We start from the raw sequence: 72,089 nt of genomic DNA, 5'->3' as shown, positions 1-72,089 counted from the left end.
TGATGCAGTCTCTCCTCATATGTCAATCCCGCCATCCCGGGAATCAGTCTGGTGAACCTTCGCTGCACTCCCTGAATAGTAAGAATGTCCTTCCTCAGATTAGGAGACCAAAACTGTACACGATATTTCAGGTGAGGCCTCACCAAGGCCCTGTACAACTGCAGTAAGACCTCCCTGCTCCTATACTCAAATCCTCTCGCTCTGAAGGCCAACATACCATTTGCCGCCTTCACCACCTGCTGTACCTGCATGCCAACTTTCAATGCCTGATGAACCATGACACCCAGGTCTCGTTGCACCTCCCCTTTTCCTAATCTGTCACCATTCAGATAATATTCTGCCTTCATGTTTTTGCCCCAAAAATGGATAACCTCACATTTATCCACATTATACTGCATCTGCCATGCATTTGCCCACTCACCTCACCTGTCCAAGTCACCCTGCAGCCTCTTAGCTTCCCCCTCACAGCTCACACCGCCACCCAGCTTAGTGTCATCTGCAAACTTGGAGATATTATATTCAATTCCTTCATCTAAATCATCAATATGTATTGGAAAGAGCTGGGGTACCAGCTCTGAGACCTGCGGCACCCCACTAGTCACTGCCTGCCATTCTGAAAAGGACCCAGTTATCCCGGCTCTCTGCTTCCTGTCTGCCAACCAGTTCTCTGTCCACGTCAGTACGTTACCCCCAGTACCATGTGCTTTGATTTTGCACACCAATCTCTTGTGTGGGACCTTGTCAAAAGCCTTTTGAAAGTGCAAATACATCACACCCACTGGTTCTCCCTTGTCCACTCTACGAGGTACATCCTCAACAAATTCCAGAAGATTTGTCAAGCGTGATTTCCCTTTCATAAATCCATGCTGACCTGGTCCGATCCTGTCACTGCTTTCCAAATGCACTGCTATTTCATCCTTAATGATTAATTCCAACATTTTCCCCACTACTGATGTCAGCCTAACCAGTCTATAATTACCCGTTTTCTCTCTCTCTCCTTTTTAAAAAGTGGCGTTACATTAGCTACCCTCCAGTCCATAGGAACTGATCCAGAGTCGATAGACTGCTGGACAATGATCACCAATGCATCTACTATTTCTAGGGCCACTTCCTTAAGTACTCTGGGATGCAGACTCTCAGACCCCAGGGATTTATCAGCCTTCAATCCCATCAATTTCCCCAACACAATTTCCTGACTAATAAGGATATCCTTCAGTTCCTCCTTCTCACTAGACCCTCGGTCCCCTGGTATTTCCGGAATGTTATTTCAGTCTTCCTTCGTGAAGACAGAACCAAAGTACTTTTTCAACTGGTCTGCCATTTCTTTGTTACCCATTATAAATTCACCTGAATCTGACTGAAAGGGACCTACGTTTGTTTTCACTTTATCTCTTCACATGTCTATAGAAGCTTTTGCAGTCAGTTTTTATGTTCCCATCAAGCTTCCAATCATACTCTATTTTCCCCCTCCTAATTGAACGCTTTGTCCTCCTCTGCTGTATTACAGTCCTCAGGTTTGCTGCTTTTTCTGGCCAATTTATATGCCTCTTCCTTGGATTTAACACTATCCTTAATTTCCCTTGTTAGCCACGGTTGAGCCACCTTCCCCGTTTTATTTTTACTCCAGACAGGGATGTACAATTGTTGAAGTTCATCCATGTGATCTTTAAAAGTTTGCCATTGCCTATCCACCGTCAACCCTTTAAGTATCATTTGCCCGTCTATTCTAGCCAATTCACGTCTCATACCATCGAAGTTACCTTTCCCCAAGTTCAGGACCCTAGTCTCTGAATTAACTGTGTCACTCTCCATCTTAATAAAGAATTCTACCATGTTATGGTCGCTCTTCCCAAAGGGGCCTCACACAACAAGATTGCTAATTAGTCCTTTCTCATTACACATCACCCAGTCTAGGATGGCCTGCTCTCTGGTTGGTTCCTCGACATATTGATCGAGAAAACCATCCCTAATACACTCCAGGAAATCCTCCTGCACCGCATTGCTACCAGTTAGGTTAGCCCAATCAATATGTAGATTAAAGTTGCCCATGATAACTGCTGTACCTTTATTGCACACATCACTAATTTCTTGTTTGATTTTGTCCCCATCCTCACTACTACTATTGGGTGGTCTGTACACAACTCCCACTAGCGTTTTCTGCCCTTTGGTATTCTGCAGCTCCACCCATACCGATTCCACATCATCCAAGCTAATGTCTTTCCTTACTATTGCATTCATTTTTAACCAGCAACGCCACCCCGCCTCTTTTTCCTTTCTGTCTATCCTTCCTAAATGTTGAAAATCCCTGGATTTTGAGTTCCCAGACTTGGTCACCCTGGAGCCATGTCTCTGTGATGCCAACCACATCGTATCCGTTAACTGCTGCCTGCGCAGTTAATTCATCCACCTTATTCCGAATACTCCTCACATTGAGGCACAGAGCCTTCAGGCTTGTTTTTTTCAACACACTTTACCCCTTTTGGATTTTGATGTAATGTAGTCAGAGTAGGAATCGCAGGATAGCTCAGATGAATATGTGGCTTGAGGAGTGATGCAGGAGGGAGGGATTCAAATTCCTGGGACAATGGAACCGGTTCTGGGGGAGGTGGGACCAGTACAAACCGGATTGTCTGCACATGGGCAGGACTGGAACCAATGTCAGTCGAGGAGGCGGGAGCTCGGAGCAGTGAGAGTCCGGGGTCGGCGAGAGGCCTATAAAGGCCAGCGGGAGTCAGGCAGTTCGAGGAGGTGGGAGCTCGGAGCAGTGAGAGTCCGGGATCGGCGAGAGGCCTATAAAGGCCAGCGGGAGTCGGGCAGTTCGAGCAGTCAGTCGAGGAGGCGGGAGCTCGGAGCAGTGAGAGTCCGGGATCGGCGAGAGGCCTATAAAGGCCAGCGGGAGTCAGGCAGTTCGAGGAGGTGGGAGCTCGGAGCAGTGAGAGTCCGGGGTCGGTGAGAGGACTATAAAAGGCCAGCGGGAGTCAGGCAGTTCGAGGAGGTGGGAGCTCGGAGCAGTGAGAGTCCGGGGTCCGCGAGAGGACTATAAAAGGCCGTGACTTGTGCAGCTACAGGGAGAAGGCAAAAAAGAAGTCGAAAGAAACAGAAAGGTGACGTCACAGCCAAGGGGGTAAGTGATTGGCTGGTGATTGGTGAGTAGTTTTTCTTTTTTCTCTTCTATTACAGTGAGTAAACTTTAGCATTGTTGTTGCCAATTTAAGTGTATCTAATGGTTAAGTCATGGCAGGAGAGCTCGGACACGTGATATGCTCCTCCTGTACCATGTGGGAACTCTGGGACACTTCCGGTGTCCCTGACGACTACATGTGCGGGAAGTGTATCAGCCTCCAGCTGCGGGGTTGGAGCTGAGGGTGGATTCATTCTGGAGCATCCACGATGCTGAGAATGACGTGAATATATTTAGTGAGTTGGTCTTACCGCAGGTAAAGGGTACACAGCCAGATAGGGAATGGAAGAAAACAAGAAGAGCAGTGCAAGGAAGGGAGTGCAGGGGTCCCCTGCGGTCATCCCCCTGCAAAACAGATACACCGCTTTGAGTACTGTTGAGGGGGATGACTCATCAGTGGAGGGCAGCAGCAGCCAAGTTCATGGCACCATGGGTGGCTCTGCTGCACAGGAGGGCAGGAAAAACAGTGGGAGAGCGATAGTGATAGGGGATTCAATTGTAAGGGGAATAGATAGGCGTTTCTGCGGCCGCAACCGAGACTCCAGGATGGTATGTTGCCTCCCTGGTGCAAGGGTCAAGGATGTTTCGGAGCGGGTGCAGGACATTCTGAAAAGGGAGGGAGAACAGCCAGTTGTCGTGGTGCACATTGGTACCAACGATATAGATAAAAAAAGGGATGAGGTCCTACGAGACGAATTTAAGGAGCTAGGAGCTAAATTAAAAAGTAGGACCTCAAAAGTAGTAATCTCGGGATTGCTACCAGTGCCACGTGCTAGTCAGAGTAGGAATCACAGGATAGCTCAGATGAATACGTGGCTTGAGGAGTGGTGCAGCAGGGAGGGATTCAAATTCCTGGGGCATTGGAACCGGTTCTTGGGGAGGTGGGACCAGTACAAACCGGACGGTCTGCACCTGGGCAGGACCGGAACCGATGTCCTAGGGGGAGTGTTTGCTAGTGCTGTTGGGGAGGGGTTAAACTAATATGGCAGGGGGATGGGAACCAATGCAGGGAGACAGAGGGAAACAAAAAGGAGACAAAAGCAAAAGACAGAAAGGAGATGAGTAAAAGTGGAGGGCAGAGAAACCCAAGGCAAAAAACAAAAAGGGCCACTGAATGTAAAGGGGCTGCAGGAGAGGTCAAAACTAAAAATCATGGTTTAAAAACTAGTATTAAAACACTCGACCTGAACACACGCAGCATTTGAAATAAAGTAAATGAGTTGATGGCTCAAATCATTACAAATGGGTATGATTTGGTAGCCATTACAGAAACATGGTTGCAGGGTGGCCAAGACTGGGAATTAAACATACAGGGGTATCTGACGATTCAGAAAGATAGAAAAGAAGGGAAAGGAGGTGGGGTCGCTCTGTTAATAAAGGATGATATCAGGGCAGTTGTGAGAGACGATATTGGCTCTAATGAACAAAATGTTGAATCATTGTGGGTGGAGATTAGAGATAGTAAGGGGAAAAAGTCACTGGTGGGCGTAGTTTATAGGCCCCCAAATAATAACTTCACGGTGGGGCGGGCAATAATCAAGGGAATAATGGAGGCATGTGAAAAAGGGACGGCAGTAATCAACGGGGATTTTAACCTACATATCGATTGGTCAAATCAAATCGCACAGGGTAGCCTGGAGGAGGAATTCATAGAAAGCATACGGGATTGTTTCTGAGAACAGTATGTTACAGAACCTACAAGGGAGAAGCTATCTTAGATCTGGTCCTGTGTAATGAAACAGGAATAATAAATGATCTCCGAGTAAAAGATCCTCTCGGAATGAGTGATCACAGTATGGTTGAATTTGTAATACAGATTGAGGGTGAGGAAGTAGTTTCTCAAACGAGCGTACTATGCTAAAACAAAGGGGACTACAGTGGGATGAGGGCAGAGTTGGCTAAAGTAGACTGGAAACACAGACTAAACGGTGGCACAATTGAGGAACAGTGGAGGACTTTTAAGGAGCTCTTTCATAGTGCTCAACAAAAATATATTCCAGTGAAAAAGAATGGCGGTAAGAGAAGGGATAACCAGCCGTGGATAACCAAGGAAATAAAGGAGAGATTCAAATTAAAAACCAATGCGAATAAGGTGGCCAAGGTTAGTGGGAAAATAGAAGATTGGGAAAATTTTAAACGACAGCAAAGAATGACTAAGAAAGCAATAAAGAAAGGAAAGATAGATTACGAAGGTAAATTTGCGCAAAACATAAAAACATATAGTAAAAGCTTTTACAGATATATAAAACGGAAAAGAGTGACTAAAGTAAATGTTGGTCCCTTAGAAGATGAGAAGGGGGATTTAATAATGGGAAATGCGGAAATGGCTGAGACCTTAAACAATTATTTTGCTTCGGTCTTCACAGTGGAAGACACAGAAACCATGTCAAAAATTGCTGGTCACAGGACTGTGGGAAGGGAGGACCTTGAGACAATCACTATCACTAGGGGGGTAGTGCTGGACAGGCTAATGGGACTCAAGGTAGACAAGTCCCCTGGTCCTGATGAAATGCATCCCAGGGTATTAAAAGAGATGGCGGAAGTTATAGCAGATGCATTCGTTATAATCTACCAAAATTCTCTGGACTCTGGGGAGGTACCAGCGGATTGGAAAGCAGCTAATGTAACGCCTCTGTTTAAAAAAGGGGGCAGACTAAAGGCAGGTAACTATAGGCCGGTTAGTTTAACATCTGTAGTGGGGAAAATGCTTGAAACTATCATTAAGGAAGAAATAGCAGGACATCTAGATAGGAATAGTGCAATCAAGCAGATGCAACATGGATTCATGAAGGGGAAATCATGTTTAACTAATTTACTGGAATTCTTTGAGGATATAACGAGCATGGTGGATAGAGGTGTACCGATGGATGTGGTGTATTTAGATTTTCAAAAGGCATTCGATAAGGTGCCACACAAAAGGTTGCTGCAGAAGATAAAGGTACGTGGGGTCAGTGGAAATGTATTAGCATGGATCGAGAATTGGCTGGCTAACAGAAAGCAGAGATTCGGGATAAATGGGTCCTTTTTCGGGTTGGAAATTGGTGGTTAGTGGTGTGCCACAGGGATCGGTGCTGGGACCACAACTGTTTACAATATACATAGATGACCTGGAAGAGGGGACAGAGTGTAGTGTAACAAAATTTACAGATGACACAAAGATTAGTGGGAAAGCGGGTTGTATAGAGGACACAGAGAGGCTGCAAAGAGATTTAGATAGGTTAAGAGAATGGGCTAAGGTTTGGCAGATGGAATACAATGTCGGAAAATGTGAGGTCATCCACCTTGGAAAAAAAACATTAAAAGGGAATATTATTTGAATGGGGAGAAATTACAACATGCTGCGGTGCAGAGGGACCTGGGGGTCCTTGTGCATGAAACTCTTTTTGAGTTTATCTGTGAACATAAAAAGACATTAACCCGTGCCACCCGCCTGGGTGACACAGGAGACATTTTCAAGGCCCCTTTTTTTACTTTTTTTGTGTTTTTTTGGGGGGTTTTTTTGGGGCGCTAAAATTACATTTTTCCAAGTGCCCCCTATAAAAGGGGAGGGGGACACTAAAAGCACCGGCAATTAAAACAAATTAAACTTTAAAACGTAAAATCAAATTAAAATTTGGTTGCCGGGCGTGATGATGCACTCCAGTCCCTCCGGTGCCCACCTCTCGCGGAAGGCCGCGAGCGTACCGGTGGACACCGCGTGCTCCATCTCCAAGGACACCCTGGACCGGATGTAAGAGCGGAAGAGAGGCAGGCAGTCAGGTTGAACGACCCCCTCGACCGCCCGCTGCCTGGACCGGCTGATGGCACCCTTGGCCGTGCCCAGGAGCAGTCCTACGAGGAGGCCTTCGGACCTACCCGCTCCCCTCCGCACAGGGTGCCCAAAGATCAGGAGAGTGGGACTGAAGTGCAGCCAGAATTTCAGGAGCAGCCCCTTCAAATAATAAAACAGGGGCTGCAACCTTGTGCATTCCATAAAAACATGGAACACGGACTCTTCCAGACCGCAGAAATTGCAGGCGGCCTGGGAGTCCGTGAACCGGCTTAAAAATTTGTTGCACGGCACTGCTCCGTGCACCACCCTCCAGGCCAAGTCCCCGATGAATAGTGGGAGGACCCCTGCGTAGAGTGCCCTCCATCGGAGACCCCCGCCTCTTCCGGACGGCAAGATGGTACGCCATGGTGTGTCCGGACGGCCGGCGAGGATGGCAAAGTTGAGTGTGCAGGAGCAGCCCGTACAGGAAACCCCTCCGCGCGGAACTGAAAGACACGGAGGGGATTTCCCCGAGGCGGCTCAAGTTGTGAGGCGCCGGCCCCCGAGGGAGGTTCCGGGGTTTGGCGCCGATGAGGAATTCCGTCCGGACGGGGGTCAGTTCGGACGGGATCTCCCCACGTGCTTGAGCCTCCTCGATGCACCTAACGGAGTCAGGGCCCAGAGCTGTTTTTAGCGACTCGATGGCATCGGCCGCGTGGCGGACGTTGGCAGAATTTAGGCGCCGCGCCAGCGTGTCTGGCGCCATCCAGCCCGCTCCTCCGCCATCGAGCAGGTCCCTGACCCTGGTCACCTCACCAGCCACAGCCCTCTCTTCCGACCGCCACATGAAGCCTCGGTCGTGGAGGTACGGATTCCCGAGCAGCGGCTCCTGCAGGACGGCCGCCACTCCAGCCGGCGGAGAGCTGCGCTTGGTGGAGACTTTATTCCAGACCCTGATGAGTTCCTTGTAAAAGACAGGCAGCTCCCGGAGGGCGGTCCTGGCACCCCCCAAGTTCACAAACAGGAGCTGCGTGTCATAATTGAGGTCGCGCTGCTGGCGGAAGAAATACCTCGCCAGAGCACACCACCTAGGAGGGGGCTCGACGTAAAGGTATCTCTGCAGGGTCTGAAGACGGAAAGTCGCGAGCTGGGCGCTGACGCACACCAACGACTGACCGCCCTCCTCAAGCGGGAGACTCAAGACCGCGGCAGAGACCCAGTGCTTCCTGTTGTTCCAGAAGAAGTCCACCAGCTTCTTCTGTATCTTGGCGACAAACGCAGGGGGAGGGGTCAAAGTGACCAGCCGGTACCACAGCATTGCGGCCACCAGCTGGTTTATGACTAGCGCTCGACCCCTGTAGGACAGCACTCGGAGCAGTCCTGTCCAGCACCCTAGGCGAGCGGCGACCTTGGCCTCCAGCTCCTGCCAGTTCGCCGGCCAGGCTCCCTCGTCGGGGCTAAGGTAGACTCCCAGATAGAGGAGATGGGTCGTGCTCCAGGCAAAAGGCCTGAGCTCCTCCGGCAGGGAGTCCACCCGCCACTGACCCACCAGGAGTCCGGAACATTTCTCCCAGTTGATCCTGGCGGAGGACGCGGCCGAGTAAATCTCCTGGCACTCACGCATCCTCCGCAGGTCAGCGGGATCCTCTACCGCGAGGAGCACGTCATCGGCGTAAGCCGAGAGGATGACCTCCACGCCCGGCCCTTGCAGAGCCAGTCCCGTCAACCTCGTCCTTGTGCATGAATCCCGAAAAGTTCGTTTGCAGGTGCAGCAGGTAATCAGGAAGGTGAATGGGATGTTGGCCTTCATTGCGAGAGGGATGGAGTACAAAAGCAGGGAGGTCCTGCTGCAACTGTACAGGGTATTGGTGAGGCCGCACCTGGAGTACTGCGTGCAGTTTTGGTCACCTTACTTAAGGAAGGATATACTGGCTTTGGAGGGGGTACAGAGACAATTCACGAGGCTGATTCCGGAGATGAGGGGGTTACCTTATGATGATAGATTGAGTAGACTGCGTTTTTACTCGTTGGAGTTCAGAAGGATGAGGGGTGATCTTATACAAACATTTAAAATAATGAAAGGGATAGACAAGATAGAGGCAGAGAGGTTGTTTCTACTGGTCGGGGAGACTAGAACTAGGGGGCACAGCCTCAAAATACGGGGGAGCCAATTTAAAGCTGAGTTGAGAAGGAATTTCTTCTCCCAGAGGGTTGTGAATCTGTGGAATTCTCTGCCCAAGGAAGCAGTTGAGGCTAGCTCATTGAATGTATTCAAGTCACAGATAAATAGATTTTTAACCAATAAGGGAATTAAGGGTTACGGGGAGTGGGCGGGTAAGTGGAGCAGAGTCCACGGCCAGATCAGCCATGATCTTGTTGAATGGCGGAGCAGGCTCGAGGGGCTAGATGGCCTACTCCTGTTCCTAATTCTTATGTTATGTTCTTATGTTCTTTTTGCTTTTTGCCTTGGGTTTCTCTGTCCTCCACTTTTACTTTTCTTCTTTCTATCATTTGCTTCTGCCCCCATTCTACTACCCTCTGTCTCCCGGTATAGGTTCCCATCCCCCTGCCATATTAGTTTAACTCCTCCCCAACAGCACGAGCAAACACTCCCCCGAGGACATTGGTTCCAGTCCTGCCCATGTGCAGACCATCCGGTTTGTACTGGTCCCACCTCCCCCAGAACCGGTTCCAATGTCCCAGGAATTTGAATCCCTCCCTCCTGCACCACTCCTCAAGTCACGTATTCATCTGAGCTATCCTGCGATTCCTACTCTGACTAGCACGTGGCACTGGTAGCAATCCTGAGATTAATATTTTGAGGTCCTACTTTTTAATTTAGCACTTAGCTCGCTAAATTCGTCTTGTCGGACCTCATCCCGCTTTTTACCTATATCGTTGGTACCTGTATGCACCACGACAACTGGCTGTTTACCCTCCCCCTTCAAAATTTCCTGCACCCGCTCCGAGACATCCTTGACCCTTCCACCAGGGAGGCAACATACCATCCTGGAGTCTCAGTTGCGCACTACCTTCCTTCCACTGCTCTTCCTGTTGGTCACCCATCCCATATCTGGCTGTGTAACCTTTACCTGCGGTAAGACCAACTCAATAAACATGCTATTCCCGACATCCTCAGCATCGCGCATGCTCCAGAGTGAATCCACCCACAGCTCCAGTGCCGCAATGTGGTCTGTCAGGAGCTGCATCCCGATACACTTCCCACTTATGTAGTCGTCAGGGACACTGGAAGCGTCCCTGACTTCCCACCTCGTACAGGAGGAGCATAACACATGTCCGAGCTCTCCTGCCATGACTTAACCCCTAGATTAACTTAATTTGGCAACAATAATGCTAAAGGTTACTTACTAATAAAGAAAAGAAAAAGAAAAAACTTCTCACCAATCAGCAGCCAATCACTTACCCCCTTGGCTGTGACGTCATCTTTCGATTTCTTTTTACTTGGACAGGTTAGATGCAGGAAGAATGTTCCCGATGTTGGGGAAGACCTGAGCCAGGATTCACAATCTAAGGATAAGGGATAAGGCATATCGGACCGAGATGAGGAGTAACATCTTCACCCAGGGAATTGTGAACCTGTGGAATTCTCTATCACAGAAAGTTGTTGAGTCCAGTTCATTGGATATACTCAAAAGGGAGTTAGATGTGGCCCTTACGGCTAAAGGGGTCATGGGGTATGGAGAGAAGGCAGGAATGGGGTACTGAAGTTGCATGATCAGCCATGATCATATTGAATGGTGGTGCAGGCTCGAAGGGCCGAATGGCCTTCTCCTGCACCAATTTTCTATGTTTCTATGTTTCTACTCCTTGCTCTGCCTGGGCGGCTGGACCGAGCGGACTCATTCCTATAAGTATTTTAATTGGAATAAAAATCCTCCAAAGCAAGATGCAGGTCCGCTCCCCCAGCGTCAGAGTCCAGTAATACCTACACTGTAACTTTCAACATGCAGGCCACATGCACGCTTTCAAACAGGTTGTAGTCACTGAATCTGATTTCTCATCATTAAACAAGAACTGCGCAGGCACAAGACATTCTGAAGGAAAAGCATGTTTTTTTACACTGGACTCCCGCTTTAACCTCACATGGTGGGCTCCGCTATCATCGAGGATGGACATGTTCGTGATGCCTTCACCTCCCGTTAATTATTCAATAGTCACCGCCATTCACGACTGGATGTGGCAGGACTGCAGAGCTTTGATCTTTGGATCTTCCATGTGGTCTCACTTAGCTTTGTCTGACGAACACACTTGCTGCTTCCACACTTTAGCATGCATGTAGTCCTGTGTTGTTGCTTCACCAGTTTGGCACCTCCTTCACAGGTACGCCAGGTTTTGCTTCTGGCATGCTCTTCGACATTCCTATTTCCACCAATGTTGGTCACTGGCTTGATAGCAATGGGAGTGTGAGGGGTATTCTGGGCCATGAGTTTACAGATTGTCCTCTCCTGCTGATGGTGCATCATGGATGCCCACTTTTAAACGGCTATTTCTGTGCTGAATCGACATCAATCATTTAGATGAAGGAATTGCGTGTAATATCTCCAAGTTTGCAGATGACACTAAGCTGGGTGGCGGTGTGAGCTGTGAGGAGGATGCTAAGAGGCTGCAGGGTGACTTGGGCAGGTTAGGTGAGTGGGCAAATGCATGGCAGATGCAGTATAATGTGGATAAATGTGAGGTTATCCACTTTGCTGGCAAAAACACGAAGGCAGAATATTATCTGAATGGCGGCAGATTAGGAAAAGGGGAGGTGCAACGAGACCTGGGTGTCATGGTACATCAGTCATTGAAAGTTGGCATGCAGGTACAGCAGTTGTTGAAGAAGACAAATGGCATGTTGGCCTTCATAGCTAGGGGATTTGAGTATAAGAGCAGGGAGGTCTTACTGCAGTTGTACAGGGCCTTGGTGAGGCCTCACCTGGAATATTGTGTTCACTTTTGGTCTCCTAATCTGAGGAAGGACATTCTTGCTATTGAGGGAGTGCAGCGAAGGTTCACCAGACTGATTCCCGGGATGGAATGATTGACATATGAGGAGAGACTGGATCGGTTGGGCCTGTATTCACTGGAGTTCAGAACGATTAGAGGGGATCTCATAGAAACATATAAAATTCTGACGGGACGGGATAGGTTAGATGCAGGAAGAATGTTCCCGATGTTGGGAAAGTCCAGAACCAGGGGACACAGTCTAAGGATAAGGGGTAGGTCATTTAGGACCGAGGTGAGGAGAAACGTCTTCACTCAGAGAGTTGTTAACCTGTGGAATTCTCTTCCGCAGAAAGTTGTTGATGCCAGTTCATTGGATATATTCAAGAGGGAGTTAGATATGGTCCTTACGGTTAAAGGGATCAAGGGGTATGGAGAGAAAGCAGGAAAGGGGTACTGAGTGAATGATCAGCAATGATCTTATTGAATGGTGGTGCAGGCTCGAAGGGCCGAATGCCGACACCTGCACCTATTTTCTATGTTTCTATGTCTCTATCCCATTGATCACAGTGGTAGTGCCACACAGCACGATGGAGGGTGTTGTTCGTGTGAAGACAGAACTTTGTCCCCACATTGACTGTGTTGTGGTCACTGCTACCAGTAATGTCTGTGAGAGGTAGATTGGGGAGGACGAGTTCAGGTCTGTTTCCCTGGTGTTGGTTCTCTCACCATTTGCCACATGCCCAGTCTGGCAGCTTTGTCCTTCATGACTCGGCTGGCTCTGTCAGTAGTGGATCTACCGAGCCACTCTTGGTGATGGACATTGAAATCTCCAACTCAGGGTACATTCTCTGATGTTGCTACTCTCAATGCTTCTTCCAAGTGTTGTTCAACATGGAGGGTTCCTCAACTGAGGGCGGGCGATATCTGGTAAACAGCATGTGTTTTCCCTGTACTAACTGTTTGACCTAATTCCACAAGAACTCATATGATCGGGAGTCAATGTTAGTGTCATGTATTCAACCAGCATTGTAACCCATGTATAATCTGACCTAAGTTCTACACTGTGAGAACACTGACCACTAGGTGGTGAACTTGTGGGAGACACTCCTAAACTGGACCTTCAGATATAAAAGGGGAAGCTCCACCCACTTCCTTCACTTGAGTGCTATGAAATAAAGGACAGATCACAGACTGACCTTCTCTCAAGCATGGGCCTCGTGTGCATTTATACTGTGTAATAAGGACGTATCGATGGCGACAAGCATGGGATTTAAACCACGCGAGCATGGCCACTAGCAGAACAGACGAGAGGTACTGTGTTAAGGAATGGTTGGGACAGAGATTCAACATTGTTAAAGCAGCACACAGTTCTCCAGGCAGACAAGGGCAGTCAGGGACGATCGACTGGCAAGGGACCTTTTGTTTCATTACAGATTACAATACTGAAGAACACCTCCACAACCTGGAGGAGGTGCTACGCAGACTGGACCGGGTAGGTCTGCGACTGAAAAAGGCGAAGTGCGTCTTCCTAGCTCCATAGGTAGAATTCCTGGGGATGAGGGTAGCAGCAGACGGGATCAGCCCTACTGCGTACAAGACGGAAGCGATCCAGAGAGCACCCAGACCCCGTAACACGACGGAGCTGCGTTCGTTCCTGGGGCTCCTGAACTATTTTGGTTACTTTCTTCCCAAATTGAGCACGCTGCTAGAGCCGCTACACGTGCTCCTACGCAAAGGTCGTGAATGGGTCTGGGGGGACAGCCAGGAAAGGGCTTTTAATAGAGCACGCAATTTGTTATGTTCCAACAATCTGTTAACGCTATATGATCCATGCAAGAAACTTGTGTTAACGTGCGATGCGTCGTCCTATGGTGTCGGGTGTGTGTTGCAGCATGTCAATGTCAAGGGTCAGTTACAGCCGGTAGCTTATGCCTCCAGGAGTCTGTCCCAGGCAGAAAGGGGCTACGGGATGGTAGAAAAGGAGGCGCTCGCATGTGTATATGCGGTAAAGAAAATGCACCAGTGCCTGTTGGGCAGGAAATTTGAGCTGGAGACAGATCACAAACCCCGAACGTCCCTTTTGGCCAACAACAAGGCCATAAATGCAAACGCATTGGCTCACATACAGAGGTGGGCACTCACGTTAGCCGCCTATGACAACACAATTCGGCACAGACCGGGCACCGAAAACTGCGCCGATACACTCAGCAGGCTCCCACTAGCCACCACTGAGGGGGCTACCGAGCATGGTGCTGAGATGGTCATGGCTGTTGAAGCTTTTGGAAGCGAAGGCTCAACCGTGACAGCCTGTCAGATTAAAGTCTGGACAAATAAAGACCCGCTATTGTCTCTAGTCAAGAAATGTGTCCTGAATGGGGACTGGGCAGCCACGTACAGGGCATGCCCTGAGAAATTTAAACCATTTCACAGGCGCAAGGATGAACTCTCGATTCAGGCCAATTGCCTACTGTGGGGAAACTGCGTAGTCATGCCCCAGATGGGCAGAGAGGTGTTCATCAGAGAACTCCACAATGGGCACCCGGGCATTGTCACGATGAAGGCAATTGCCAGGTCACACGTTTGGTGGCCAGGGATAGACGCAGATCTGGAACTTTGTGTTCGCAGGTGCAACACGTGTGCCCAGCTGGGCAATGCGCCCAGGGAAGCCCCCCTTAGCCCCTGGCCATGGCCCGCCAAGCCTTGGTCACGCATCCATGTGGACTACGCAGGTCTTTTCAGGGGAAAATGTTTTTGGTTGTAGTAGACGCCTACTCCAAATGGATCGAATGTGACATTTTAAATTCAAGCACATCTTCTGCCACGGTAGAAAGTCTACGGGCAATGTTCGCCGCCCACGGTCTACCGGACATCTTGGTCAGCGACAATGGCCCGTGCTTCACAAGCACTGAATTCCAGGACTTCATGGCAGGCAATGGAATTAACCATGTTAGAACGGCACCGTTCAAGCCGGCCTCAAACGGCCAGGCAGAATGAGCAGTGCAGATAATCAAACAGGGGATGCTCAGAATCCAAGGGGGTTCCCTACAAAGCCGCTTATCACGCCTCCTGTTGGCCTATAGATCCCGACCACACTCGCTCACAGGGTTCCACCCGCAGAGCTACTAATGAAAAGGACACTCAAAACCAGGTTATCCCTTATACACCCCACCATGAAAGAAATTGTCGAGAGCAGGTGCCAGTCACAATATCACTACCATGACAGGAATGCGAGGGTGCGATGTATTGATGTAAATGACCCTGTTTTTGTCCTCAACTACGCTGCAAGGCCCAAATGGCTCGCAGGCACTGTGGTTGCCAAAGAGGGAAATAGGATTCTGGTAGTTAAACTTACCAATGGACAAATCTGCCGCAAACATGTGGATCAAACAAAAAGGAGGTTCAGCAACCCCATAGAAGAAGCAGAGGAAGAACACGATATAGAGTTCACTCCACCACAGGTGACCGAACACCAGAACCAAAGGGAGGAGAGCCCAGTCACTGTGGGCAGTCCGGACAGGCCTGAGGCACCGCAAACAGCAGACACTCAGGCCAGCGCCCAACAACCGGAGCCCCAACTCAGGCGCTCTACAAGGGAGCGTAAACCACCAGAGAGACTCAACCTGTGATCCCAATAAGACTTGGGGGGAGGTGATGTCATGTATTCAACCAGCATTGTAACCCATGTATAATCTGACCTAAGTTGTACAGCGTGAGAACACTGACCACTAGGTGAGAGACACTCCTAACCTGGACCTTCAGGTATAAAAGGGGAAGCTCCACCCACCTTCATCACTTGAGTGCTAAGGAATAAAGGACAGGACACAGAGTGACCTTCTCTCAAGCATGGGCCTGGTGTGTATTTATACTGTGGAGTAAGGACGTATTAGTTAGGAATCTCAGAGCCAATCCTTTCCGACTGTTACACAAATGTGCCCCAACTCCACTGGGGCTGTGCTGCTGGAGGAAGTGGACCAACACTGGGATGGTGTTGGGAGAATCCACAATGTTGACTGCTAGGGATGGATGGATCTCTGAATAAGATTATGATTATGCAAGACTTCAATGTTTCGAGAGCATTTCATGGTGTTTTGAGATATTTACAGAGTACTTATCTCAATGGTTAATATTTAAGCAATTTCCTTTGGTTCCTTGGGATCAAACCTTTGCTTCTTTTATTATTCCTCCCCTCGATAAAGGAGATGCTTGACTGGGTAAGGGCATACTTTACAAATAACCTGTTGTTCCTGTTCGAGTGTCAGATAATATAGACCGTCCCGGGAATGGAATTCCTGGACTGAAGTGGAAGGACTGTAATCTAGAGGGCCTAGGAATGGAATTCCTGGACTGAAGTGGAAGGACTGTAATCTAGAGGGCTTGGAATGAAATTCCTGGATTGAGGCTGGAGTTGTGTCACGTACGTGAGTCCCATTGATCCATTGCAGCGATCATCGCTCAGATACTGCCGTGTGGGAACATTTATTGATTGGGAATGTTTTGACCCTGCTGGCCTGGGATCCAATGCATCAGAGAACAAGATTGGTGCAATCCGTCTTTTCATCTTTTATCCCTCCTTTGTTTCTGTCACTTTCGCATCTTTTGTTCTCAATTTTAATTCAAGACAGGAATATAAACTATGTTATCTTTGTCCTCGGTATTTTATGGGTGTGTAAAAAATCACACATTGTCTCACTTTTAATTTAAAACTGTGTACAATACGGTGAGCTGGATTAAGTTGCAGTGAAATATTGTGGTGACAATGGTTCAATGAGTGTGTTTGTTCAATGTCTGTGATTAATGTCAGTTACAGTGATGCCTAATGATGACATCGGGGATTTCCCTCTGCTCGATGTAAGGAGCTCCCTTCAATGTTTCACCTCACACAATCAGCAGGTCTCCTGCAGCACAGATACCAGAAGTGAGTCACAGAAGGGAAGTCATGGTTGTGTCTCTCATCCCACCAGCGCCTCCCATGACTGATGAATATCTAGCCATTCTTGCTGGATTGCTTCTAGAAGAGAAGATAAAAAAAGTATTGTTCGACATACAATGTATTTTCTATCCTCTACTGGCTGCTTTTGGTGTTCCGAGTAAGTATCTATGTTCAGTTATTAAATATATAAATCCTGTTTCACTGTAATATCATTCTTGCTCTGTACCAGGGGATAATCCATTATTAATGGTATTCTGGCTTTCAAATTGTTGCATTTTGTTTACGCACGTGTTGTAGTTTAATAATACTGGCACATCCTCACTGCTGTTAGTGTCCCTGTTACCTCACTGTTAGTGTATCAGGTACCTCACTGTTAGTGTATCTGGTACCTCACTGTTAGTGTATCTGGTACCTCACTGTTAGTGTATCTGGTACCTCACTGTTAGTGTATCTGGTACCTCACTGTTAGTGTATCTGGTACCTCACTGTTAGTGTCCCTGGTACCTCAATGTTAGTGTATCTGGAACCTCGCTGTTAGTGTATCTGGTACCTCACTGTTAGTGTATCTGGTACCTCACTGTTAGTGTATCTGGTACCTCACTGTTAGTGTATCTGGTACCTCGCTGTTCGTGTATCTGGTACCTCACTGTTAGTGTATCTGGTACCTAGCTGTTAGTGTATCTGGTACCTCACTGTTCGTGTATCTGGTACCTCACTGTTAGTGTATCTGGTACCTCACTACTGTCCATCACCGTGCTGTCGGCTATTGATTATGTAAATGATATTGGACCATCAAGATTGATATGTTCTATATTGAACTCAAGCAAAGATATTGGAAGAGACACTTAATTTCCCGAATTTCAGAATCCTCGCTACACTGTACATTTGTATCAGATCAGAAGCAGATTTTCTGCGTTTCGGGAACTTGTCACCAAATGACGACAGGTGATTGACCTGAAACGGTCACTGTGTTTCTCTCTCCTCAGATGCTGCCTGACCTGTTGATTATCTCTTGGATTTTCTATTTTTATTTCAGACGTTCATCATCCACACTATTTTACTGTTGTGTTCACCGAATGCTCGCCATGTTTACTTACACACAGTGCGAAGAACAAATCCTGACAGATCATACACACCTTCTTAAATCACTGAAATATCTCCTATTTTCTATGTTTCTCCTATTTTCTATATTTCTATAAAGGTTATCCAGGGGTATGAGGGAAAAGCCGGGTATGGTGTTGAGATAGAGGATCAGCCTTGATCATATTGAATGGTGGTGCAGACTCGAAGGGCCGAATGGCCCACTCCTGCTCCTATTTTCTATGTTTCTATGTTTCGAATCATTCATTTCCAGCCAGTGCCTCATTTTCCACATTCTCCAGTTCTGCATTATTGCCACTGCTTCTGATGGTTGGAACAGATTTATCAGGGTCATTTTCATCCTCACTAAATGCTCATTCAGTCAGATTTCCAGACATTTATTTGCAATCTTTGTTTAGAGTTTACAATTGCCTCTCATGTCTGTCTGCCACAGCTCAGTGGGTCTCTCAGTGAGAATCGGAGTAATTCTCTATTGTACCCTGCTTTCATTCAGCATAAAGAATGTCAGCTGATTGTAACTGAAGTATTAATGATAAAGCAATCCTTTGATATTTTTCCATCTAATATACGATGCACAAGTTGGAAAGCAACATGTGAAAGAAAACAAGAATAACTCATATCCATTTGTGTTCAGATACTTTACAGAAACATTGGGCAGCACTTTACCTGTGGAATAAGTCGTCCGATTTCGATGCTAAAACAAAGCATTTAGTTGGACATTCCCTGGTCAATGATAACTATTTATTTTATTCAGAGTCCATTCTTTGAAAGTAAGAATTTCCGAATAACATGGCAATGAGCGACAATTTCATCAAAAAGGTGTAAAGCTCATTGTTCAATACACTTCCTGCAGCCCAGTTATCTTTCTAACTGCTGTACATTTGTATTTAATAACCTAACGTCGTCATATTAGCTTCATACATTTTAAGTAGAACCACCTGTAATTATTGCAAGCCAAAATTGCAGTCGATGTTTATTTCTGTTACACTCACTTTCAGTTCTAATTAGAATCCAGATCCTCAGCAGGAGCAAGAATACAATGAGGGTCTCCCTCCCTCTCCCCCCATCACCGCCCCCTCCCACCAACACAGCGGCACAGAAGCGAATCCCACCGCTCTCGGTGCTGACTGATCCCGGGACACGAAGGCTTCCTGAGAGGTTCTTGACCCGTGTGCCCCTGTTACCTTGGGCAGTGTTGTTGTCTGCTGAGCTAAAGGTAGATCTATCATTTAATGTCTCATTGATCAAACATCTGTTCATTTCATGTTGTCTTTATCCCCATTTCATTTATTTTTCTTATTATTTTTGCAATAAACCCTGCATTCATTTCCTCAGGTACGAGAATTAGATTATATCATTTCATGTCACTAATGATTTGCAGATTGCAGACCGAATCCCATCAATCTTCTGCTCTTGCTCCCAGCCTGATGTTTAATTTAACTGGTTATTTCCTTTCCTCACAGTGAACTTAGTGACGATAGTGATCCTGTCCCGGGGAAAGTGTGGACTCTCCAAATGTGTCACTCGTTACCTGGTGGCCATGGCAACAGCGGATCTACTGGTGGTGATCCTGGATCTGATACTGAGGCACATTCCGATTCGTTATGAGGAACAGTTTATTTTCGTGTATTCCATCCCCCTGTGTAATATCCACGCCGTCCTGCTCTATGCAGCCACAGACTGTTCTGTCTGGTTCACCGTCACTTTCACCTTCGATCGATTTGTGGCCATTTGTTGCCAGAAGCTGAAAACTAAATATAGCACCGAGAGAACGGCGGCTGTGGTTCTGGGAACAGTGACTGTGCTGAGCTGTTTAAAGAACATACCCTGGTATTTTATGTTCAGAAGTTTGTATGTGCTAGGTAACAACCCCTGGTTTTGTGATCTGTATTACACTAATTATGCATCACTGGGCTGGGCAACATTCGAAATACTTCATTATATTCTAACCCCGTGTGTCCCATTTATTCTGATCCTGCTGCTCAATGCTCTCACTGTCAGACACATTTTAATGGCCAGCAGAGCTCGCAGGAGACTCCGGGGTCACAGCAGTGGGGAGAGTCCCAGAGACCCCGAGATGGAGAGTCGCAGGAAATCCATGATTTTATTGTTTATTATCTCGGGGAATTTCATCCTGTTATGGGCAATGTATATGGTGGTTCTTGTGGCAAACCGGATTTTATATATTGGACATTTTGTAGATATATCTGTCTTTGTCAATGAACTAGGATTCATGCTGCAGCAGCTGAGTTGCTGTACAAACACTGGGATTTACGCCGTGACACAGACTAAGTTCCGGGAGCAGTGGAAGAATGTGCTGAAATATCCCTTTGTTGTAATTGTAAAATGCATTAAACGATAAGAAGCAGCAGAGACTTTACAGCCTCAGAACTCAATGCCGCCAGATAATGGGGGGGAAATCCCGGTTGGGGGCTTCCTTCGGATAAATGCCTCCGACCGGAACATATTTTACGTAAACCTTCGATTCCCATCCGAGACCTTCATTCCATGTGTAGCGTTAGGGAAATGGCCTTCCCCATACGTACAGTAAAGCTGGAGTCACATGGGCCTGAAGCACCAATCACGCTGCAGTATTCTCAGTGATAATAATGGCAACTCGCTTTTTCAGAGTTCCCATTATTATCAATGTGAAAAAACACCTCAATATTGAAAAGCAACAGAATAAATTAAAAAACACATCACATATTTAAAATTAATTGAAATTAAAGTCAATTAAATCTTTTGGAAAAAAAAATATTTTTTGTAATTTTTTTTAACATGTTTCAATAAGGTTTAAAATAAACGATCCTTGGTGGAAAGGGTTTTTACTGTAAAAATATGTATTTAAGTTTATTTTTGATATGTTTTAGAACTCTTACACTGGTAAAAGTAATGTATCGACCTGCTTTTACCTGGTTTAAGAGTTTGAAGGACATTCTCTGGGCATGATTTGGGCAAATGACCCAATCTCACCCACACAAATGGTCTTCTTCCCGGGATGTGGAGAATCCATATGGAGAAATCTTTGACAGATCGGAAAAGCCGGTTTCCGGGGCATGTACACTTGGGCCTGACCTGGTGAGGCCGGAATTTAAGGCCCATTGTGTATGAGTCACTCTCCCTCATGGTGAATATTATCACACTCACTCACACACTGTCTACACAGGGCTCCCTGGGCGGGGAGTGACAATCTGTCAGGATCCTCTGCAAGGTCAGCAGTGACCTGCAAAAGGATGGCACCCCCTAAAGTACCACCTAAAGTAGCTGGTCTCCCGCCTGCACTAAGGTGGCAACATCCGTTGCCTAGACAATGGGGTAGTGTTCCTCAGGACCCCTCCCTGCCTCACATATGGATGTCCTCACTCGCGCTCGGCACAGCATATACAGCTCTGGTACCCAGCACAAAGCTGGCGGCAGGATCTATTCCCATTGGCTGGTTGATGTCACTGACCTTCCCCTTCCCAGAAGTGAGGCCAGGTGAGTTACAGCGAGAGTCGAGGTCAGCAGCAGATAGAGGTTTGTTCACCAAAGCAGTGAGTGAGTGGCTAGGGGGAGCCACTCGGCCCGGCCCTGCACCAATCCCCACAACCCAGCATGGTAAGGAGGAGGTCCAACACCAGGTACGATGGCAGCTCCTGTCGGCCAGGCTTTACATCAGTGCCTGAATCTGACTGCAAGAGACCTACGTCTGTCTTCACTAATCGTTTTCTCTTCACATATCTGTGGAAGCTTTTGCAGTAAATAGCAGCACGATTAGTCCATTGAGCCCCTCGAGCCTACTCTGCCATGCAAGATCGTGGCAGGTGGAGGCTTGTAATAAATGCACCGAAAGAATCCTGGGTGATTTTAACCTACATATTGATTGGACAAAGCAAATTGGCCAGCGTAGCCCCGAGGAAGAGTTCATAGAGTGTATCCTGGATGGTTTCCTTGAACAGCATATTGCAGAACCAACCAGCGAGCAGGCTATCTTAGATCTGGTGCAGTGAAATGAATGACCATAACATGGTTCAATTTGAAATTCTGTTGGGCAGTGAGTAAGTTAGTTCTGAAACCAGTGACCTAAGCTTAAATTATTGAGGAAAGAAAGGTATGAGGGCAGAGTTGGCTAAAGTGGACTGGGAAAATAGATTAAAGTACGGGACGGTTGATGATCAGTGGCAGACATTTAAGGAGATATTTCTTAACTCGCAACTAAAATATATCCCAATGAGATGGAAAGACTGTAAGAGAAGAGATAACCATCCGTGCCTAACTGAGGAAATAAGGGATGGCATCACATTGAAAACAAGGGCCTGCAATGGGCCAAGATCAGTGGGAGACCAGAGGATTGGGAAACTTTTAAAAGCCAGCAAAGAACAAATACAAAATTGACAAAGAGAGGGAAGATAGAGTATGAAAGTAAACAAGCACGAAATATAAAAATACAGTAAGAGTATCTACAGTTACATAACAAGGAAAAGAGTGGCTAAAGTAAATGTTCCTCCCCTGGAGGATGAGACTGGGGAATGGTAGAGACGTTCAACAAATATATTGTATCCGTCTTCACGGTAGAAGCCACTGAAACACCCCAATAGTGGATAAGCAAGGGGCTGTAGGGAGGTTGGAACTTCATACAATCACTATCGCTAATGAAGTAGTACTCAGTAAAATAATGGGACTAAAGGCGTACAAGTCCCCTGTGTCATGTATTTAACCATCTTATAATGATATAGTCATGTAACTGTAACTCATGCACACTGTACCTGTACCCTAGAAATGCACACCCTGACCACAGGGGGTCAACTTGCGGGAGACACTCCTCACCTGGGTTTCCAGGTATAAAAGGGCAGGTCCCACCCAGGGTCAGCACTCCTTGGTCCTGGCAATAAAGGTGAAGGTCACAGAGTGACCGTGCCTGATATATCCATGCCATGTGTGAGTTTGTAGTAAGGTGCAGAGACACTACACCCTGGACCTGACGCCTACATCTTCGGAGAAGTAGCGGCAGCAATAGTGGATGCTTTGGTTGTAATCGACCAAAATTCCCTGGATTCTGAGGCGGTCGCAGTGGATTGCAAAACCGCAAATGTAACGCCCCTATTTAAAAAAGGATGCAGAACAAAAGCATTAATCATACTCCCTGTATTCAAATCTAAATTGTTGATATATACCGCAAAAAGCAAGGGACCCAGTACTGAGCCCTGCAGAACCCCACTGGAAACATCCTTCCAGTCACAAAAACATCCATCAACCATTACCCTTTGCTTCCTACCTCCAAGCCAAATTTGGAGCCAACTTGCAATTATACATTCACCTGACTCCGACCGCAAGGGACCTACGTATGTCTTCACTCATCTTTTTCTCTTTACATATCTATAGAAGCTTTTGCAGTCAGATTTTATGTTCCCGGCAAGCCTCTTCTTGTACTCTATTTTCATCCCTCTTAATTAAACCTTTTGTTCTCGTCTGCTGAATCCTAAATTTCTCCCAGTCCTCAGGTTTGCTGCTTTTTCTGGCCAATTTCTATGCCTCTTCCTTAGATTTAACACTATCCTTAATTCCCCTTGTCAGCCACGGTTGAGCCACCTTCCCCGTTTTATTTTTACTCCAGACAGTGTTGTACAATTGCAGAAATTCATCCATGTGACCTTTAAATGTTTGCTATTGTCTATCCACTGTCAATCTTTTAAGTGTCATTTGCCAGTCTATTCTAGCCAATTCACGCCTCAAACCATCAAAGTTACCTTTCCTTAAGTTCAGCACCCTAGTCTCTGAATTAACTGTGTCACTCTCCATCCTAATAAAGAATTCGACCATATTATGGTCACTATTCCCCAAGGGGTCTCGCACAACAAGACTGCTAATTAGTCCTTTTCATTACACATCATCCAGTCTAGGATGGCCAGCTCCTTGGTTGGTTCCTCGACATATTGGTCTAGAAAACCATCCCTAATACACTCCAGGAAATCCTTCTCCACCGCATTGCTACCAGTTTGGTTAGCCCAATCAATATGTAGATTAAAGTCACCCATGATAACTGCTGTACCTTTATTGCATGCATCCCTAATTTCTTGCTTGATGCTGTCCCCAACCTTACTACGACTGTTTGGTGGTCTGCACACAACTCACACGAGCGTTTTCTGCCCCTTGGTATTCCGCAGCTCCACCCATACCGATTCCACATCATCCAAGCTAATGTCCCTTCTTACTATTGCATTAATTTCCTCTTTAACCAGCAATGCCACCCCACCTCCTTTTCCTTTCTGTCTATCCTTCCCAAAATGTTAAATACCCCTGGATGTTGAGTTCCCAGCCTTGGTCACCCTGGAGCCATGTCTCTGTGATGCCAATGACATCATACCCGTTAACTGCTATCTGCGTAGTTAATTCATCCACTTTATTCCGAATACTCCTCGCATTGAGGCACAGAGCCTTCAGGCTTGTCTTTGTAACACACTTTGTCCTTTTAGAGTTTTGCAGCAATGTGGCCCTTTTTGCTTTTTGCCTTGGGTTTCTCTGCCCTCCACTTTTACTTTTCTTCTTTTTATCTTTTGCTTCTTGACCCATTCTACTTCCCTCTCTCTCCTTGCATAGGTTCCCATCCCCCTGCCATATTAGTTTAACTCCTCCCCAACAGCACGAGCAAACACTCCCCCGAGGATATTGGTTCCATTCCTGCCCAGGTGCAGACCGTCCGGTTTGTACTGGTCCCACCTTCCCCAGAACCGGTTCCAGTGTCCCAGGAAATTGAATCCCTCCCTGCTGCACCAATGCTCAAGCCACGTATTCATCTGAGCTATCCTGCGATTCCTACTCTGACTAGCACGTGGCACTGGTAGCAATCCTGAGATTACCACCTTTGAGGTCCTACTTTTTAATTTAACTCCTGGCTCCCTAAATTCAGCTCGTAGGACCTCATCCCGTTTTTTACCTTTATCGTTGGTACCTGTATGTACCACGACAACTGGCTGTTCATTCTCCCCCTCCAGTATGCCGACAGCTGCTCTGAGACATCCTTGACCCTTGCACCAGGGAGGCAACATACCATCCTCGAGTCTCGGTTGCGACCGCAGAAACACCTTTCTATCCCCCTTTGATGCATTTTGTGAATGCTAATAAGGAACGGGTAAACACATTAAGCGGTAGGCCACTTAATAGTGTAGATGAACAAAGGGACCTTGGAGTGCTTGTCCACAGATCCCTGAAAGTAGCAGGCCAGGTGGATAATGTGGTCAAGAAGGCATACGAAATGCTTGCCTTTATTGGCCGAGACATAGATTATAAGAGCAGGGAGGTTATGCTTAAATTGTATAATACTTTGGTTAGGCCACAGCTGGAGTACTGCATGCAGTTCTGGTTGCCAAATTGCTGGAAGGATTTGATTGTACCTGAGAGGGTGCAGAGGAGATTTACTCGGCTGGTGCCTAGAATGGAGAATCTTAGTTATGTGGACAGATTCAATGGGCTGGGTTTGTTCTCATTGGAACGGCGGAGGTTGAGAGGAGACCTCATCGATGTCAACAAAATATTGAGGGGCCTGGACATAGTGGATAGTAAGGGTCTATTTCCATTGGTGAAGGGGTCTATTATGAGGGGGCATAGTTTTAAGGTGGTTGGTGGAAGGTTTAGAGGGGATTTGAGGGGGGCTTCTTTACACAGAGGGTTGTGGGGATCTGGAACTCGCTGCCTGGAAGAGTGGTGGATACAGAAACCCTCACCACTTTTAAGAGATGGTTGGATGGGCACTTAAAGTGCAGTAACCTGCAGGGTTACAGACCTAGAGCTGGTAATTGGGATTAGACTGGATGACCTTTTGTTGGACGGAGCAGATAAAATGGTAAGTACTGCAGGGAATAGAATACGGCCAGGGTGATCTCCTGGACTAGTGTCGATCGCCTGGATGGGTCGGAGAGGAATTTTCCCAGATTTTTCCTCCCTAAATTGGCCTGGGTTTTTATCTGGTTTTTGCCTCTCCCAGGGGATCACATGGCTCCGGTTGGGGTGGAGTGTAGAATGTTTCAGTATAAGGGATGTCACAGTTGTGTGAGGCGGACTGGTTGGGCTGGGTGCTCTTTGCCTTTCCGTCATTGTTCATAGGTTTATATATAACCTTCAGGGCTGCTGACTGAGGGCCGTGTGGCTCTTTGTCGGCCGGTGAGGACACGATGGGATGGAATGGCCTCCTTCTGTGCTGTAAATTTCTATGTTTCTATGTTGCTATGGAATTTAGGGTGAGAAGCGTGGATCCTGCAAGGGAACAGACTCTCTGGCTCCCAGGACAAATTGATCAAAGTGAGTGTTACCCATGGGAGCCAGCGCCAGATCCAGTCAATAAAGCGAACCATCTTGCCAGCTTCTGACTGGGGATTGTCGTTGGGCTCAGCTATTGACTGGGTGAAGTCTCTGAGCCACACATCAGGCAGGTCCCAGAGACAATCCCCAGTCTGCACATACAAATGTACACAAAGACTGTCTGTCAGACAGAATAACCTGGCATGTTCCTGTCCCACCTCCCAGTAACACTATCTCTCGGAACATACAAAGAAACATGGCCAATTCAGGAAAAGCCTCCGGGCAATTGCTCTCCAACTGCCTGAGGCTCCAGGGAGAGCACTGTTGCTCCGGTAACATCACAATCTAAAGTGTCCACTCACTCCCTGTAACTGGCAATGTCCTCTCAGAAACGTTTCAACTTCCCCTTTTAAAGGTCTGTAGTGAGCCCACACTCACCATATGAGCTCACACTCACTCTGAGTTCATGACCCTCCTGTCCTCCCTCAATCACTCCCTCCATGTAAATTCCTCCACCCATATTCACAGACACCTCCTTGGCCTTGCAATCTCTCGTTGCCTTGTTACTCCAACAGTGTCAATTACAGATGGGACCATCTCTGACCATTTCCTTGTATCGCTCTAGACCCACATGCCCCTTTCCCCAAGACAAACCTACTCCTTTCTGCATCTACCCCTGGAATAAAACTCTCCCCAAACTCTCTTACAACTGCACTTATCAACTCAAAACGGTCCAACCTTTCGCCCTCTTTTAACAATGGCATTTCTGCAGTCACCGATCTGCTCAACCAGACCCTCACCACCACCTTTCATTCCCTAGTCCCTATTAAAAATAATATGCTCTCCAATGCTTGCTGTTACCCCTGGTACAACCCTCATCCCACTGCCCCGCTCTCTCCACATAGCCCTGTATCAATCCCAAACTAATTCCACTGCCCCGCACTCTCCCCATAGCCCTGTATCAATCCCAAACTAATTCCACTGCCCCGCACTCTCCCCATAGCCCTGTATCAATCCCAAACTAATCCCACTGACACACTCTCTGCCCATAGCCCTGTATCAATCCCCAAACTAATCCCACTGCCCCGCTCTCTCCCCATAGCCCTGTATCAATCCCAAACTAATCCCACTGCCCTGCTCTCTCCACATAGCCCTGTATCAATCCCAAACTAATCCCACTGCCCCACACTTTCCCCATAGCCCTGTATCAATCCCAAACTAATCCCACTGCCCCACTCTCTCCACAAAGCCCTGTATCAATCCCAAACAAATCCACTGCCCCACACTCTCCCCATAGCCCTGTATCAATCCCAAACTAAACCCACTGCCCCACTCTCTCCCCATAGCCCTGTATCAATCCCAAACTAATCCCACTGCCCCGCTCTCTCCCCATAGTCCTGTATCAATCCCAAACTAATCCCACTGCCCCGCTCTCTCCCCACAGCCCTGTATCAATCCCAAACTAAACCCACTGCCCCACTCTCTCCCCATAGCCCTGTATCAATCCCAAACTAATCCCACTGCCCTGCTCTCTCCCCATAGCCCTGTATCAATCCCAAAATAATCCCACTGCCCTGCTCTCTCCCCATAGCCCTGTATCAATCCCAAACAATCCCACTGCCCCGCTCTCTCCTCATAGCCCTGTATCAATCCCAAACGAATCTCACTGCCCCACTCTCTCCCCATAGCCCTGTATCAATCCCAAACTAATCCCACTGCCCTGCTCTCTCCCCATAGCCCTGTATCAATCCCAAACAATCCCACTGCCCCGCTCTCTCCCCATAGCCCTGTATCAATCCCAAACTAATCCCACTGCCCCACTCTCTCCCCATAGCCCTGTATCAATCCCAAACTAATCCCACTGCCCTGCTCTCTCCCCATTGCCCTGTATCAATCCCAAACAATCCCACTGCCCCACTCTCTCCCCATAGCCCTGTATCAATCCCAAACTAATCCCACTGCCCCACTCTCTCCCCATAGCCCTGTATCAATCCCAAACTAATCCCACTGCCCTGCTCTCTCCCCATAGCCCTCTGTCGTTTCACAGATACTCTCAGAGTGAGATGGGTCTTCGAGACACCAGTCAGTGTAAGATGCAGTGTATTGTAGATAAATGTGAGGTTATCCACTTTGGTTGCAAAAACAGGAAGGCAGAATATTATCTCAAGTTGACAGATTAGGAAAAGTGGAGGTGCAACGAGACCTGGGTGTCATGGTACATCAGTCATTGAAAGTTGGCATGTCGGTACAGCAGGCTGTGAAGAAGGCTTATTGGCATATTGGCCTTCATAGCGAGAGGATTTGAGTATAGGATCAGGGCGGTCATACTGCAGTTGTACAGAACCTTGGTGAGGCCTCACCTTGAATACTGTGTACAGCTTTGCTCTCCTAATCTGAGGAAGGACATGCTTGCTATTAGAAACATCGAAACATAGAAAATAGGAGCAGGAGTAGGCCATTCGGCCCTTCGAGCCTGCACCACCATTCAATGAGTTCATGGCTGAACATGCAACTTCAGTACCCCATTCCTGCTTTCTCACCATACCCCTTGATCCCCCTAGTAGTAAGGACTACATTTAACTCCTTTTTGAATATATTTAGTGAATTGGCCTCAACAACTTTCTGTGGTAGAGAATTCCACAGGTTCACCACTCTCTGGGTGAAGAAGTTTCTCCTCATCTCGGTCCTAAATGGCTTAGCCCTTATCCTTAGACTGTGACCCCTGGTTCTGGACTTCCCCAACATTGGGAACATTCTTCCTTTATCTAACCTGTCTAAACCCGTCAGAATTTTAAATATTTTTATGAGATCCCCTCTCATTCTTCTTAACTCCAGTGAATACAAGCCCAGTTGATCCAGTCTTTCTTGATAGGTCAGTCCCGCCATCCCGGGATCAGTCTGGTGAACCTTCGCTGCACTCCCTCAATAGCAAGAATGTCCTTCCTCAAGTTAGGAGACCAAAACTGTACACAATACTCCAGGTGTGGCCTCACCAAGGCCCTGTACAACTGTTGCAACACCTCCCTGCCCTTGTACTCAAATCCCCTCACCATGAAGGCCAACATGCCATTAGCTGTACCTGCATGCCAACCTTCAATGACTGATGGACCATGACACCCATGTCTCATTGCACCTCCCCTTTTCCTAATCTGTCACCATTCAGATAATAGTCTGTCTCTCTGTTTTTACCACCAAAGTGGATAACCTCACATTTATCCACATTATACTTCATCTGCCATGCATTTGCCCACTCACCTAAGCTGTCCAAGTTACTCTGCAGCCTCATAGCATCCTCCTCGCAGCTCACACTGCCACCCAACTTAGTGTCGTCTGCAAATTTGGAGATACTACATTTAATCCCCTCGTCTAAATCATTAATGTTCAATGTAAACAGCTGGGGCCCCAGCACCGAATCTTGTGGTACCCCACTAGTCACTGCCTGCCATTCTGAAAAGTATCCATTTACTCCTACTCTTTGCTTCCTGTCTGACAACCAGTTCTCAATCCACGTCAGCACACTACCCTCAATCTCTTGTGCTTTAACTTTGCACATTAATCTCTTGTGTGGGACCTTGTCGAAAGCCTTCTGAAAGTCCAAATACACCACATCAACTGGTTCTCCCTTGTCCAATCCACTGGAAACATCCTCAAAAAATTCCAGAAGATTTGTCAAGCATGATTTCCCTTTCACAAATCCATGCTGACTTGGACCTATCATGTCACCTCTTTCCAAATGCGCTGCTATGTCATCCTTAATAATTGATTTGATTATTTTACCCACTCCTGATGTAAGGCTGACCGGTCTATAATTCCCTGCTTTCTCTCTCCCTCCTTTTTTAAAAAGTGGGATTACATTGGCTACCCTCCACTCCATAGGAACTGATCCAGAGTCTATGGAATGTTGGAAAATGACTGTCAATGAGGGAGTGCACCGAAGGTTCACCAGACGGATTCCCGGGATGGCAGGACTGACATATGAGGAGAGACTGGATCGACTGGGCCTGTATTCACCGGAGATTAGAAGGATGAGAGGGGATCTCATACAAACATAAAATTCTGATGGGATTGGACAGGTTAGATGCAGAAAAAATGTTCCTGATTTTGGGGAACCAGGGGTCAGTCTAGAGATAAGGGGTAAGCCATGTAGGACCGCGATGAGGAGAAACTTCTTCACTCAGTTCTCTACCACAGAATGTTGGTGAGGTCAGTTCATTAGATATATTCAAAAGGGAGGTGGATGTGGCCCTAATGGCTAAAGGGATCGAGGGGGATGCTGAGAAAGCAGGAATGGGGTACTGAAGATGAAAGATCAGCCATGAATATATTGAATGGTGGTGCAGGATCGAAGGGCCGAATGTCCGAAACTTGCACCTATTTTCTATGTTTCTATGTTTCTATGTCCCCGAGAGAGAGGGACTGAGAGACAACAGTCAGTATACAGATATCTCCCTGAGGGAGAGGGACTGAGAGATGCCAGTCAGTATACATATATCTCCCTGAGGGAGAGGGACTGAGAGACACCAGTCAGTGTACAGATATCTCCCTGAGGGAGAGGGGACTGAGAGACACCAGTCAGTGTACAGATATCTCGCTGAGGGAGAGGGACTGAGAGACACCAGTCAGTATACAGATATCTCCCTGAGGGAGAGGGACTGAGAGACACCAGTCAGTGTACAGATATCTCCCTGAGGGAGAGGGACTGAGAGACAACAGTCAGTGTACAGATATCTCCCTGAGGGAGAGGGACTGAGAGACACCAGTCAGTGTACAGATATCTCCCTGAGGGAGAGGGACTGAGAGACAGCAGTCAGTGTACAGATATCTCCCTGAGGGAGAGGGACTGAGAGACACCAGTCAGTGTGCAGATATCTCCCTGAGGGAGAGGGAATGAGAGACACCAGTCAGTGTACAGATATCTCCCTGAGGGAGAGGGGACTGAGAGACACCAGTCAGTGTACAGATATCTCCCTGAGGGAGAGGGGACTGAGCGACACCAGTCAGTGTACAGATATCTCCCTGAGGGAGAGGGACTGAGAGACACCAGTCAGTGTACAGATATCTCCCCGAAGGAGAGGGACTGAGAGACACCAGTCAGTGTACAGATATCTCCCTGAGGGAGAGGGACTGAGAGACAGCAGTCAGTGTACAGATATCTCCCTGAGGGAGAGGGACTGAGAGACAACAGTCAGTGTACAGATATCTCCCTGAGGGAGAGGGACTGAGAGACACCAGTCAGTGTACAGATATCTCCCTGAGGGAGAGGGACTGAGAGACAGAAGTCAGTGTACAGATATCTCCCTGAGGGAGAGGGGACTGAGAGACAACAGTCAGTGTACAGATATCTCCCAGAGAGAGAGGGACTGAGAGACAACAGTCAGTGTACAGATATCTCCCTGAGGGAGAGGGGACTGAGAGACAGCAGTCAGTGTACAGATATCTCCCTGAGGGAGAGGGACTGAGAGACACCAGTCAGTGTACAGATATCTCCCTGAGGGAGAGGGACTGAGAGACACCAGTCAGTGTACAGATATCTCCCTGAGGGAGAGGGACTGAGAGACAGAAGTCAGTGTACAGATATCTCCCTGAGGGAGAGGGGACTGAGAGACAACAGTCAGTGTACAGATATCTCCCAGAGAGAGAGGGACTGAGAGACAACAGTCAGTGTACAGATATCTCCCTGAGGGAGAGGGACTGAGAGACACCAGTCAGTGTACAGATATCTCCCTGAGGGAGAGGGACTGAGAGACAGAAGTCAGTGTACAGATATCTCCCTGAGGGAGAGGGGACTGAGAGACAACAGTCAGTGTACAGATATCTCCCTGAGGGAGAGGGACTGAGAGACAGCAGTCAGTGTACAGATATCTCCCTGAGGGAGAGGGACTGAGAGACAACAGTCAGTGTACAGATATCTCCCTGAGGGAGAGGGACTGAGAGACACCAGTCAGTGTACAGATATCTCCCTGAGGGAGAGGGACTGAGAGACAGAAGTCAGTGTACAGATATCTCCCTGAGGGAGAGGGGACTGAGAGACAACAGTCAGTGTACAGATATCTCCCAGAGAGAGAGGGACTGAGAGACAACAGTCAGTGTACAGATATCTCCCTGAGGGAGAGGGGACTGAGAGACAGCAGTCAGTGTACAGATATCTCCCTGAGGGAGAGGGACTGAGAGACACCAGTCAGTGTACAGATATCTCCCTGAGGGAGAGGGACTGAGAGACACCAGTCAGTGTACAGATATCTCCCTGAGGGAGAGGGACTGAGAGACAGAAGTCAGTGTACAGATATCTCCCTGAGGGAGAGGGGACATAGAAACATAGAAAATAGGTGCAGGAGTAGGCCATTCGGCCCCTCTAGCCTGCACCGCCATTCAATGAGTTCATGGCTGAACATTCAACTTCAGTACCCCATTCCTGCTTTCTCGCCATACCCCTTGATCCCCCTAGCAGTAAGGACCTCATCTAACTCCTTTTTGAATATATTTAGTGAATTGGCCTCAACAACTTTCTGTGGTAGAGAATTCCACAGGTTCACCACTCTCTGGGTGAAGAAGTTCCTCCGCATCTCGGTCCTAAATGGCTTACCCCTTATCCTTAGACTGTGACCCCTGGTTCTGGACTTCCCCAACATTGGGAACATTCTTCCTGCATCTAACCTGTCTAACCCCGTCAGAATTTTATATGTTTCTATGAGGTCCCCTCTCATTCTTCTGAACTCCAGTGAATACAAGCCCAGTTGATCCAGTCTTTCTTGATAGGTCAGTCCCGCCATCCCGGGAATCAGTCTGGTGAACCTTCGCTGCACTCCCTCAATAGCAAGAATGTCCTTCCTCAGGTTAGGAGACCAAAACTGTACACAATACTCCAGGTGTGGCCTCACCAATGCCCTGTACAACTGTAGCAACACCTCCCTGCCCCTGTACTCAAATCCCCTTGCTATGAAGGCCAACATGCCATTTGCTTTCTTAACCGCCTGCTGCACCTGCATGCCAACCTTCAATGACTGATGTACCATGACACCCAGGTCTCTTTGCACCTCCCCTTTTCCTAATCTGTCACCATTCAGATAATAGTCTGTCTCTCTGTTTTTACCACCAAAGTGGATAACCTCACATTTATCCACATTATACTTCATCTGCCATGCATTTGCCCACTCACCTAACCTATCCAAGTCACTCTGCAGCCTCACAGCATCCTCCTCGCAGCTCACACTGCCACCCAACTTAGTGTCATCCGCAAATTTGGAGATACTACATTTAATCCCCTCATCTAAATCATTAATGTACAGTGTAAACAGCTGGGGCCCCAGCACAGAACCTTGCGGTACCCCACTAGTCACTGCCTGCCATTCTGAAAAGTACCCATTTACTCCTACTCTTTGCTTCCTGTCTGACAACCAGTTCTCAATCCATGTCAGTACACTACCCCCAATCCCATGTGCTCTAACTTTGCACATCAATCTCTTGTGTGGGACCTTGTCGAACGCCTTCTGAAAGTCCAAATATACCACATCAACTGGTTCTCCCTTATCCACTCTACTGGAAACATCCTCAAAAAATTCCAGAAGATTTGTCAAGCATGATTTCCCTTTCACAAATCCATGCTGACTTGGACCTATCATGTCACCTCTTTCCAAATGCACTGCTATGACATCCTTAATAATTGATTCCATCATTTTACCCACTACCGATGTCAGGCTGACCGGTCTATAATTCCCTGTTTTCTCTCTCCCTCCTTTTTTAAAAAGTGGGGTTACATTGGCTACCCTCCACTCCATAGGAACTGATCCAGAGTCAATGGAATGTTGAAAAATGACTGTCAACGCATCCACTATTTCCAAGGCCACCTCCTTAAGTACTCTGGGATGCAGTCCATCAGGCCCTGGGGATTTATCGGCCTTCAATCCCATCAATTTCCCCAACACAATTTCCCGGCTAATAAGGATTTCCCTCAGTTCCTCCTCCTTACTAGACCCCCCGACCCCTTTTATAACCGGAAGGTTGTTCGTGTCCTCCTTCGTGAATACCGAACCAAAGTACTTGTTCAATTGGTCCGCCATTTCTTTGTTCCCCGTTATGACTTCCCCTGATTCTGACTGCAGGGGACCTACATTTGTCTTTACTAACCTTTTTCTCTTTACATATCTATAGAAACTTTTGCAATCCGTCTTAATGTTCCCTGCAAGCTTCTTCTCATACTCCATTTTCCCTGCCCTAATCAAACCCTTTGTCCTCCTCTGCTGAGTTCTAAATTTCTCCCAGTCCCCAGGTTCGCTGCTATTTCTGGCCAATTTGTATGCCACTTCCTTGGCTTTAATACTATCCCTGATTTCCCTTGATAGCCACGGTTGAGCCACCTTCCCTTTTTTATTTCTATGCCAGACAGGAATGTACAATTGTTGTAGTTCATCCATGCGGTCTCTAAATGTCTGCCATTGCCCATCCACAGTCAACCCCTTCAGTATCATTCGCCAATCCATCTCAGCCAATTCACGCCTCATACCTTCAAAGTTAGCCTTCTTTAAGTTCTGGACCATGGTCTCTGAATTAACTGTTTCATTCTCCATCCTAATGCAGAATTCCACCATATTATGGTCACTCTTCCCCAAGGGGCCTCGCACAACGAGATTGCTAATTAATCCTTTCTCATTACATAACACCCAGTCTAAGATGGCCTCCCCCCTAGTTGGTTCCTCGACATATTGGTCTAAAAAACCATCCCTTATGCACTCCAGAAAATCCTCCTCCACCGTATTGCTTCCAGTTTGGTTAGCCCAATCTATGTGCATATTAAAGTCACCCATTATAACTGCTGCACCTTTATTGCACGCACCCCTAATTTCCTGTTTGATGCCCTCCCCAACATCACTACTACTGTTTGGAGGTCTGTACACAACTCCCACTAACGTTTTTTGCCCTTTGGTGTTCTGCAGCTCTACCCATATAGATTCCACATCATCCAAGCTAATGTCCTTCCTAACTATTGCCTTAATCTCCTCCTTAACCAGCAATGCTACCCCACCTCCTTTTCCTTTTATTCTATCCTTCCTGAATGTTGAATACCCCTGGATGTCGAGTTCCCAGCCCTGCTCATCCTGGAGCCACGTCTCCGTAATCCCAATCACATCATATTTGTTAACATCTATTTGCACAGTTAATTCATCCACCTTATTGCGGATACTCCTTGCATTAAGACACAAAGCCTTTAGGCTTGTTTTTTTAACACCCTCTGTCCTTTTAGAATTTTGCTGTACAATGGCCCTTTTTGTTCTTTGCCTTGGGTTTCTCTGCCCTCCACTTTTCCTCATCTCCTTTCTGTCTTTTGTTTTTGCCTCCTTTTTGTTTCCCTCTATCTCCCTGCATTGGTTCCCATCCCCCTGCCATATTAGTTTAACTCCTCCCCAACAGCACTAGCAAACACTCCCCCGAGGACATTGGTTCCGATTCTGCCCAGGTGCAGACCGTCCGGATTGTACTGGTCCCACCTCCCCCAGAACCGGTTCCAATGCCCCAGGAATTTGAATCCCTCCCTGCTGCACCATTGTACAGATATCTCCCAGAGAGAGACTGTTGTCTCTCAGTCCCCTCTCCCTCAGGGAGATATCTGTACACTGACTGAGAGACAACAGTCAGTGTACAGATATCTCCCAGAGAGAGAGGGACTGAGAGACAACAGTCAGTGTACAGATATCTCCCTGAGGGAGAGGGGACTGAGAGACAGCAGTCAGTGTACAGATATCTCCCTGAGGGAGAGGGACTGAGAGACACCAGTCAGTGTACAGATATCTCCCTGAGGGAGAGGGACTGAGAGACACCAGTCAGTGTACAGATATCTCCCCGAGAGAGAGGGACTGAGAGACAACAGTCAGTGTACAGATATCTCCCTGAGGGAGAGGGGACTGAGAGACAGCAGTCAGTGTACAGATATCTCCCTGAGGGAGAGGGACTGAGAGACACCAGTCAGTGTGCAGATATCTCCCTGAGGGAGAGGGAATGAGAGACACCAGTCAGTGTACAGATATCTCCCTGAGGGAGAGGGGACTGAGAGACACCAGTCAGTATACAGATATCTCCCTGAGGGAGAGGGGACTGAGCGACACCAGTCAGTGTACAGATATCTCCCTGAGGGAGAGGGACTGAGAGACACCAGTCAGTGTACAGATATCTCCCCGAAGGAGAGGGACTGAGAGACACCAGTCAGTGTACAGATATCTCCCTGAGGGAGAGGGACTGAGAGACAGCAGTCAGTGTACAGATATCTCCCTGAGGGAGAGGGACTGAGAGACAACAGTCAGTGTACAGATATCTCCCTGAGGGAGAGGGACTGAGAGACACCAGTCAGTGTACAGATATCTCCCTGAGGGAGAGGGACTGAGAGACAGAAGTCAGTGTACAGATATCTCCCTGAGGGAGAGGGGACTGAGAGACAACAGTCAGTGTACAGATATCTCCCAGAGAGAGAAGGACTGAGAGACAACAGTCAGTGTACAGATATCTCCCTGAGGGAGAGGGGACTGAGAGACAGCAGTCAGTGTACAGATATCTCCCTGAGGGAGAGGGACTGAGAGACACCAGTCAGTGTACAGATATCTCCCTGAGGGAGAGGGACTGAGAGACACCAGTCAGTGTACAGATATCTCCCCGAGAGAGAGGGACTGAGAGACAACAGTCAGTGTACAGATATCTCCCTGAGGGAGAGGGGAATGAGAGACAGCAGTCAGTGTACAGATATCTCCCTGAGGGAGAGAGACTGAGAGACACCAGTCAGTGTGCAGATATCTCCCTGAGGGAGAGGGACTGAGAGACAGCAGTCAGTGTACAGATATCTCCCTGAGGGAGAGGGGACTGAGAGACACCAGTCAGTGTACAGATATCTCCCTGAGGGAGAGGGGACTGAGAGACACCAGTCAGTTTACAGATATCTACCTGAGGGAGAGGAGACTGAGAGACAGCAGTCAATGTAAAGATATCTCCCCGAAGGAGAGGGACTGAGAGACAGCAGTCAGTATACAGATATCTCCCTGAGGGAGAGGGACTGAGAGATACCAGTCAGTGTACAGATATCTCCCTGAGGGAGAGCGACTGAGAGACACCAGTCAGTGTACAGATATCTCCCTGAGGGAGAAGAGACTGAGAGATACCAGTGAGTGTACAGATATCTCCCTGAGGGAGAGGGACTGAGAGACAGCAGTCAGTGCACAGATATCTCCCCGAGGGAGAGGGACTGAGAGACAGCAGTCAGTGTACAGATATCTCCCTGAGGAAGAGGGACTGAGAGACACCAGTCAGTGTACAGATATCTCCCTGAGGGAGAGGGACTGAGAGACAGCAGTCAGTGTACAGATATCTCCTGAGGGAGAGGGACTGAGAGACAACAGTCAGTGTACAGATATCTCCCTGAGGGAGAGGGACTGAGAGACACCAGTCAGTGTACAGATATCTCCCTGAGGGAGAGGGACTGAGAGACAGAAGTCAGTGTACAGATATCTCCCTGAGGGAGAGGGGACTGAGAGACAACAGTCAGTGTACAGATATCTCCCTGAGGGAGAGTGACTGAGAGACACCAGTCAGTGTACAGATATCTCCCTGAGGGAGAGGAGACTGAGAGATACCAGTGAGTGTACAGATATCTCCCTGAGGGAGAGGGACTGAGAGACAGCAGTCAGTGCACAGATATCTCCCCGAGGGAGAGGGACTGAGAGACAGCAGTCAGTGTACAGATATCTCCCTGAGGAAGAGGGACTGAGAGACACCAGTCAGTGTACAGATATCTCCCTGAGGGAGAGGGGACTGAGAGACACCAGTCAGTGTACAGATATCTCCCTGAGGGAGAGGGGACTGAGAGACACCAGTCAGTGTACAGATATCTCCCTGAGGGAGAGGGACTGAGAGACACCAGTCAGTGTACAGATATCTCACTGAGGGAGAGGGACTGAGAGACACCAGTCAGTGTACAGATATTTCCCTGAGGGAGACGGACTGAGAGTCACCAGTCAGTGTACAGATATCTCCCTGAGGGAGAGGGACTGAGAGACACCAGTCAGTGTACAGATATCTCCCTGAGGGAGAGGGGACTGAGAGACACCAGTAAGTGTACAGATATTTCCCTGAGGGAGAGGGACTGAGAGACACCAGTCAGTGTACAGATATCTCCCTGAGGAAGAGGGACTGAGAGACACCAGTCAGTGTACAGATATTTCCCTGAGGAAGATGGACTGAGAGACACCAGTCAGTGTACAGATATCTCCCTGAGGGAGAGGGGACTGAGAGACACCAGTCATTGTACAGATATCTCCCTGAGGAAGAGGGACTGAGAGACACCAGTCAGTGTACAGATATCTCCCTGAGGAAGAGGGACTGAGAGACACCAGTCAGTGTACAGATATCTCCCTGAGGAAGAGGGATTGAGAGACACCAGTCAGTGTACAGATATCTCCCTGAGGGAGAGGGACTGAGAGACACCAGTCAGTGTACAGATATTTCCCTGAGGAAGAGGGACTGAGAGACACCAGTCAGTGTGCAGATATTTCCCTGAGGAAGAGGGACTGAGAGACACCAGTCAGTGTACAGATATTTCCCTGAGGGAGAGGGGACTGAGAGACACCAGTCAGTGTACAGATATCTCCCTGAGGGAGAGGGACTGAGAGACACCAGTCAGTGTACAGATATCTCCCTGAGGGAGAGGGACTGAGAGACACCAGTCAGTGTACAGATATTTCCCTGAGGAAGAGGGACTGAGAGACACCAGTCAGTGTACAGATATTTCCCTGAGGAAGAGGGACTGAGAGACACCAGTCAGTGTACAGATATCTCCCTGAGGGAGAGGGACTGAGAGACACCAGTCAGTGTACAGATATCTCCCTGAGGGAGAGGGACTGAGAGACACCAGTCAGTGTACAGATATCTCCCTGAGCGAGAGGGACTGAGAGACACCAGTCAGTGTACAGATATCTCCCTGAGGGAGAGGGACTGAGAGACACCAGTCAGTGTACAGATATTTCCCTGAGGGAGAGGGGACTGAGAGACACCAGTCAGTGTACAGATATTTCCCTGAGGAAGAGGGACTGAGAGACACCAGTCAGTGTACAGATATTTCCCTGAGGGAGAGGGACTGAGAGACACCAGTCAGTGTACAGATATCTCCCTGAAGAGAGGGGACTGAGCGACACCAGTCAGTGTACAGATATTTCCTGAGCAAGAGGGACTGAGAGACACCAGTCAGTGTACAGATATTTCCCTGAGGAAGATGGACTGAGAGACACCAGTCAGTTGTAGGGGAGGATGAAAACCCCCTCATTTTACCCAGAAGTAAAAGGGCTGTGGGATCAGTCTGTGCTGTGAATTGAAACCGATACAGTTTGATCTTGGCAGAGCAGTGATTGGACGGGGGAGGACACCGGAGGGCCAATGGTGAGACAGAGTCAGCCCGAAGCATGGGGCTCTCAAGCCAATGGGAGAGCACTTGCTCAAACTGTGGGACTGACTCACAGCCATTATTGGACTATTGTCTTCCCCATGTTTACACTATGGAGGGAAATTATGCAGACCTTCAGAAAACTAGGGAACCCAAAACAACCCAAGGGCCTACACAATGGCTACAGGAGGCCAACGCAATCAACACCTACTCAAACCTTGAGTGGGTTAACATCAGTGGAAAAAACCCACAATTATCTAAAACTGCTGCATTTTTCAAAATCACAAAGCCCACCAGTGGGAAGAATCGATTTCAGCAGGAGAGGCGGACTGGATAATCTGGCGATAAAAAGGGGTTTCTGACGTAGATTGTGTGGTTCCCTGCCCTCGTGATTCAACAACCACAAGCCTCACGACACTGAAGGAAAACCAGTGTCCGAAGACACCGAAGATAGAAGAAACAAACCACCAGACTGCAGAAGGCACAGTAGTGAGTATAACCTCTGGTCCCCAGAACTCCCAACTCAGTTAGGCCAGGAAAGGTGGGAGGTTGGGCATTGTACTGCTAAACTGGTGTAAAGATTTTCGCTGTGTCCGTTTAGTGGGATTTAGGGGGATTGTTTTGTTGGTGTATTGCTGTTTGTTAAGTTACACCTTGTCAAATAAATTGGAAGCTAAAGTTCCTCTTGGAATCACCTTGTCTCAGTTCTATTGTATTACATCTCCTGATCGTGAGTCTTATGTCAGAACTGTGTAAGGGAAGCTAGGAGCGCCTCGAAAACGCTCAACTGTGTGTCACAGGCCAGGGAAGAAGGGGTTAGGAGTGTTTGACACTCACAGGTGCCTCACAGGCTGGGCATAAGCTGTGGGGACGTACGAGTCTCAAAACCCCCTTCATAAGCTGTGGACACATCTCTCCAGGGGTGCTCTTGCAGCACTCAGGGTACCTCACAGGCCAGGCATAAGCTGTGGACACAGTCTCTCCAGGGGTGCTCTTGCAGCACTCAGGGTACCTCACAGGCCAGGCATAAGCTGTGAGGGCAGAAGCCCAGAGAGAGACACCCAAGGCACAACAACAACCCTGTGAAAACCCCTTACAGAACATGGCGACCACGAAGGGACATAAGCAAACAGGAGATGTTAATATAACAGATGAGGCGATAAGAGAGGAAACTAAAATGGAGGAGAGAATTTCCTCATACATTTTTGGCAAGGTGAACCTCACCAAACCTTGGGTGCAAGCCCTCACTTGGGCAGAGCGCCCAGTGGTTGCTGCTGCTCAGTGGACAGCAGGGAAGGACCACAACCGCAGGGTGGAAAAGGCCATCTGGCTTTATCTGCCTCACCCGCCAAGTCCGAAAGCTCGACCAGTGGGTGAAGGACTTGGAACAGAGTCTTCAGAAATCAGAGGAGCTCTCTGCTATCCGGGCTGTGGTTGGGGACAACCTGCTGACCGAATTAGCTGGGGAGCAGCAAAGAAACCGGCAGTTGGAGGAGACCTTCCGAAATAGCCGGGACTATCTTCAGTGTCAGGTCACTGAGGCCAAGGGTAGTGAGGGGTCCCTCCGGGAACAGAACTCTCGGTGCACCCAGAAAATGTGGGAACTGGAGAATAAATTAAAAGACGTACAGGCAGCCTATAAAGTGGCCAGTCGCAGTGAGTTTGCAGATCACGGTCCCTGCCAGGAGAGGATTAAAACTCTCAGCCACGCTCTATCCCAGGCAAAGGGGATGGTCGCCCTGATAGGACCCGGAGGGTCCACAGGGGATAAGGAGAGTATTGGGGGGTAGAGGAGAACCCAAAGGCAAGAGACGCCCGACCACCTCCTGAGGCACCGGTGGTTTGTCCGGTGGGGTACCAGGAGGAGTGGGGCACGCAGGTAGTAGCATACCCAGGGCTGGGGGCAGGACCAATGTGTCCCGCTCAGCAGCAGGGCTGTGAGGCTCCAGCCGAGGGTCAGTTAAGGGCTGGATCAGGAGACCAGGCACTGTCTGCTGCACCGGGTTTGGTGGGACAGCCGGAGGTAGAGGGACCAGCGCAGAAAGATCCTGAACCAGGGCGGATGTGCCCGGTCAGGCAGCGCAAGTACGGTCCTCCACAGGGAGGTGGCCAAGGTCAGGGAGCGCTGGAGAGAGACTTTATTATTCCCCATGGAGTTCAATCACTCAGGGCCATGGTGGCCCATTTGGCCAAACTCACTCACAGCGGGGACCCGTCTATCCACTTCATGGAGGTGATGCAGGCCGGGGAAATTAATGGGTGCGACGAGGAAGAGACAGCCAAGCTGCTGCTCTTCTCTCTGGACAGCAAATTGTACCAGGCCCTACCGGCAGAATGCCGGAGGGGACAGCGTACATTTACTGAGGGCCAGAGGGCCGTCCTTGAGGCTATGGGCTTCGATGACGGCAGTCCTTTCGAACGGGTCGAAAGGACAAGGCAGCTCACAGGGGAAACCCCGCAGGCGTTTGCGGACAGGCTGTGGGTGGTATACCACGCAGCCTGTGGGGAGCTCCTCGACCGGGCGAATCTTTCCGCGGTACAGACTGGCCGCTGGCTGAGGATGCTGGGGGCAAACTGCTTGCCCCGGCTCAAGGCCAGGGCAGAACTGTGGTTCGATTCCCGGGACCCCAACCTCACCGAGGAAGCAGTGGTCAGGCAACTGGCACTGGTCCAACGGAATGGAGGAGGGGAGGAGGAGAAAACCTCCAAAGGTCGGGTAAATGAAGTAAAACCCAACTCGATTCCCAAAAGGGAATGGGACCAGGAGGGTGGCCGCTTGTCTGATGAGGAGGGAGTGTGCTACGGGTGCGGGAAAGCTGGGCATTTTAAAAGGGATTGCAGGAGCCCAGTAAAGAGATATGGGGGGAGAAGTCCTTCAGGAGCTGCCCAGAGTGGGGGAAGTGGAGCGAGCTCCTCACCATCCCTTGACCAGATAGTAGCTGCAGTGAGGACAGTGCTGGAGGGGACTGGGAAGGTAGCCACAGCAACAGGCAGGGAAGCACCAGCAACCCTGCCAGTACAGAGGCCGTGACTAGCCCAGACCCAGCCTGTATACCTGTGTCCACTAGAATACGACCCCTGGGGACGACCCTGGGTCAAGATGGAGGTTGAGGGTGTACTGGGTACTTACCTTTTGGACACTGGTGCTTCCAGCACGATAGTCCATTCGGAGGACCCCACAACCTCACCTCTATCAAACGGAGTGCCGTATCAACTCGTTGGGTTCACAGGAAATGAGAAGGCTGGGTTTTTCTCAGTCCCACTCACAGTTCGTTTAGGAGCACTCCAAACACAATGGAAGTGCGTCCTGATGAACTGGGAGCAGGTGGGAAAAGGGATCTTGGGGGCTGATTTTATCATCGCTCGCCAGATCCTAGTAGACTTGAGGAATCACTGTCTATGGGGCACAGTGGGCACGGGAGCAGAGGGAGAAGTCATGGTTATTGATAAGAAACAGGGAAAAAGGACTCTGTGTACAATGAAGCCAAAAGTGGGTTACGACCTGGAGGTTCTGGTCGGTAACACCCCGGCTGAGTACCGGGCCTATGTACAAGCAAATCTTGCAGCATTTGCCACCCATAAACACGACTGTGGGAGAGTCACAGGAGTGGAGGTTAGAATAGATGGGGATCCCATGTCCCGCCCACAAAAGCAGTATGGCTTTCCCCGAGAGGCAGAAGCAGACTTGGAGACAGCTTTAAGCTCGCTTGTCGAGCAGGGTGTTTTGAGACCCATAGCCACCCATGTCAACTCCCCGCTTTGGCCGGTTAGGAAACCGGACAATTCTTGGAGGGCTACGGTGGATTATAGGGTGCTCAATAAAAACATCCCAGCTTGTGCTCCCACAGTAGCGGCGGTTGTGGATCTGATCGGGGAAATCCCTGCATCCACAACCACGTTCAGTGTTGGACATATCCAACGGGTTCTGGTCTATCCCTGTACGGAGGGAAGACCAGTACAAGTTTGCCTTCACCTTCCGGGAACAGCAGTATACATGGAGCTGCCTCCCACAGGGCTTTCATAATAGTCCCAGCACCTTTCACCAATGCATGGCGAACTGCTTAACAGGTTCAGCCAGCCACACCAGCTGGTCCAGTATGTGGACGACCTGTTGTTGTTCACAGACAGCAGTGAGGAACACGGTCCACTACTGGCCGAACTGCTGGTCTTACTGAAGGAAGGGGGTTTTAAAGTTAAGCCCAGATAGGTCTAGGAGAGGTAAAATTCCTGGGCCTGACGATAAGGGCAGGAGAAAGGGCCATTGATGAGGCTAGAAGAAAGGCAGTGCAGGAACTCCCTGTCCCTAGGGATGTGTCGGGGGTAAGGTCTTTCCTGGGAATCACTGGCTACTGTAGGGACTTCATCGAGGACTATGCAGCCACTGCCGCCCCTCTGCTCAGACTCCTACATAAGGGGGTCGAGTGGGAATGGGACAAGGGCTGTGAGGCAGCATTTGTCCGTCTTAAGAGAGACCTGCAGGTAGCACCAGCCCTAGGGGCAATTGATGGGGGGGAGGAGTTCTTCCTGGAGGTGGCAGCCAGTGGTGACAGCTTAAGTGCAGTGTTGCTCCAGGGGCGAAACGGTCAGCTGAGACCAGTGGTGTACTCCTCCAGGGTCCTCACGGAGGTAGAAAAGGGATACTCCAATTGTGAGAGGCACTTGCTTGCCACCCACTGGGCAGTATAGAGAGCTCAGATCTTTACCGCAATATCCCCCATTACACTCCTCACCCATCATACCCCGACACAGATGCTGTTGGACGGGAGGATTAAGGACGGGACAGTGAGCAGTGCTAGAATCACTCGCTGGACCCTCCTCCTCTCCCAATTGACTTCAAAGGTCAAGGGCCTCTGCGAGCCCAGGCTCTCAGCAAATTTAATCTATCCAGGGCAGCCGCATCGATGCTCTGTGGAGGGAGTGTGGGACATTAACTTTGGATTTCGGGCAGGGATACACCCCACAGGCCGCGAGATCTATGTTGATGGCTCCAGTTCAGTGTCCGCGGGTACAAGACTCACGGGCTGCGGAGTTTGGGATCCCAAGGCAGGAATTGCCTTGGCTCTTAAACTCCCATGCACCTTGAGCGCCCAGCAGGCGGAACTCTCGGCGGTGATGTATGTGGTCACACACCCCGAGGAATTCCCTACCCCATACACGATTTGCTCAGACAGCATGTTCACTTGCAATTGGTGTACAGAGTATCTGGCGATTTGGTCACGCCGGGGGTACACCTCTGTGGATGGGAAGCCCCTTGTGACCAAACCCCTGCTAGAAAAGATTGTGGCTGCAGTGGGAGAAACCGGGGATGTATATATCCATAAGGTAAAGGCCCACTCCAAAACTGAGCCACGGGGGGAAGGTAACCAGCAGGCAGGCCTGCTGGCAAGGGAAGGTGCTCGTACAGGTCGCCCATGGGACCCATACGAGGCAGGCAGGATAGCAGCAGCAAGAAGCAAGCCAGGGACACAAGGGAGCGTAGGGGCGGCTGCGGCCCCGGACCTTAAAGTAGTCCAGATGCAGGATCCGATCCTGAAGGCTGCCTTGGCTGCTATTAAAAGGGGGGAAAAGGCGGAGGGCCCATACAGTGCTGTAGATATTGCTGTGCGGGAAGGCATGTTGTTTAAAGGGGACAAATGGGTAGTGCCGCCACAACACCAGAGGGAATTCCTTCAGCTGGCCCATGAGGGTCCAGGTGCGGGACACCCTGGGCCGGAATCTACCTGGCAACGGGTAGAAAAGGCAGGGTGGTGGCCAGACCTCCGGGAAGACGTCCGTGACTTCTGTGCGGGCTGTCTGGTCTGTGCTGCAAACAACCCAGACCCTCAGAAAAGGAAGGTGTCTATGGGACATGTCAGGTGGGTAGAGGGACCATGGCAGTCGATCCAGATCGACTACATCGGACCCCTACCGGCCGCCCAGGGAGGTTATAAATACTGCCTCGTCCTGGTGGATGTGTTTTCCAAGTGGGTGGAAGCCTTCCCTTGCCGAACAGCTACCGTGTTGGGGACTGCAAAAATCCTGGTGAGGGAGGTGTTCTCTCGGTGGGGTCTACCTCAAATCGTGGAGTCCGACCGGGGAAGCCACTTCACCGGCCAGGTGATGCAGGCCACCCTAAAGGTGCTGGGGATAAGAGCCAAATGGCATGTCGCCTACAACCCTCAGTCCTCAGGCCCCGTAGAACGCCTGAACCGGACCCTAAAGGAATGGCTGCGCAAGGAGACGGGAGACTCACCGAACAAGTGGGTGGAGGTCTTACCGTCGGTCCTCATGGGAATCCGGGCCAGTCAGTCAAAGAGCACAGGGTACTCACCCCATGAGCTGATGACGGGCCGGATCATGAGAACCCCAGTGCATGTGTTGGTGCCGGTTCTCACCGAAGGGCAGCTCCGAGAGGTGAACCGGGACCGGTTTGTCAGGAATCTGTTTGAACAGCTTCAACAGATTCACTGGCAGGCTGCTAGTAACATGGGCAGACAGCATCAGAGTAACCGATTGCTGCTAGAACCCAGCAAACACCACGAATGGGAGATAGGGGACCAGGTGATGGTGAGGAACTATGCTCGGGTCGGGGTATTTGAACCACTGTATATGGTACCATACAGCATAGTTGACAAGGCTAGCCCTATGGAATATGCGGTTCGATTACCTCGCCGGGTGAAGTGGTATCACATTAATCAGTGTAAATTGTTTGACCCCAAAAGAGGTAAAAAACAGAGGGGACGAGCAAGGGAAGGGAATCAGGCACTGGGGGAGGAACAGGCCCCGGTGGATTTGGAGGCTCCGGAGGAGGCAGCGGGCCCCGAAGCTCTACAGCCGGGGCTGGTTCACTGCTCCTGTAAGGCTATCCCACCACTGGGTAGAGGTTCCCAGCCCACTAACAGAAGTAGGGAGAAAGGCTCTACCATTAGCAAGGTCCAAGGGGAAGCTGAACCTCCCATGGTGGATCAGCTGGGGCTAGCCCAAGAGGTGGAGGAGATAGCATTGCAGCCCATAACGTGGGACTCTGCACCGACAGTAAGGAGGAGTGACAGAGTGCCACAGCCCAGGGCACCGTGGTACCCTGTTTACTGAGCTCCCCGCCCCAGACCGAGAAGGCGAAAGACAACAGGGAGGGTGCTCTGTTGCACTAGCAAGGGTCTCCCACCGATTATCCGGGGCTCGGGAGGGCCTTGGAGGGCAGCACAAGACTCATTAAGGGAGACTATACGAGCCCCTCAGCGGAGGACATCCTGGTCCCCAGGGTACGGTCAGCCGAGTGGTCGACGACGCCTGTACAGTGACAGGATGTAGCCTGGCTACCCAGGGACGGGTGGCGGTGTGTATATTTTCCCTTCCTGTTTTGTTACTTTGTGTTGTGTGTATATGTGTTTAGGTAAGGCAGTGACGGTTGGGTACAGCATTTTATGTTTGGAACATGTTACGTGGGCCGAGCCTGGCGAGGTCTCTCAAGGCAAGACCATGTTCTTCTTGCCTTTCAGATGTCAACACCTCCCTACTGGACGTTAGTGATGCTGGTATCGCTAAGGATCTGCACCGGGCACCGAGGGGACACCGAGGACTCCCTGGTTTTCGGATGCTCCGGGGGCAGAGCGCCGACAGTGACCACAGGAGAAGGGACTCCGGCGGTGGATGGCCGGGTCACCTACTCCCACGAGGGGAGATGGCCTGGGTGGTTGGGATCGAACTCCACCAAGTACTCCAACCATAAGGACTTTACCTACGGAGAGACCTCCATCCCCTGCCCGGAGATCACTGTGGCCACTTCCAGAGTGAGAGTGACAGAAGGCAGGAAGGTATGTCTAACTTGCCAAGGGGACATACCTCTGGGACGGTGGTGGTGGCTCAGAAAGCTCAAGAGGGACGTGGGAGACCGACACTCGGACTGGGAACGTCTGGATAATGATACCTACCGAACCATCATGGGGTCATCTGGCAGGGTCATGGTGTGCTGGGAGAAATGGTGGGCGTACGACCAAGGAATTTATTTGTGTATGTGGGGATCCACTCACGTGTGTTCAGAGGGGGTCTCCATTGCTTTCTATAGGTGGGGGCAGGATGTCGGGGATGGGGTGGGATGGGATCACAGCGGGGAGGCGTGTGTGATCCCCAATCCCCGGGTACCAGTAAATGCCACCGAACTTGTAGTTCGGGAAAGGAAGCCCCCACCCACGGCCAAGCCCACCGTCCCACACGAGTGCCCGACAACAACCAGGGGGCCGGGGAATGGTTTAGTGTTGGGCCCTACCGAGAAACTACTTTATCAGGGGGTACACTGCACGGTGACATCAGTGGTGCTAAATCTGACAGAAGTCCACCTACCCCCGTGGTGTCCCCGGGAAACCGAGCTGTTAGACCAGGCTCTGCTGCGGGAGATGTTCCGGAAGTTCTCTGAACTGGACTTCGGGGATGTCAGTGTGACAGACTTGTATAAACAGTGGGATAGGGCTGAACCGGGCAAGCAGAGGCGTAGCACTTTAAATGACATTCTTACGCGGTTTAACACTGGGGCATCCGCCATAAACAGTTTGGATAACATGCAGCTGGCCCTCCAGATAAATGGGTTAAAGAATCAGCTGCACAAAGTCCTGGGGGACGAGAATACCGTCGTGGGATCCGCGCTCCACCAAGAGGTGGCAATGACAGTTCACTTAAAGGAGATTATCTCTCAATTGGAGGCGCAGGCCAGGGCTGTAAACGCCTTGATTCGGGAGGATAGAAACGCCTCCGATCAAGCCGCCCAAAATGAGGTGTGCGTGCTCTATGGGGCCTGGTTGCTGGGAGAGGGACGGAGTAACCTCGAGGATCTGAGACAGGGACAGGTCCCCTCCTGGATCAGCAACCAGCACTTAGCAGCACTGCACCCTGATGATAATGTTTTGAGTCCTTGCCAACTTCGTGTAGCGTCGGAAGCCTACCCGGTACCGGTGGACTGTGGAAAGTCAAACCATACCACCATGGGTGTGGTGGTCAGGATGCCCGTGATGGGGGCGTCCCCACGACCAGCACCCCTGTACCGAGTGGAGAATGTGGGAGTCATTCGTGGAGGGGTGCATGTTCGATTCCAAGAGGTCCCACCTGATGTCACAATGTGGGAGCACACTGTGACAGGTACAGACCTCTCGGGTTGTCGGAGCAGGGGAACACAGGTAATCCTGTGCCCCCAGCACTTGAACGCTTTTGCAAGGCCACAATGTGGGTTCAGCACTGCTGGGGCAGAGCCTATCAATTGTACAATGGAGGTAATGGCCCCTAACCACATGCCTCCACAGGTAGCATATGTAGGCGGTGGGACATATTGTGTCACCACAAGTGCCCAACGGTATGAACACGGACCGGGAAGGTGGTGTCCAATTCCGTACAGCAGCTTTTGCTTTAAACCCGGGGCAGAGGTTCAAGTGGCACACACCAGAATCACACCCATCCCTGAACCTTCCACGATTCACCTCACGGTACAAAACAACGTCAGCCATCAACAACAATATGTCGCCCAGTTTGGCTATCCCATTGCCCCACTACCTGAGAAACTTACAGCCCTCCTCCAGGCAGTGGATTTGTCTCAAAAACATTTTTACACCATGGAGCAGAAAACTGAAATTCTAGCAGGGGAGATTGCCCAGATTAAACCCCCAGCATGGTGGGATTTGGGGATACGGGCAGACATACCTGCATGGATCCGGGTGGGATCGCATGCCTTAGTAATCGGCCAACTCCTGATTGTAGCTTATCTGCTGGTTACAAGCTGTAAGCTCAGGAGAAAAAGAAAAAGAACGCAGTTCCTCGGGCTACTACACAGCCAGGAGAGCCGTTGCTAAACACTCAAGGTGTGTAAACAAAGCTTGACCGCGACACTTAGGCGGTTTTGTTATTCCCAGGGATGACTGCGTTTTCATACATGGCTCCTGGGGAGTTTGCAGGGCAGGTTTCTTTGTTTTACGGTTGAGACTGAAATGAGACTCAATGTACAATTACTGCTGTAACCTTAAGTACATATATGTATGTTGCTGTCGTGTATTGTAACCTGTTGGATTTCTGTGTTCAGTACCGCGTTAAAAGGAATTACGATATATATTGACGGGATCAGTTTAGAGTTAAACTGGGGAAAGTTGGGCAATTTGGGAGACCGAGGGTTTTACCACCCTGAACTTTGACACACTCGAGTGGTGTCTGACTGTGTCAGATGGGGGATTATGTAGGGGAGGACAAAAACCCCCTCATTTTACCCAGAAGGAAAAGGGCTGTGGGATCAGTCTGTGCTGTGAATATCAAAAGGGCCAGTTTGGACATTGGAACTAATCAAATTGTCTGGGAACTGTATACCCTCGAAACTTGCCCCTTGAAAACATTAGCATTTAAACAATGCCACATACATATTCCAACACCTTTTTCATCAGGCATAGAAATATCTGGCTCAGGCCAGACTAGCACAATGGCGACAGGAGGCCAATGCAATCAACACCCACTCAAACCTTGAGTAGGTTAACATCAGTGGAAAAAAAAAACAATCTAAAACTGCTGCATTTTTCAAAATCACAAAGCCCACCAATGAGAAGAATCGACTTCAGCAGGAGAGGCGGACTGGATAATCTGGCTATAAAAAAGGGGTTTCTGACGCAGTGAAAAAGGAGTGATGATTTTCCCTGCCCTCGTCATCCAACAACCACAACCAGCAAGCCCCTCGACACTGAAGGAAAACCAGTGTCTGAAGACACTGAAGATAGAAGAAACAAACCACCAGACTGCGGAAGGCACAGTAGTGAGTATAACCTCTGGTCCCCAGAACTCCCAACTCAGTTAGGCCAGTAAAGGTGGGAGGTTGGGCATTGTACTGCTAAACTGGTGTAAAGATTTTCGCTGTGTCCGTTTAGTGGGATTTAGGGGGATTGTTTTGTTGGTGTATTGCTGTTTATTGAGTTACACCTTGTCAAATAAATTGGAAGCCTAAAGTTCCTCTTGGAATCACCTTGTCTCAGTTCTATTGTATTACATCTCCTGATCGTGAGTCTTATGTCAGAACCGTGAAAGGGAAGCTAGGAGCGCCTCGAAAACGCTCAACTGTGTGTCACAGGCGAGGGAAGAAGGGGTTAGGAGTGTTTGACACTCACAGGTGCCTCACAGGCTAGGCATAAGCTGTGGGGACGCACAAGTCTCAAAACCCCCTTCATAAGCTGTGGACACAGTCTCTCCAGGGGTGCTCTTGCAGCACTCAGGGTACCTCACAGGCCAGGCATAAGCTGTGGACACAGTCTCTCCAGGGGTGCTCTTGCAGCACTCAGGGTACCTCACAGGCCAGGCATAAGCTGTGGACACAGTCTCTCCAGGGGTGCTCTTGCAGCACTCAGTGTACCTCACAGGCCAGGCATAAGCTGTGAGGGCAGAAGGCCAGAGAGAGACACCCAAGGCACAACAACCCTGTGAAAACCCCTTACACCCGCAGCCATCTAGCACTGTGATGAGGAAAAACTTTTGCACTATAGAATTGTGAACTTATGGAATGCTCAAACACATAAAGTTGTTGAGTCCAGTTCATTGGGTATATTCAAAGGGAGTTAGATGTGGCCCTTACAGCTAATGGGATCAGGGTGTATGGAGAGAAGGCAGGAGTTGGGTGCTGAAGTTGCATGATCAGCCATGATCATATTTAATAATGGTGCAGCCTTGAAGGGCCGAATGGCCTACTCCTGCACCTATTTTCTATGTTTCTATGTTTCTAATCCATACATTTGACATACGCCACATTTGTAAGAGGGGCAAACTATGAAGAACACTATGCATTGCAAGTGGGTAATATTAGCTTCCTGCAATACTGTGGAATGCTCCGTATCGAATTTGCTGCACGTTAAATAGACTTAAAGTAATTGGTCGGAGGTTTAGAGGAGATATGAGTGGGAATGTTTTTACCCAGATTCTGGTGGGGGTCTAAGTCTCACTGCCTTAAAGGTTGGTAGAGGCAGAAACCCTCCCACATTTAAAAACATATTTGGATGTGTTTCAGTCTGACTGAATCATCGCTGAGCAGAACCTGGGGAAAGTTAGCAGTGTGTTTAATCATAAAATATCCAACCACATATTGTCCCCCAAATATTTTATAGTTGAAAACTAGTGGGTAAAATGTAAATTAGACTGCATAAGAGCAGCTGCTCAGATCTCAGGTGATATCTTTGTCAGTATCCCAGAGTGCATGTTCCTATAAGCAGAGTGAAATCAATGATTATTGAAAGACTCCTTCTCTGAGGTGTTCTCGGGATTTCCATGTTCTGATCATTAACATTTGTTACCCAAACACAAATTCTTAAGTTTGTGTTCGATGTTTTAGATGGAAAATCCAAATGGTGTTCAATGTTGTAGAGGTCTTCTCCAAACCTACATTGAGAGCTGAGTCTGACCATCAGTTATTTGAGGGCCAACATTTTAAACTCGCCTGTTTGGTTGAAATATTTTGCCCCCCTTCTTCTGTGAGATATGAATTTTATAAAGATGGACAAGCTCTCACTTCAGCGAAAGACCACAACTATTATATCAAGCAGACATCTCGGCCGGACGGTTGGGGGATTTACTTTGAACAGTGAGGTGAAAAAAACGAGAAATCCGGTTTCAGTTTCAGTCAGACGTCAGTAACATTTACTGCAATTATCATCTTTCTTCCACATTATTCCTAACAAATTCTCACACAGGAATTTCCCAGTCTCGAAGTGGGCCTTACCTATATGTTTAACACATACTTTGTAACATAGTAAATACATCGATACATAGAAAACCAGAGTAATAAAGACATGTATGTTTGTACGGCACACTCATTTGGCCTCAATCACTGCGTGCAATTTATGGCGTCAATTCTAAAGAGAACTTTAAAATAATAGAAAACGGACAGGATGTCACTGGGATGGATACATTTATTCTTCAGGTGAAACTTAAACTACTGGGAAAAATATTGCAAGAGTAACCAAAGCAGCTATGTCATTTAGCACTGGTTATTTTTAAAGTTAAGGGTGAGGTTAAAGTAAATAGGGGAAGGTTTTTTGTCGAAATGTGAAATATATAAGGATGGATGATCAATGCATAATGATCACTAAAGACGGGAAGTGCAGAGCTTGGAACTTCTTTCTGATGACGAGTGCTGCAGGTTAAGATTTGCCACGTAGAGTGGAGGAGTTGGACACCATTGCTTTTAGTTAGATTAGTGGCCATGGCACGGGGATAGTGCAGAGCTCCTGCCTTTGACGAGCAGAGTCAGTACGAATCAGAACCGGACCAGAGATAGTAGGTTGGCTGCATGAGGACTCAGTAACGTTCCACAATCGCGCTTTCCTCAATTACCTCTAACTACTGCTAAAGTAGAAGGGGGAGACGGGCGCCCAATATTGGTGTGGTGATCTCAGTGACCAGGCTCTTAATTACGATGAGAGTCCGATTTGACTTTAAAACTGACGTGACAACTTCAACCAAAGCAAAGTAATTAACAAGTGGATATATTGCCAGGAGTCCCAGTGTCAATTCCAGATTTTTCAATCAGGCCATGTAATGAGTTAATAAAAGGAGGCGAAGCGTTGTTAACCTGCTCAGTGACCAACAGTTCGACCCGAGGACCTTCCTCGTTCTGCAAAGACCCGGATAAAGAAGTCCACCAAGAGGAGTCCAGTATAACCGGGATTACTTACCAAACCAGTAAAGTCAACAACGGCGGCAGAAACTCCTACACACAGCGAATCTGTTGCTGTTTTAGTGAGTTACTATAAGTACCTCTGTGGCAAAACGAAACAAGTGACTCAAAGACAGGCCATTGCTGCCTGGATGTTGAAACTTCTTCTTTCACATTCATCTGTTTGACGGAAGCCACTGCACTATTTATTTTAAAAGACGAATGCCAAAACAGAACAAGGAATGTCATCTGAATATCAAGTATTGAATATAAACCGCAACCATTACTTGATGGTTTCAAGAAGCTGATACTCTGTTTAATTGGCAATATGACAGAAGTTATTCGGATAGCTTAATGCTCCAAAGCGTAATACCGTAGGCACTAATTTCTGGGTTATGAATTTAATTTCATATTTTCTCAGCCATTATTGCTAATAAGAACATAAAAACATATGGAATAGGAACAGGGGTAGGCTATACCGCCCCTCGAGCCTGCTCTGCCATTCTATCGGAGAGGCCTATAAAGGCCGTGAGAGGCAGCGGGAGTTCGTGGTCACTGAGGTGTGAGTCCGGGGTCAGCGAGAGGCCTATAAAGGCCGCGAGAGGCAGCGGGAGTTCGTGGTCGCTGAGGTGTGAGTCCGGGGTCAGCGAGAGGCCTATAAAGGTCACGAGAGGCAGCGGGAGTTCGTGGTCGCTGAGGTGTGAGTCCGGGGTCAGCGAGAGGCCTATAAAGGCCGCGAGAGGCAGCGGGAGTTCGTGGTCACTGAGGTGTGAGTCCGGGGTCAGCGAGATGCCTATAAAGGCCGCGAGAGGCAGCGGGAGTTCGTGGTCACTGAGGTGTGAGTCCGGGGTCAGCGAGAGGCCTATAAAGGCCGCGAGAGGCAGCAGGAGTTCGTGGTCGCTGAGGCCTGAGTCCGGGGTCGGCGAGAGGCCTATAAAGGCCGCGAGAGGCAGCGGGAGTTCGTGGTCGCTGAGGTGTGAGTCCGGGGTCAGCGAGAGGCCTATAAAGGCCGCGAGAGGCAGCGGGAGTTCGTGGTCGCTGAGGTGTGAGTCCGGGGTCAGCGAGAGGCCTATAAAGGCCGCGAGAGGCAGCGGGAGTACGTGGTCACTGAGGTGTGAGTTCGGGGTCAGCGAGAGGCCATTAAAGGCCGTGAGAGGCAGCAGGAGTTCGTGGTCGCTGAGGCCTGAGTCCGGGGTCGGCGAGAGGCCTATAAAGGCCGCAAGAGGCAGCGGGAGTTCGTGGTCGCTGAGGCCTGAGCCCGGGGTCAGCGAGAGGCCTATAAAGGCGCGAGAGGCAGCGGGAGTTCGTGGTCGCTGAGGTGTGAGTCCGGGGTCAGCGAGAGGCCTATAAAGACTGCGAGAGGCAGCGGGAGTTCTTGGTCGCTGAGGTGTGAGTCCGGGGTCGGCGAGAGGCCTATAAAGGCCGCGAGAGGCAGCGGGAGTTCGTGGTCACTGAGGTGTGAGTCCAGGGTCAGCGAGAGGCCTATAAAGGCCGCGAGAGGCAGCGGGAGTTCGTGGTCGCTGAGGCCTGAGTCCGGGGTCAGCGAGAGGCCTATAAAGGCCGTGAGAGGCAGCGGGAGTTCGTGGTCGCTGAGGCCTGAGTCCGGGGTCGGCGAGAGGCCTATAAAGGCCGCGAGAGGCAGCGAGAGTTCGTGGTCGCTGAGGTGTGAGTCCGGGGTCAGCGAGTGGCCTATAAAGGCCGCGAGGGGCAGCAGGATTTCGTGGTCGCTGAGGTGTGAGTGCGGAGTCAGCGAGAGGCCTATAAAGGCCGCGAGAGGCAGCGGGAGTTCGTGGTCGCTGAGGCCTGGGTCCGGGGTCAGCGAGAGACCTATAAAGGCCGCGAGAGGCAGCGGGAGTTCGTGGTCGCTGAGGCCTGAGTCCGGGGTCAGCGAGAGGCCTATAAAGGCCACGAGAGGCAGCGGGAGTTCGTGTTCGCTGAGGCCTGAGTCCGGGGTCGGCGAGAGGCCTATAAAGGCCGCGAGAGGCAGCGGGAGTTTGTGGTCGCTGAGGCCTGAGTCCGGGGTCGGCGAGAGGCCTATAAAGGCCGCGAGAGGCAGCGGGAGTTCGTGGTCGCTGAGGCCTGAGTCCGGGGTCGGCGAGAGGCCTATAAAGGCCGCGAGAGGCAGCGGGAGTTCGTGGTCGCTGAGGTGTGAGTGCGGGGTCAGCGAGAGGCCTATAAAGGCCGCGAGAGGCAGCGGGAGTTTGTGGTCGCTGAGGCCTGAGTCCGGGGTCGGCGAGAGGCCTATAAAGGCCGCGAGAGGCAGCGGGAGTTCGTGGTCGCTGAGGCCTGAGTCCGGGGTCGGCGAGAGGCCTATAAAGGCCGTGAGAGGCAGCGGGAGTTCGTGGTCGCTGAGGCCTGAGTCCGGGGTCGGCGACAGGCCTATAAAGGCCGCGAGAGGCAGCGGGAGTTCGTGGTCGCTGAGGCCTGAGTCCAGGGTCGGCGAGAGGCCTATAAAGGCCGCGAGAGGCAGCGGGAGTTTGTGGTCGCTGAGGCCTGAGTCCGGGGTCGGCGACAGGCCTATAAAGGCCGCGAGAGGCAGCGGGAGTTCGTGGTCACTGAGGCCTGAGTCCGGGGTCGGCGACAGGCCTATAAAGGCCGCGAGAGGCAGCGGGAGTTCGTGGTCGCTGAGGCCTGAGTCCAGGGTCGGCGAGAGGCCTATAAAGGCCGCGAGAGGCAGCGGGAGTTCGTGGTCGCTGAGGCCTGAGTCCAGGGTCGGCGAGAGGCCTATAAAGGCCGCGAGAGGCAGCGGGAGTTTGTGGTCGCTGAGGTGTGAGTCCGGGGTCAGCGAGAGGCCTATAAAGGCCACGAGAGGCAGCGGGAGTTTGTGGTCGCTGAGGTGTGAGTCCGGGGTCAGCGAGAGGCCTATAAAGGCCACGAGATGCAGCGGGAGTTTGTGGTCGCTGAGGCCTGAGTCCGGGTTCAGCGAGAGGACTATAAAAGGCGTGACTTTTGCAGCTACAGGGAGAAGGCAAAAAGAAGTAGAAAGAAACAGAAAGGTGACATCACAGCCAAGGGGGTAAGTGATTGGCTGGTGATTGGTGAGTAGTTTTTCCTTTTGCTTTTCGATATCAGTAAGTAACATTTAGCATTGTTGCTGCCAATTTAAGTGTATCTAAGGGATAAATCATGGCAGGACAGCTCGGACATGTGTTATGCTCCTCCTGTACTATGTGGAAAATCAGGGATGCCATTGGTCTCCCTGACGACTACGTGTGCGGGAAGTGTATCCGCCTCCAGCTCCTGACAGACCACGTTGCGGAATTGGAGCTGAGGGTGGATTCTCTCTGGAGCATCCATGATGCTGAGAATGACGTGAATAGCACGTGTAGCGAGTTGGTCTTAACGCAGGTGAAGGGTCCACCGCCAGATAGGGAATAGAAGACCAGCAGGAAGAGCAGTGCAAGGAGGATAGTGCAGGGGTCCCCTGCGGTCATCCCCCTGCCAAACAGATACACTGCTTTGGGTACTGTTGAGGGGGATGACTCATCAGGGGAGGGCAGCCAAGTTCATGGCACCGTGGCTGGCTCTGCTGCACAGGAGGGCAGGAAAACATGTGGGAGAGCGATAGTGATAGGGGATTCAATTGTAAGGGGAATAGATAGGCGTTTCTGCAGCCGCAACTGAGACTCCAGGAAAGTATGTTGCCTCCCTGGTGCAAGGGTCAAGGATGTCTCGGAGCGGGTGCAGGACATTCTAAAAAGGGAGCATGAACAGCCAGTTGTCGTGGTGCATATAGGTACCAATGACTAGGTAAAATACGGGATGAGGTCCTACGAGGCGAATTTAGAGAGCTAGGAGCTAATTTAAAACGTAGGACCTCAAGAGTAGTAATCTCAGGATTGCTACCAGTGCCACGTGCTAGTCAGAGTAGGAATCGCAGGATAGCTCAGATGAATACGTGGCTTGAGCAGTGGTGCAGCAGGGAGGGATTCAAATTCCTGGGGCATTGGAACCGGTTCTGGGGGAGGTGGGACCAGTACAAACTGGACAGTCTGCACCTGGGCAGGACCGGAACCAATATCCCAGGGGAAGTGTTTGCTAGTGCTGTTGGGGAGGGGTTAAACTAATATGGCAGGGGGATGGGAACCTATGCAGGGAGACAGAGGGAAATAAAAAGGAGGCAGAGCAAAATATAGAAAGGAGAATAGTAAAAGTAGAGGGCAGAGAAACCCAAGGCAAAAAACAAAAAGGACCACATTACAGCAAAATTCTAAAAGGGCAAAGTGTGTTTAAAAAATACAAGCCTGAAGGCTCTGTGCCTCAATGCGAGGAGTATTCGGAATAAGGTGGATGAATTAACTGCGCAGATAGCAGTTAACGGATACGATGTGATTGGCATCACAGAGACATGGCTCCAGGGTGACCAAGTCTGGGAACTCAACATCCAGGGCTATTCAACATTCAGGAAGGATAGACAGAAAGGAAAAGGAGGCGGGGTGGCGTTGCTGGTTAAAGAGGAAATTAATGCAATTGTAAGAAAGGACATTAGCCTGGATAATGTGGAATCGGTATGGGTGGAGATGCGGAATTCCAAAGTGCAGAAAACGCGAGTGGGTGTTGTGTATAGAGCACCAAATAGTAGTAGTGAGGTTGGGGACAGCATCAAAGAAGAAATAATGGATGTGTGCAATAAAGGTACAGCAGTAACAATGGGTGACTTTAATCTACACATTGATTGGGCTAACCTAACTGGTAGCAATGCGGTGGAGGAGGATTTCCTGGAGTGTACTAGGGATGGTTTTCTAGACCAATATGTTGAGGAATCAACCAGGGAGCTGCCCATCCTCGACTGGCTATTGTGTAATGAGAAAGGACTAATTAGCAATCTTGTTGTGGGAGGCCCCTTGGGGAAGAGTGACCATAATATGGTAGATTTCCTTATTAAGATGGAGAGTGACACAGTTAATTCGGAAACTAGGGTCCTGAACTTAAGGAAAGGTAACTTTGATGGTATGAGGCGTGAATTGGCTAGAATAGAGTGGCAAAGGATACTTAAAGGGTTGACGGTGGATAAGCAATGTCAAACATTTAAAGATCACATGGACGTACTTCAGCAAATGTACATCCCTGTCTGGAGTAAAAATAAAACTGGGAAGGTGGCTCAACCATGGCTAACAAGGGAAATTAAGGATAGTGTTAAAGACAAGGAAGAGGCATATAAATTGGCTAGAAAAAGCAACAAGCCTGAGGACTGGGAGAAATTTAGAATTCAACAGAGGAGGAGAAACAGTTTAATTAAGAGGGGGATATAGAGTACGAGAGGAAGCTTGCAGGGAATATAAAAACTGACTGCAAACCCTTCTATAAATATGTGAAGCAAAAAAGATTAGTAAAGACAAATGTAGGTCCCTTGCAGTCGGATTCAGGTGAAATTATAATGGGGAAGAAAGAAATGGCAGACCAATTGAACCAATACTTTGGTTCTGTCTTCACGAAGGAAGATACAACTAACCTTCCGAAGGGACGAGGGGACAGTGGGTCGAGTGAGAAGGAGAAACTGAAGGAAATCCTTATTAGGTGGGAAATTGTGTTCGGGAAATTGATGGGATTGAAGGCCTGATAGTCTGCATCCCAGAGTGCTCGAGGAAGTGGCCCTAGAAATAGTGAATGCATTGGTGATCATTTTCCAACAGTCTATCGACTCTGGATCAGTTCCCATGGAGTGCAGGGTAGCTAATGTAATACCACTTTTTAAAAAAGGAGTGAGAGAGAAAACGGGTAATTTTAGACTGGTTAGCCTGACATCAGTAGTGGGGAAAATGTTGGAATCGATCATGAAGGACGAAATAGCAGCGCATTTGGAAAGCAGTGACAGTATCGGATCAAGTCAGCATGGATTTATGAAACGGAAATCATGCTTGACGAATCTTCTGAAATTTTTTGAGGATGTAACGAGTAGAGTGGACAAGGGGGAACCAGTGGATGTCATCTATTTGGACTTTCAAAAGGCCTTTGACAAGTTCCCACACAAGAGATTGCTGTGCAAAATCAAAGCACATGGTATTGGGGATAATATACTGATGTGGATAGGGAACTGGTTGGCAGACAGGAAGCAGAGAGTTGGGATAAACGAGTCCTTTTCAGAATGGCAGGCAGTGACTAGTGGAGTGCCGCAGGGCTCAGTGCTGGGACCCCAGCTATTTACAATATACATTAACGATTTGGATGAAGAAATAGAGTGTAATATCTCCAAGTTTGCAGATGACACTAAACTGGGTGGCGGTGTGAGCTGTCAGGAGGATGCTAAGAGGCTGCAGGGTGACTTGGACAGGTTAGGTGAGTGGGCAAATGCATGGCTGATGCAGTATAATGTGGATAAATATGAGGTTATTCATTTTGGGGCAAAAACACGAAGGCAGAATTTTATCTGAATGGCGGCAGACTAGGAAAAGGGGAAGTGCAACGAGATCTGGGTGTCAGGGTTCATCAGTCATTGAAGATTGGCATGCAGGTACAGCAGACGGTGAAGAAGGCAAATGGTATGTTGGCCTTCATAGCTAGGGGATTTGAGTATAGGAGCAGGGAGGTCTTGCTGCAGTTGTACATGGCCATGGTGAGGCCTCACCTGGAATATTGTGTTCACTTTTGGTCTCCTAATCTAAGAAAGGACATTTTTGCTATTGAGGGAGTGCAGTGAAGGTACACCAGACTGATTCCTGGGATGGTAGGACTGACATATGAGGAGAGACTGGATCAACTGGGCCTTTATACACTGGAGTTTAAAAGGATGAGAGGAGATTTCATGGAAACATGCAAGATTCTGATGGGACTGGACAGGTTAGATGCGGGAAGAATGTTCTCGATGTTGGGGAAGTCCAGAACCAGGGGTCACAGTCTAAGGATAAGTGGTAGACCATTTAGGACCGAGATGAGGAGAAACTTCTTCACCCAGAGAGTTATTAACCTGTGGAATTCCCTGCCGCAGAGAGTTGTTGATGAAAATTCATTGGATATATTCAAGAGGGAGTTAGATATGGCCCTTACAGCTAAAGGGATCAAGGGGTATGGAGAGAAAGCAGGAAAGGGGTACTGAGGGAATGTTCAGCCATGATCTTATTGAATGGTGGTGCAGGCTCGAAGGGCCGAATGACCTACTCCTGCACCTATTTTCTATGTTTCTATGTTTCTAAATATCCCTAGGTCCAGCTGTACTGCAGCACTTTGCAATTTATCTCCATTTAAGTAATAACTTGCTCTTTAATTTTTTTCTGGCAAAGTTCATGACCTCACACTTTCCAATGTTATACTCCATCTGCCAAGTTTTTGCCCACTCACTTTGCCTGTCTATGTGCTTTTGCATGTTTTTTGTGTCCTCCTCACACATTGCTTTTCCTCCCATCTTTGTTTCGATGCAAACTTGGCTACATTACACTCGGTCCCTTCTTCCAAGTCGTCAATATAGATTGTAAATAGTTGGGGTCCCAGCACTGATCCCTGCGGCACCCCATTAGTTACTGGTTGCCAACCTGAGAATTAACCATTTATCCCGACTCTCTGGTTTCTGTTAGTTCGCCAATCCTCTATCCATGCTAATATATTACCCCCAACCCCGTGAACTTTTATCTTGTGCAGTAACCTTCTATGTGGCACCTTGTCAAATGCCTTCTGAAAATCCAAATACACCACATCCACTGGTTCCCCTTTATCCACCCTGTTCATTACATCCTCAAGGAATTCCAGTAAATTTGTCAAACATGACTTCCCCTTCATGAATCGATGCTGACTCTGCCTGACCAAATTATGCTTTTCCAAATTTCCTGTGTAGGGGTAACAGGAGAACTCTCTCCCTCAAGGTGCACTAACTGATATAGTTAATCAATACCTCACCCGTCTGTTGGGGTAACAGGAGAACTTTCTCCCTCAAGGTGCACTAACTGATATAGTTAATCAGTACCTCACCCGTCTGTTGGGGTAACAGGAGAACTCTCTCCCTCAAGTTGCACTAACTGATATAGTTGATCAATACCTCACCCATCTGTTGGGGTAACAGGAGAACTCTCTCCCTCAAGGTGCACTAACTGATATAGTTAATCAATACCTCACCCGTCTGTTGGGGTAACAGGAGAACTCTCTCCCTCAAGGTGCACTAACTGATATAGTTAATCAATACCTCACCCATCTGTTGGGGTAACAGGAGAACTCTCTCCCTCAAGGTGCACTAACTGATATAGTTAATCAATACCTCACCCGTCTGTTGGGGTAACAGGAGAACTCTCTCCCTCGAGGTGCACTAACTGATATAGTTAATCAATACCTCACCCGTCTGTTGGGGTAACAGGAGAACTCTCTCCCTCAAGGTGCACGAACTGATAGAGTTAATCAATACCTCACCCGTCTGTTGGGGTAACAGGAGAACTCTCTCCCTCAAGGTGCACTAACTGATATAGTTAATCAATACCTCACCCGTCTGTTGGGGTAACAGGAGAACTCTCTCCCTCAAGGTGCACTAACTGATATAGTTAATCAATACCTCACCAGTCTGTTGGGGTAACAGGAGAACTCTCTCCCTCAAGGTGCACTAACTGATATAGTTAATCAATACCTCACCCGTCTGTTGAGGTAACAGGAGAATTCTCTCCCTCAAGGTGCACTAACTGATATAGTTAATCAATACCTCACCCGTCTGTTGGGGTAACAGGAGAACTCTCTCCCTCAAGGTGCACTAACTGATATAGTTAATCAATACCTCACCCGTCGGTTGGGGTAACAGGAGAACTCTCTCCCTCAAGGTGCACTAACTGATATAGTTAATCAATACCTCACCTGTCTGTTGGGGTAACAGGAGAACTCTCTCCCTCAAGGTGCACTAACTGATATAGTTAATCAATGCCTCACCCGTCTGTTGGGGTAACAGGAGAACTCTCTCCCTCAAGGTGCACTAACTGATATAGTTAATCAACACCTCACCCGTCTGTTGAGGTAACATGATGCCTCTCTCACTCAAAGTGCACTAACTGATATAGTTAATCAATACCTCACCCGTCTGTTGGGGTAACATGAGAACACTCTCCCTCAAGGTGCACTAACTGATATAGTTAATCAACACCTCACCCATCTGTTGAGGTAACATGATGCCTCTCTCACTCAAGGTGCACTAACTGATATAGTTAATCAATACCTCGCCCGTCTGTTGGGGTAACATGATGCCTCTCTCACTCAAGGTGCACTAACTGATATAGTTAATCAATACCTCACCCGTCTGTTGGGGTAACAGGAGAACTCTCTCCCTCAAGGTGCACTAACTGATATAGTTAATCAATACCTCACCCGTCTGTTGGGGTAACATGATGCCTCTCTCCTTTGGGTGAATTAACTGATATCATTAATCGACACCTCGCCCTTCTCCTGTTCTACATCCACCACGGAAGTGAACACACGAAATCGCAGGTCCAACCAGTTTTATTACGAGCGATGCACAGGAAGTTCCGTCATGGAACCGCCGAAATACAAGAGTTTTCAAGCATACTTTATACAGGTTTTGGAGAGGAGCTATCCTCCTCAACATCTTCGATAGGTTTATTGTTATCACCAAAGTAATGTTGATTTGTGGACTCTTATCATAGAACATAGAAACATAGAAAATAGGTGCAGGAGTAGGCCATTCGGCCCTTCGAGCCTGCACCGCCATTCAATGAGTTCATGGCTGAACATGCAACTTCAGTACCCCATTCCTGCTTTCTCACCATACCCCTTGATCCCCCGAGTAGTAAGGACTACATCTAACTCCTTTTGGAATATATTTAGTGAATTGGCGTCAACAACTTTCTGTGGTAGTGAATTCCACAGGTTCACCACTCTCTGAGTGCAGAAATTTCTCCTCATCTCAGTCCTAAATGGCCTACCCCTTATCCTAAGACTATGTCCCCTGGTTCTGGACTTCCCCAACATCGGGAAGATTCTTTCCACACATAACTTATCCAGTCATAAGAACATAAGAATTAGGAACAGGAGTAGGCCATCTAGCCCCTCGAGCCTGCTCCGCCATTCAACAAGATCATGGCTGATCTGGCCGTGGACTCAGCTCCACTGACCCGCCCGCTCCCCGTAACCCTTAATTCCCTTATTGCTTAAAAATCTATCTATCTGTGACTTGAATACATTCAATGAGCTAGCCTCAACTGCTTCCTTGGGCAGAGAATTCCACAGATTTACAACCCTCTGGGAGAAGAAATTCCTTCTCAACTCGGTTTTAAATTGGCTCCCCTGTATTTTGAGGCTGTGCCCCCTAGTTCTACTCACCCCGACCAGTGGAAACAACCTCTCTGCCTCTATCTTTTCTATCCCTTTCATGATTTTAAATGTTTATATAAGATCACCCCTCATCCTTCTGAACTCCAACGAGTAAAGACCCAGTCTAGTCAATCTATCATCATAAGGTAACCCCCTCATCTCTGGAATCAGCCTAGTGAATCGTCTCTGTACCCGCTCCAAAGCCAGTATATCCTTCCTTAAGTAAGGTGACCAAAACTGCACGCAGTACTCCAGATGCGGCCTCACCAATACCCTATACAGTTGCAGAAGGACCTCCCTGCTTTTGTACTCCATCCCTCTCGCAATGAAGGCCAACATCCCATTCGCCTTCCTGATTACCTGCTGCACCTGCAAACTAACTTTTTTGGGGATTCATGCACAAGGAACCTCCCTCGGGGGCCGGCGCCTCACAACTTGAGCCGCCTCGGGGAAATCCCCTCCGTGCCTTTCAGTTCCGCGCGGAGGGGTTTCCTGTACGGGCTGCTCCTGCAAACTCTCAACTTTGCCATCCTCGCCTGCCGTCCGGACACGCCATGGCGTACCATCTTGCCGTCCGGAGGAGGCGGGGGTCCCCGATGGAGGGCACTCTACGCAGGGGTCCTCCCACTATTCATCGGGGACTTGGCCTGGAGGGTGGTGCACGGAGCAGTGCCGTGCAACAAATTTTTAAGCCGGTTCACGGACTCCCAGGCCGCCTGCAATTTCTGCGGTCTGGAGGAGTCCGTGTTCCATGTTTTTATTGAATGCACAAGGTTGCAGCCCCTGTTCCATTATTTGAAGGGGCTGCTCCTGAAATTCTGGCTGCACTTCAGTCCCACTCTCCTGATCTTTGGGCACCCTGTGCGGAGGGGAGCGGGTAGGTCCGAAGGCCTCCTCGTAGGACTGCTCCTGGGCACGGCCAAGGGTGCCATCAGCTGGTCCAGGCAGCGGGCGGTCGAAGGGGTCGTTCAACCTGACTGCCTGCCTCTCTTCCGCTCTTACATCCGGTCCAGGGTGTCCTTGGAGATGGAGCACGCGGTGTCCACCGGTACGCTCGCGGCCTTCCGCGAGAGGTGGGCACCGGAGGGACTGGGGTGCATCATCACGCCCGGCAACCAAATTTTAATTTGATTTTACGTTTTAAAGTTTAATTTGTTTTAATTGCCGGTGCTTTTAGTGTCCCCCTCCCCTTTTATAGGGGGCACTTGGAAAAATGTGATTTTAGCGCCCAAAAAAAAAAACAAAAAAAAGAAAAACACAAAAAAAAACACAAAAAAGGGAAAAAAACGGCCTTGTAAATGTCTGCTGTGTCATCCAGGGCAGGTGGCACGGTTTAATGTTTTTTTATTTTACAGATAAACTCAAAAGAGTTTCTTGCACAAGGACCCCCAGGTACCTCTGCACCGCAGCATATTGTAATTTCTCCCCATTCAAATAATATTCCCTTTTACTGTTTTTTTTTCCAAGGTGGATGACCTCACACTTTTCGACATTGTATTCCATCTGCCAAACCTCAGCCCATTCGCTTAATCTATCTAAATCTCTTTGCAGCCTCTCTGTGTCCTCTACACAACCCGCTTTCCCACTAATCTTTGAGTCATCTGCAAATTTTGTTACACTACACTCTGTCCCCTCTTCCAGGTCATCTATGTATATTGTAAACAGTTGTGGTCCCAGCACCGATCCCTGTGGCACACCACTAACCACCAATTTCCAACCCGAAAAGGACCCATTTATCCCGACTCTCTGCTTTCTGTTCGCCAGCCAATTCTCTATCCATGCTAATACATTTCCTCTGACTCCGCGTACCTTTAACTTCTGCAGTAACCTTTTGTGTGGTACCTTATCGAATGCCTTTTGAAAATCTAAATACACCACATCCATCGGTACACCTCTATCCACCATGCTCGTTATATCCTCAAAGAATTCCAGTAAATTAGTTAAACATGATTTCCCCTTCATGAATCCATGTTGCGTCTGCTTGATTGCACTATTCCTATCTAGATGTCCCGCTATTTCTTCCTTAATGATAGTTTCAAGCATTTTCCCCACTACAGATGTTAAACTAACCAGCCTATAGTTACCTGCCTTTTGTCTGCCCCCTTTTTTAAACAGAGGCATTACATTAGCTGCTTTCCAATCCACTGGTACCTCCCCAGAGTCCAGAGAATTTTGGTAGATTACAACGAATGCATCTGCTATAACTTCCGCCATCTCTTTTAATACCCTGGGATGCATTTCATCAGGACCAGGGGACTTGTCTACCTTGAGTCCCATTAGCCTGTCCAGCACTACTCCCCCCCCCCTAGTGATAGTGATTATCTCAAGGTCCTCCCTTCCCACATTCCTGTGACCAGCAATTTCTGGCATGGTTTTTGTGTCTTCCACTGTGAAGACCGAAGCAAAATAATTGTTTAAGGTCTCAGCCATTTCCACATTTCCCATTATGAAATCCCCCTTCTCACCCCTGAATGTTGAGTTCCCAGCCTTGGTCACCCTGGAGCCATGTTTCCGTGATGCCAATTACTTCATATCCGTTAACTGCTTTCTGTACAGTTAATTCGTCCACTTTATTCCGAATACTCCTCGCATTGAGGCACAGAGCCTTCATGCTTGTCTTTTTCACACACTTTGCCCCTTTAGAATTTTGCTGTAATGTGGCCCTTTTTGTTTTTTGCCTTGGGTTTCTCTGCCCTCCACTTTTACTATTCTCCTTTCTATCTTTTGCTTCTGCCTCCATTTTATTTCCCTCTGTCTCCCTGCATAGGTTCCCATCCCCCTGCCATATTAGTTTAACTCCTCCCCAACAGCAAGTGTTACACACATCGGCAATCATACAGACCCTCCTACTACTGATAAGTTAACTACCTTCACCATAATTCTGACCACCTATTTGCAACCTGACAATTTATCCCTTACATTTCCCCCCGAATGGCCCTTGGCTATATGCCCAAGATTAGGTATTTCTCAATTAATCCCTCTTGGGTGACCTTCCAGGGTTGTGCTTTCGCTTGGGTAGCGCTTCTTCCCGAGCTGCAGGATCTACCTATTGACTTTCCCATCAAGGTTACACTAAGTAAGTCATTTCTGCCTTTATTCAATGTTTTAACTCTAGTACGAGCTCGGGCCTGCCTCTTATGTCGGTTACACCTTTTTATAGGATAATACGAGCAAGACGAGTTCCCTTGCACTATTACCAGTATATTTAGTGCAGCATAGTTCGTGTATAAGTCCTTTCCAGCCAACATTTTCTCAGTTTTTAATTTATGCCGCGCCTGGGGTATCCTCTGTTTCTTCTATCTTTCCTCCACTTGGGGTATTCTGTATCCTGCCGAATTCCTGCCCCTCCTGGGGTATCCTCTGTTTCTTCTATCTTTCCTCCACTTGGGGTATTCTCTATCCTGCCGAATTCCTGCCCCTCCTGGGGTATCCTCGATGTTGTCGAATGGTGTCCAATTCTGCCACATTCTGCCGCAGTCAGCATTTATTGCCCATCTCTAATTGCCCCTTTAGTGTGCCACCCTCTTGAACCGCTGCAGTCCGTGTGGTGATGGTAATTCCACAGTGCTGTTAGGGAGGGAGCTCCAGGTTTTGATTCAGTGCCGATGAAGAAACGGCCAATATATTTCCAAGTCAGGGTGGTGTGTATTTTGGAGGGGAACGTGGAGCTGCTCATGTTCCCATGTGCCTGCTGCCACTGTCTATCTCGGTGGTAGAGGTCGCGGGTTTGTGAGTCTTGGCGAAATGCTGTCGTGCTTCTTCGCGATGATATGCACTGCAGCCACAGTGCACTGGTGCTGGATGGTGTGAAGGTTTAGGGCAACATCCCATTATGTGAAAAGAAACTTCCTGATTTCCATCCTAAATGGCTTATCACTAATTTTTAAAATGATTGTTTTTGACAGAACAGGAGAACTCAGTGGCTCTCACAACAATGAATAATTTAAATGTTAGACATTTTCCTTTCATCTGACATCATGTTTCCATTTATCCTCAGACCATTAGGATCTTCAAATAAATGATATTTGTTCCTGTGCAGGTAATTTGAATAGTTGGATGCATTCATATTTTACATATACTTCGATTGAACTGAATACGTGACGACACCTATAGACTGGCGGAAAATGTGTAACCGATTGTTCTGCATTCTGCCGCAGTCGAATTTCACCACTGAGTGTTTCTTCTCTTCAGCTGCTTTAGAGTTTAGCAGCTTAGGTTAATCATGTCGATGGTCACAGATAATAAGAAATAGGAGCAGGAGTAGGCCATATGGCCCCTCGAGCCTGCTCCGCCATTCAAGACAATCATGGCTGATCCGATCATGGACTCAGCTCCACTTCCCACCCGCTCCCCGTAACCCCTTCTCCCTTATCGTGTAAGAAACAGTCTATTTCTGTCTTAAATGTATTCAATGTCCCAACCTCCACCGCTCTCTGAGGCAGTGAGTTCCAAAGATCCACAATCCTCTGAGAGAAGACGTTTCTCCTCATCACAGTTTTATATGGTCGGCCCCTTATTCTAAGATAAGGAAATAGGAGCAGGAGTAGGCCATACGACCCCTCGAGTTCTAGTCTCCTCTATCAGTGGAAACATCCTCTCTGCATCCACCTTGTCAAGCCCCCTCATAATCTTATACATTTCAATAAGATCATCTCTCATTCTTCTGAATTCCAATGAGTAGAGGCCCAACCTACTCAACCTTTCCTCATAATACAACCCCCTCATCTCCGAAATCAACCTTGTGAACCTTCTCTGAACTGCCTCCAAAGCAAGTATACCCTTACATAAATATAGAAACCAAAACTGCACGCAGTACTCCAGGTGTGGCCCCCCCCATACCCTGTATAACTGTAGCAAGACTTCCCTGCTTTTATACTCCATCCCCTTTGCAATAAAGGCCAAGATACCATTGGCCTTCCTGATCACTTGCTGTACCTGCATACTATCCTTTTGTGTTTCATGTACAAGTACCCCCAGGTCCCGCTGTACTGCGGCACTTCGCAATTTTTCTCCATTTAAATAATAACTTGCTCTTTGAATTTTTCTGTCAAAGTGCATGACCTCACACTTTCCAACATTGTACTCCATCTGCAAAATGTTTGCCCACTCACTTAGCCTGTCTCTGTCCTTTTGCAGATTTTTTGTGTCCTCCTCACACATTGCTTTTCCTCCCATCTTTATATCATCAGCAAACTTGGCTACGTTACACTCAGTCCCTTCTTCCAAGTCATTAATATATATATTATACATATTTGGGGTCCCAGAGCTGATCGCTCCCTCTCCCGACTTATCTCTCGTCCCCTCTCGCTAGGATTATCTCTCTCCCTTCGGTATTCTCTTCTCCCCTCCCCCACCGCTGGCCAGCACGGATCCCATGCAGGCTATTCTCCTCCGGAGCTGAACAATTTGGCCCACGCTGAACTGCAGCGACAATTGTGGGTTACTGCACATGCGTGGACCAGCTGCTCGTTCGCATATGCCGAAGGTGATCAGTGAATTGCACAGGAAAGCCTGGTCCCACCGCCCGCATGCACACAAGGGCACAATATATTGTGCAGATAATCAGTTTGAGTACATATATAGCAGGATTCTTTAAGCACTAATTTAACTTTAGCACTGGATTGCCTATTCTATGCTCTGCTCAGGAGTTGCTTCCCACCCAGGTGGAACAGCTGGAGATGTACATATGTGGCTTGGATGAGCTGCACGTCCTCATGGTTCAACATGGAACAATCTGACCTCATTAGCGTGGAACTTCATTAGAAACTCTACTCCTCGCCACATTGTGTCGTCAGTTAGCTCTCGGCGAATAGTTCCCATTTACCAGCTGTTCCCAACATAGTTTAATTTCAGAGATGCAACTTCAGAAGATTTGGGTCGCATAGTGGAAACTTGCGGCTCGAGGAGAGAAATATGAATTAACGGCAATTGAAACCATGCAGCAATTAAACTCAGCTTCCTTCCTGTTCTTCCCTTGCCCGAGGCTGGATTGGAGTTCGAATTAGGGCTGGGTGCAGGAGCAGGGACTGTGAAACAGGATTCATGGAAATCGATATTAGTGTTACATTTATTCAGCGCAACAAAGGCAGGACACGGGAAAGTTGGAAACCTGAACTTTAACTTGCCAATTTTTTTTGGACGGCTTTACAGAAAGATCTTTGTGTGAGTTAAACAGGTGATGCATTCTAACCAGGACACTTTGCTCCCAATTAGATGGCGACGTGACCTTACAGGTCGATCCGCCTTCGGTTCTGGAAGGAGATGCTCTGATGCTCAAGAGTCGGTCTAGATTTTACTATTGTGGTATCATTATCACGTTGGATTTTATCAAGACAATACTAGGATCCATTCAGTGAAGCTAACAAACCGCGAAAATCTGCATCGATTTAAGATCAATAGTTCCGAACATAACGGACCTTTTCATTGCACAGTTGCCAATCAGAAATCATAAAGTGTCCGCGTTCACGTTCGCGGTAAGTATGGCGGATATTTAAATGGGAGAAACCTGAATTGTTTTTCTCCCTGGTGTACACATCTGAGAATTTCTGAATCTGTACAAAAGTATACATCGCTATATGATCTCCAAGGATGTTGTTGTGTTAGATCGTCTAATATATTTTCTAAATACATGCAACTTGAACCAATGATTCATAATTGCTGACACATTTGACTTCAGTTTGATAAGTGTGATTAATAATGTGCCGCTTATTCTTTGTCTATTTAAAAATAGGCACGTATGGTAACTTTTTTACTTTTCCTTAAACGACACCTGTCGACCTAATTGGCAATGTTTTGAATGAGTTAGCCTGATTCCACTCGTTTCCCCCTTCCTTCCTCAGTCCTGCTATCATTGGTCCGCCCATTATGCATGTGTCTCCATGATTAACTTCTCACTGCCGAAACTAGTTCATAAAGATGCCAGAATGGATGATACCAGAAAGGCAAAGTTATACCAACCAGGAAAAGATGAGCAGGCTGCATCTGTGTCTCAAGTGACACACAAGGCTGAGCGGTGAACTAATAGAGGGCATTACATTTACTAGCAGCAGGGAGCGCCTTCCCTCTTGTGGCGAAGAGCAAAACTAGAGGCCATCAATGTAAGATAGACACCAAGAAATCAAATACGGAATTCAGCAGAAAATGATTTACTGAGAGAGTGGTGAGATTGTGGCAGCAGTTGCTCAAACAGTGGTTGAAGCGAATAGTATAGACACATGTAAAGGGAGCCTTAGATAAGCATAACACAATAGCTTTTAATTATATAGCTCATTTAACATACAGAAAGGCCCCTGCTGCACAAGAGGTTTGAGTTAAACATTTGGTACCTAGCCACATGGGTAGAAATTAGCGCAGGTGACCAAAAATGTGGTAACGTTTAAGGAATGTCTTCTGTTGCCATGAAGACGCATTTCGACCTGTTCAGCCGCAGCCCCACGTGATCCAGTCGCTGGAGGACCTCCTCCAGGTTTTGTAGGTGCTCGACGGTGTCCCGACCCGTGACCAATATGTGGTCCTGAAAGACCACCGTGTGTGGTACCGGCTTGAGTAGGCTCTCCATGTTTCTCTGGAAGATCGCTGCAGCCGACCGAATTCCAAATGGGCATCTGTTGTAGATGGACAGTCCCTTGTGTGTGTTGATGCAGGTGAGGCCCTTCGAAGACTCCTCCAGTTCCTGCGTCATGTAGGCCGAAGTCAGGTCGAGCTTGGTGAACGTCTAGCCTCCTGCCAGCATCATCTGCCTTGGGTAGCGGGTATTGGTCCTGTAGCGAGAAACGATTAATAGTTACTTTATAACCGCCGCAAATCCTGACCGTCCCATCACTTTTGAGTACTGGAACAATCGGGCTGGCCCACTCGCTGAATTCCACTGGGGAGATGGTGCCCTCGCGTTGCAGCCTGTCCAGCTCGATTTCCACTCTCTCCCTCATCATGTGAGGTACCGCTCGCGCCTTGTGGTGAATGGGTTGTGCCTCTGGGACCAAGTAGATCCGCACTTTCGCCCCAGAAAAGTTTCCAATGCCTGGCTCAAAAAGGGAAGGAAATTTGTTAAGACCTGGGTACATGAGGCCTTATCGACATGTGATAGCACTCTGATGTCATCAAAGTTCCAACGGATTTTGCCCAGCCTGCTCCTTGCAAGCAGTGTGGGGCCATCGCCCGGGATAATCCAGAGTGGCAGTTCATGCACCGTGCCCTCGTAGGTGACCTTGACCATGGCGCTGCCCAGGACAGTGATAAGCTGTTTGGTGTACGTTCTCAGTTTCGTGTGGATGGGGCTCAGGGCTGGTCTGAATGCCTTGTTGCACCACAGTCTCTCAAACATTTTTTTACTCATGATGGATTGGCTAGCGCCAGTGCCCAGTTCCATGGCTACGGGTAAGCCATTCAATTTTACGTTTAGCATTATAGGTGGACATTTTGTCAAAAATGTGTGCACCCCGTGTACTTCAGCATCTGCCTCCTCTCTCTGAGGCTTGAAATTGCTTTGATCCACCATGGACCGATCTTCCTCTGCCACGTGGTGGTTAGCAGGTTTTGCAGAGCTTGCAGCTCGTCTGCAAGCTCGTTGGAGGTGCCCCATTGTTCCACAGCCCTTGCAAACATACCCTTTGAAGCGGCATGAAT

At 48.7% G+C, this 72,089-nt stretch overlaps 1 protein-coding gene across 1 annotated transcript; it reads left to right on the top strand.

The window, feature by feature from the left end:
* Window positions 1-16,818: 16,818 nt before the first annotated feature.
* Window positions 16,819-69,202, top strand: LOC139256823 (probable G-protein coupled receptor 139). The gene is made up of 3 exons (XM_070874328.1): window positions 16,819-16,969; window positions 19,377-20,248; window positions 69,128-69,202. Exons 1-3 carry the CDS (start codon window positions 16,819-16,821, stop codon window positions 69,200-69,202), a joined length of 1,098 nt encoding a protein of 365 aa, XP_070730429.1.
* The last annotated feature ends 2,887 nt before the right edge of the window (window positions 69,203-72,089 follow it).

Source organism: Pristiophorus japonicus, unplaced genomic scaffold, assembly GCF_044704955.1.
Source record: "Pristiophorus japonicus isolate sPriJap1 unplaced genomic scaffold, sPriJap1.hap1 HAP1_SCAFFOLD_783, whole genome shotgun sequence".
NCBI lineage: Eukaryota > Metazoa > Chordata > Chondrichthyes > Pristiophoridae > Pristiophorus > Pristiophorus japonicus.
This window is presented reverse-complemented; position numbering and strand designations above follow the sequence as displayed.

Excerpts from the sequence above, each read along its gene's own strand:
- LOC139256823 (XM_070874328.1), top strand. The coding sequence starts at position 16,819 with ATGGTTGTGTCTCTCATCCCACCAGCGCCTCCCATGACTGATGAATAT. Across the intron at positions 16,970-19,376 it reads GGCTGCTTTTGGTGTTCCGA|TGAACTTAGTGACGATAGTG; the intron begins GTAAGTATCTAT and ends CTTTCCTCACAG. Across the intron at positions 20,249-69,127 it reads TGCTGAAATATCCCTTTGTT|GTGGAACAGCTGGAGATGTA; the intron begins GTAATTGTAAAA and ends CTTCCCACCCAG.